This window comes from Phacochoerus africanus, chromosome 3, assembly GCF_016906955.1.
Source record: "Phacochoerus africanus isolate WHEZ1 chromosome 3, ROS_Pafr_v1, whole genome shotgun sequence".
NCBI lineage: Eukaryota > Metazoa > Chordata > Mammalia > Artiodactyla > Suidae > Phacochoerus > Phacochoerus africanus.
This window is the reverse complement of record NC_062546.1, coordinates 48,996,606-49,068,694: the sequence shown is the minus strand read 5'-3', so window position 1 is coordinate 49,068,694 and position 72,089 is coordinate 48,996,606. Positions and strand designations below refer to the sequence as shown.

General features: G+C 39.6%; 1 protein-coding gene across 4 annotated transcripts; it reads right to left on the bottom strand.

The window, feature by feature from the left end:
- Window positions 1-12,621: 12,621 nt before the first annotated feature.
- On the bottom strand, window positions 12,622-69,250 carry GPCPD1 (glycerophosphocholine phosphodiesterase 1). Of its 4 annotated transcripts, none has more exons than XM_047771710.1 (20): window positions 69,137-69,250; window positions 63,244-63,317; window positions 59,198-59,294; window positions 56,030-56,114; window positions 49,865-49,940; window positions 48,064-48,105; window positions 46,437-46,560; window positions 41,975-42,206; window positions 38,956-39,118; window positions 38,549-38,681; window positions 37,177-37,231; window positions 32,698-32,790; window positions 31,526-31,603; window positions 30,855-30,894; window positions 28,298-28,359; window positions 25,758-25,823; window positions 24,025-24,161; window positions 23,240-23,375; window positions 22,673-22,833; window positions 12,622-16,024 (listed from the first exon to the last, which is right to left on the bottom strand). In XM_047771710.1, exons 2-20 carry the CDS (start codon window positions 63,290-63,292, stop codon window positions 15,835-15,837), a joined length of 2,019 nt encoding a protein of 672 aa, XP_047627666.1. In that variant the 5' UTR covers window positions 63,293-63,317; window positions 69,137-69,250; the 3' UTR covers window positions 12,622-15,834. The 4 variants fall into 4 exon arrangements, with proteins under 4 accessions (XP_047627666.1, XP_047627667.1, XP_047627665.1 ...); XM_047771711.1 differs by having other exon boundaries at window positions 63,244-63,320; window positions 69,137-69,245; XM_047771709.1 differs by having other exon boundaries at window positions 63,244-63,320; window positions 69,052-69,229.
- Between the last annotated feature and the right edge of the window lie 2,839 nt (window positions 69,251-72,089).

The following is a 72,089-nucleotide window of genomic DNA, read 5'->3' as shown; positions in this document are numbered from 1 at the left end:
TCATTAGTCTTCAACATGGCATGGCATCTGATGTGGCACAGAGCCAGGTGGATGTTTGTGGAACTCTGGTGAAAGGCAAACAGCTCTTTTCTTTCCTGCAAAAGACAATGATATCTGCTAGGCTGCACAGAATCCCCCTTCCTGGAATTGGCTTCCAAGTAGACAGACAGTGGCCTCTAGGCAGCTCACTTGCAACCAGTGGGGACAAAGACAGCCCCCTGGGCAGTGTTGAGTGACCATCTCTCTGGCAGCAAAAGCAGCAGAGACCACCTCAGCTCAGGGATCTGCGTCTTTGAAAGAGAAATGGGTTTGTCTTAGTGACAGCTAGTCGGCTGCCATGACATTTGATGTTAATTCACTGAATAAGGAGAAGGTAAAATGCTAAGAGGCATGAGAAGGATGAAGGGAGGGATTTTCCCCCATACTTTTAGAATTACTGGTATTTTGGTAACTGACATCAACAAAGACTTAAAAAGAATGCATTAGCAGGTAGCCGGAGGTAGTCCCCAATTTTATCCTTTCCCACTTAATCAACGTTTTCAGGAACGTGATCTCATGACCAGGGAGGCAGAATACGGCCTGGCCGGAGCCATTCAGAGCCCTAAGTGCAGTTCTGAGGAGAGGGGAGCCCCTCTTGGCTCTCAGAATTTTGTTTTGTTTTGTTTTTTTCCCATTTAAAAAACTTTTATTGAAGTATAGTTGATTTACAAGTTGTGATAATGTCTGCTATACAACAAAGTGATTCAGTTATACATATACACACATCCATTCTTTTTTCAGATTCTTTTCCCATGTAGATTATTACAGAATATTGATTGGGTAGTTCCCTGTGCTGTACAGTAGGTCCCATTGGCCAGTCATTCAATATACAGTGTGCCTGTGCCCATCTCAAATCCCCAGTTCACCCCTGCCCCACCCCACCTGTCTACTTTGGTAACCCTAAGTTTGTTTAGAAAGTCTATGAGTCTGTTTCTGTTCTGCAATTAGTTCATTTTGTATCCTTTTTTTTTAGATTCCACATGTAAGTGATATCATATGATGTTTGTTTTTCACTGTCTAACTTCCCTTAGTATATCTAGGTCCCATGCATGTTGCTGCAAATGGCATTATTTTATTCCTTTTTATGACTGAGTAATATTCCGTTACATACATATATACGCACACACACCCCACATCTTCTTGATACAGCATGTGTATGGGTCTTGTTTTTGTATCCATTCAGCCAGTCTATTCGGCTTTCAGAATTTTGGACTTGGGGGATACTTCTCTCCAAACAGGGAAGCTCTCATGGCCCCTTTTTCCAAGATGAAGTGCTGGCTTCTGCTACCACCAAGCCATTTATAACACTCAACATGTTATAAAATAACAATCAGAACTGTCAGGTCCCTGGGAAGCCATTATAAATGAAGTTCTAGGAGTTTTCGTCATGGCTCAGAAGGAACAAACCTGACTGGTATGCATGAGGACGCAGATTAGATACCTGGCCTCGCTCAGTGGGTTAAGGATCCAGTGTTGCCGTGAGCTGCAGTGTAAGTTGCAGATGCCACTCAGATCCCACATTGCTATGGCTGTGGTGTAGGCTGGCAGATATAGCTCTGATTCCACCCCTAGCCTGGGAACATCCCTATGTCGAGGCTGCAGCCCTAAAAAGACAGAAAAAACAAAATGAAGTTGTGGAATATAGAGTGTCATGGGAATTTTTCCTTCTCTCTCTCTATACATATATACATACATATACTCAGATATTTTAAACTTTTTATTTTGAAATCATTATAGTTTCAGAGGACTTTGCAAAGGAAATAGAGAAGTCCCTCATACCCTTCATCTAGTTTCCCCCAATGACTATATCTTATGTAATTGTTGTAACTATTGGATAAATATCAAAACCAGGACATTGACACTGGTTGTGTGTGTGTGTGTGTGTGTGTGTGTATACAGTTCAGTGCATCACATACTCAGATTCATGTAACCACCACCACCGTCAAGATCCAGAGCTACTCCATCACTACGAAGATCTCCCACTAGCCCTAATACCTGGCAACCTGTACTTTCCACCTTCCTAATTTTATCTTCTTAAGAATGTTGCACCAGTTGTGGTGCAGCGGAAACAAATCCGACTAGGAAATAAGAGGTTGCAGGTTCCATCCCTGGCCTCGATCAGTGGGTCAAGGATCCGGCGTTGCCATGAGCTGTGGCGTAGGTTGCAGATGCAGCTTGGATCTGGCATTGCTTTGCTGTAGGCCAGCAGCTGTAGTTCCGATTAGACCCCTAGGCTGGGAACCTCCATATGCTGCCTGTGTGGCCCTTAAAAAAAAAAAAAAAAGGGGAAGGGGAAGGTTGTATAAATGGAATCATACAGTATATGACATTTTGATGTGGGCTTTTTTTCCCCACTCACCATAATGCCCCTATGATTCATCCAAATTGTTTCTGTGTCAGTATTTAATTCCTTTTTACTACTGAGTAGCTTGTTACGGTATGAATGTGTCACAGATTGTTTAACCATTCACCTATTAAGGAACATTTTGGTTGTTTCCAGTTTGGGGCTATTACAAATAAAGCTGCTATAAATAGTTGTGTAAAAATTTCTGTATGGATATGAGTTTTCATATCTCTAGCATAAAAGATCAGAAGTGAGTTGCTGGGCCATATCTTAAGAATATGCTTAGTTCTTTTTTTTTTTCTTTTGTCTTTTTGCCTTTTCCAGGGCCACTCCCACAACATATGGAGGTTCCCAGGCTAGGGGTCTAATTGGAGCTGTAGCCGCCAGCCACAGCCACAGCAATGCCAGATCCAAGCCACATCTGCAACCGCTGGATTGTCAGCCCACTGAGCAAGGCCAGTGATCAAACCCACAACCTCATGGTTCCTAGTTGGATTCGTTAACCACTGCACCACGATGGGAACTCCAGTATATGCTTAGTTCTAAAGACACTGTCAAACAATGTTCTAGAGTGGATTACCATTTGACATTGCCACCAGTATGAGAAATGCACTTTCTCCACATACTCACCAGCACTTGGTATTGCACTATTTTGGATTGTAGCTATTCTAATAGATATATAGTGACAGCTCATTTTACTTTGCATTTCCTTCATGGCTAGTGAGGTTGAATAAATTTTCAGGTCTATTTGACACCTGTATATTCTTTTCAGTGTAATGTCTCTTCATATATTGGCACCTAAATATTTTCCTTTTTTAAGCAATTATAAATGGTAATATATTTTTAATTTTGGTGTCCACACGTACATTTTTAGTATACAGAAATAGTTGGTTTCCGTATGTTGATTTTTAAAAAATTTTTTGTTTTATTTTTGTATGTTGATCCTGTGACCATGCTGAACTTAGTTCTAGTAGTTTGTTTATAGATTCCTTGGAATTTGGGGGATTTTTTTTATGCAGACTATCATGTCATCTGCAAATAGGAACAGTTTTATTTCTATCTTTTCTACCCTGTATGCCTTTCCTTTCTTTTCTCCTTTATTCATCTGTTGCACTGGTTGGTACTTCAGTACTGTGTTGAATAGCATTGGGTGGTGGGTATCGTTGTTCTGTTTGGGGGGAAAGCATTCAATCTTAGTATAATTTCAGCTGTAGGTTATTTTTAGGGCCACACCCACAGCATACGGAAGTTCCCAGGCTAGGGGTCAAATCGGAGCTACAGTTGCCAGCCTACACCACAGCCGCAGCAACAGTAACGTGGGATTGGAGCTCATCTGTAACCAACACCAGAGCTCACAGCAACGCAGGATCCTTAACCCACTGAGCGAGGTCAAGGATCAAACCTGCATCCTTATGGATACTAGCTGGGTTCATAACCCACTGAGCCACAATGGGAACTCCAATTTTTTGGAGATAATCCTTGACCAGTTTGAAGAAGTCCCCCTCCATTCCTTTTCCTTTGAGAATTATTTTTTTTATCATAAATTGGTATTGAATTCTGTCAAGTGCTTTTCACCTCCATCCATTCATATGCTTATGTCATTTTTCTAATTTACTCTACATGGTGAATTACATTGTTTGATTTTTCAAATATTATATCCATTTTGCATCTCTAAAATCCCACTTGCGGTATATAATTCTTTCTATACATTCCTGAATTTTATTTGCTAACATTTTAAAAGAATTTTTGCATCTATATTATAAGGAACATTGGTCCATAGTGTTCTTTTTCTTTTCTTGTTTTCTGTTTTAAAAATTATGGTTTTTTGGTAGTCTCTTCATTTGGTTTTGGTATCAGGGAAATAACTAGCTTCCAAGAGTGAGGTGTGAAGGGTTCCATTCTCTTCTATTTTCTTTCTTTTTTCTTTTCTTTTTTTTTTTTTTTTGTCTTTTGTCTTTTTAGGGCCACACCCTCGGCGATTCCCAGGCTAGAGATCGCATTGGAGCTGTAGCTGTTGGCCTACACCACAACTATAGCAACTCTGGATCCGAGCCGTGTCCTTGACCTACACCACAGCTCAGGGCAACACCGGATCCTTATCCCACTGAGCAAGGCCAGGGATCAAACCCACATCCTCGTGGATACTAGTCGGGTTGGATAACCACTGAGCCATGACGAGAACTTCCTCTTCTATTTTTAGAAGAGATTTTATAGAGGTCATTCTAATTCTTCCCTAAACATTTGGTAGGACTCTCCATTGGAAACATATAAGCCTGGAAATTTCTTTTGCAGGTTTTAAAATTTAATTTCCTTAATAGTTATAGGGCTATTCAATATATTTGTTTCATTTGGGGTGAGTTATGATAGTTTGTGTCTTTCAAGAAATTGGCCCATGGACTTCCAGTGTGGCTCACAGCATAATTACTCGGCGTTGCTTCGACTGTGGCTGTGGTTGACCCCTGTCTCGGGAACTTCCATATGCTGCAGTTGTGGCCACTTTAAGAAAAGAAAAGAAAGAATGAGAAATTGGCCCATTTCATCTAAGTTATCATTTTTATGTGAAGAGTTTTTCATAGTATTGCCTGTTTTTCATAGTATCCTTTTGATGTCTGTCTACAGGACTTAATTTATTCCTGATATTAATAATTTGTCTTTTTTTGTCAGTCTTGCTAAAGATCTGTCAGTGTTATTGATCTTTTAAAATAAAAGCTTTTTTATTTCATTGATTTTTCTCTATTATTTTCCTGTTTTGAAATATACTCATGTATATTCTTATCTTTATCGTGTCCTTCTTTCTGCTTACTTCAGTTTTGTTTTGATCTCCTCTTTCTAGTTTCTTGAGATAGGAGCTTAGGTTATTGATTTGAGACTTTTCCTCTTCTCTAACAAATGCATTTAGGAGCTATGAATTTCCTTCTTAGCCCTGCTTTAGTTGTATCCCTCACATTTTGAAATGTCAGCTAGATCCTCTTGGTTGATAGTGTTTTTGAGTTCTTCATATGCTTGCTCTTTTCTGTTTAGTTGTTCTATCAATTTGGGGGAGGATATTGTAGTCTCCAACTATAATTGTATGTCTATTTCTTCTTTCAGGTCTACCAGTTTTGGTGTTTTTTTTTTTTTTTTCTTTTGGACTTTTTAGGGCCGCACCTGCAGCACATGGAGGTTCCCAGGCTAGGGGTTGAATCGGAGCAACAGCTGCTGGCCTATGGCACAGCCAGACATGCCAGATTGACAGATTTGAGCCGCGTCTGCAACTTACACCACAGCTCACACAGCAACGCCGGATCCTTAACCCACTGAGCAAGGCCAGGGATCCAACCCACATCCCCATGGCTACTAGTCGGATTTGTTACCACTGAGCCACGGTGAGAACTCCATACAATTGCATTTTTGTCTGTAGTGTTTTGCATGTATTTCCTTGTATAGCTTTTTGAGTGGTTACTCAACTTATTACCTTATATATATATAACTTATCAAAGTCTACTGGCACCATGATTTTACCAATTTGAGTATAGAAACATATCCCTTCATCAACTTTTCCCACAACTACTTAAAATTGTCCCAAATACTTCCCCTACATACACTGAGAACCACAGTGTTGTAATTTTTTGCTTCAAGCATCAAAAATGATTTCAGAAGACTTATAGGAGAAGGAAATTCTATTGCATTTGCCTGTATTTTTACTATTACCAACTTTTTTTTTTTTCCTTCCTGGTGAAACAACAATTCACATTACTATTTTCTGTTTAGAGACCTCTACTTTAGCTGTCCTTTAGGGTAGGTCTACTGGCAATAAATTCTCTTAGTTTTCTTTTTATCTGATATCTTGATTTCCCCCACATTTCTGGAGAACATTACTTCTGCTGGATATAGACTTCTGGGTTGGCAGTACTTTTCTTTTTGCTTTTTAGGGCTGCACTCATGGTACATGGAAGTTCCCAGGCCAGGGGCTGAATCAGAGCCACAGCTGTCAGTCTACACCACAGCCACAGCAACTCGGGATCTGAGCTGCATCTGCAACCTGCACTACAACTCACGGCAGTGCCAGATCCCCAACCCACTGAGCAAGGCCAGGGATCAAATCCACATCCTCGTGGATACCAGTCAGATTCATTTCCACTGCGCCACAACAGGAACTCCAGTACTTTTCTTTCAGCACTTGAAAACTGTAATGTCCTTTAAGCCTCCATGGTTTTTGAAGAGAAATGTGCTGAACTGAATTGTTTTCACTGTAGGTAAAATGGGCCATTTCTCTCTAGCTGTTCTCAAGAGTTTTTATTTTCAGAAATTGGACTACAGTGTGTCTTGTGGATTTAGTTGGTTTTTTTTTTTTTTTTGTCTGTTTAAGGAGCTGAGTTTGTTCTCCATCTCACCCCCACCCGTCAAATTTGGGAAATTTACAGCCTTTTTTTTTTTTTTTTTAGGGTCGCACCCATGGCATAGGGAAGTTCCCAGGCTGGGGGTTGAATATCAGAGCTACAGCTGTGGCCCACAGCCACAACAATGCCGGATCGGAGTGGAGTCTGTGGCCTACACCACAGCTTATGGCAATTTGACAGGTCCCCAACCCACTGAGTGAGGCCAGGGATCGAATTCACATCCTCATGGTTGCTAGTCGGATTCATTTCCACTGTGCCAAACGAGAACTCCCCTCTTCATTAACTTTTAGAATTTATTTGCATTCTAAACTTTTTATGTAGTTCTTTCTATTTCTTTGCTGAGACTACTTTTCATTTGTTTCAAGTATATTTATAAACATTTTTTGATGACTGCTTTAAAATCTTTGTCAGAAGAGTTCCCTTGTGGCACAGCCAGTTGGGTTGCAGCCGTAGCTCAGGTTTGATCCCTGGCCCCAGAATTTCCACATGCCATGGCTGTGGCCAAAAGACCCCCCCCAACCAATAAAATCCTTATCAGATAATTGTAACATCTATGTCATCTGTGTTGACTGTCTTTTCTTACATGGTTTGAGATCTCCCTGGTTCTTGGAATGACAAAGTGTTATTGATTGAAACCTGGATATTTTTGCTATTGTAAGACTAGATTTTGGAATTCCCATCACGGCTCAGTGGTTAACGAACCCGACTAGTATCCACGAGGACACACGTTCAATCTCTGGCCTTGCTCAGTGGATTAAGGATCTGGCATTGCTGTGAGCTGAGGTGTAGGTCCAAGATGTGGCTTGGATCCCACATTGCTGTTGCTGTGGCATAGGCCAGCAGGTGTAGCTCCAATTTGAACCCTAGCCTGGGAATCTCCATATGCCAGGGGTGTGGCCCTAAAAAGACAAAAGACAAAAAAAAGACTCTAGATTTTATTTATGTATTTATTTTTTATTTATTTATTTTTGTCTTTTCTAGGGCCGCACCCAAAGCATATGGAGGTTCCCAGGCTAGGGAAACCTAATCAGAGCTGTAGCTGCCAGCCTACACCAGAGCCATAGCAATGTGGGATTCGAGCCTCCTCTGAGACCCACCCACAGCTCACGGCAATGCTGGATCCTTTACCCACTGAGTGAGGCCAGGGATCAAACCGGCAATCTCATGGTTCCTAGTCGGATTTGTTAACCACTGAGCCACAATGGGAACTCCTATTTATTTACTTTAAATTTTTTTTTTTTTTGTCTTTTTAGGACCGCACCCACAACATATGGAGGTTACCAGGCTAGGGGTTGAATCGGAGCTCTAGCCACTGTCCGATGCCATAGCCACAGCAATGTGGGATCCAAGCTACACATCCTTAACCCACTGAGTGAGACCAGGGATTGAACCTGCCTCCTCATGAGTACTAGTCAGATTCGTTTGTGCTGAGGCACGATGGGAACGCCTCTAGATTTTATTTAAATCTTGTCTGTTAACAGTCCTCCTCTGCCACTGCACTGTCTCGTTACTGCCAGGTTTGCGAAGAAAGTTCTTGTTGACACCTGAGGATAGGAAGGCCTGGGAGTTCAGGCTTCACCCTAGATCTGCTCTGACACCACCGTCACTGCAGGATGGGGATGAAGTCTAGGCTCCATGGAGTCTCCACTTGACATTGCAGTGGCAGCAGCCTCATTACCACTGTGCAGTGGTGAAAACCCTAATTCAACTAAATAATGAGCACGTTGAAGACAGAAGTTACTTCATTCTCCTACCCAAGTCCTCAACAAATATTTTATTTTGGTTATGCATTAATGAATACAAGGAAATTCCATTCAATCAGATTAGCCAGAAACTAAAAAATAAGAATTATACTTTCTATATAGTGTGTTCTTCCATTATTATAAAAATATCAGGAGGTCCTGGAGTTCCCATCATGGCTCAGTGGTTAATGAATCCGACTAGGAACCATGAGGTTGTGGGTTCGATCCCTGGCCTTGCTCAGTGGGTTAAGGATCTGGTGTTGCCGTGAGCTGTGGTGTAGGTTGCAGACGCGGCTCAGATCCCGAGTTGCTGTGGCTGTGGTGTAGGCTGATGGCTATAGCTCCGATTCAACCCCTAGCCTGGGAACCTCCATATGCCATAGGAGCGGCCCTAGAAATGGCAAAAACAAACAAACAAAAAAAAATCAGGAGGTCCTACTATGGCTCAGTGGTAATGAACCCAACTAGTGACCACAAGGACTCAGGTTTGATCCCTTGCCTCGATCAGTGGGTTAAGGATCTGGCATTGCCATGAGCTGCGGTGTAGGTAGCAGACAAGGCTTGGATCCCGAGTTGCTGTGGCTGTGGGGTAGGCCGGCAGCTGCAGCTCTGATTCAACCGTTTGCCTGGGAACCTCTGTATGTCATGGGTGTGACCCTAAAAAACAAAAAACAAAAACAAACAAACAAAAAAACAGCAAAAAAATCAGCCCTTAGGAGAATATATGTTTTTTTTTCTTTTTTTAAAAGTAAAGCTCTTATTCCACTTCCATTAAAACAATATTTCACCAAGGTCAGTTCTATTACTCCATTTTTAACAGAACTAGTATTGTATATAATATTGAGGTATATTCAACTCAAGAAGAGAAGGTATATATGAAGATATCTATCTTATCCATCTATAGATACTCCTGGGAATCTCCATATGCTGTGGGTGTGGCCCTAAAAAAGAAAAAAAAAACTAGAATTATATTCTAAATCTTCAAAAACTCATTGGATAAATTCAAAACCTATCCCTTTGGGGGCAAAGGAGAGAAAGAAATCCTTTAGCAAACTAAGAAAAGGAAATATTTTTGTCTTTTTTGTTGTTGTTGTTGTTGTTGCTATTTCTTGCGCCGCTCCCTCAGCATATGGAGGTTCCCAGGCTAGGGGTCGAATCGGAGCTGTAGCCACCGGCCTACGCCAGAGCCACAGCAACACGGGATCCGAGCCGCGTCTGCAACCTACACCACAGCTCACAGCAACGCCGGATCGTTAACCCACTGAGCAAGGGCAGGGACCGAACCCGCAACCTCATGGTTCCTAGTCGGATTCGTTAACCACTGCGCCACGATGGGAACTCCAGGAAATATTTTTAACTAGATAAAGGTCACCTACTAGAAACTCAGTAGCCATCATACTTACCTCCTATGATAGGGAAAAAAACAAGGATGTCTATAATTGTCATTAGCTAATGAAACAAGATTAAATTAGAAAGATGCATTTGCAGATAAAATGATCAACTATTTAGAAAATCCCAGAGACTTAATACCAGACTATTTTGACAAACTGAATTGAGCAAAGTAGCTAGATAAGATAAACAAAAACTGCTTATTATTATTATTATTATTATTTTTTTCTTTTCTGGGGCCGCACACGTGGCATATGGAGGTTCCCAGGCTAGGGGTCTAATTGGAGCTGTAGCCGCTGGCCTACGTATGCCACAGCCACAGCAACTCTGGATCCGAGCCGCATCTACGACCTACACTACAGCTCACGGCAATGCTGGATCCTTAACCCACTGAGTGAGGCCAGGGATCGAACCCGCAACCTCATGGTTCCTAGGTGGATTTGTTAACCATGAGCCATGACAGGAACTCCTAACTGCTTATTATTAGTGAAGAACATATTTAAGGAGCTCCTGTCATGGCGCATCGGAAATGAATCCGACTAGGAACCATGAGGTTTCGGGTTCCATCCCTGGCCTTGTTCAGTGGGTTAAGGATCTGGCATGGCTGTGTCTGTGGTGTAGGCCATCAGCTGTAGCTCCAATAAGACCCCTAGCCTGGGAATCTCCATATGCTGTAGGTGTGGCCTTAAAAAGACCTTAAAAAAAAAAAAAGAGCTGTATTTAAGGAAATGTAATAAGAACTTTTTGAAATCACAGTATTTAAAATGAAAAAAACTTATTTTACAGGACATAAAAATTTTGAATAAATTAAGACACATACTGTACTCTAAACAGGTTTTTGTTTTTGTTTTTTTTTTTTATTTATTTCGGGCCTTACCTGAGGCAAATGGGGAAGTTCCCAGGCTAGGGGTTGAATTAGAGCTGCAGCTGCTGGCCTACACCACAGTCACAGCAACACAGGATCAGAGCTGCATCTGCGACCTACACCACAGCTCACGGCAACACCAGATCCTTAACCACTGAGCAAGGCCATGGATCGAACCCACATCCACTGAGCCACAAGAGGAACTCCCCAGATGTCATATTTTTAAAATGTTAATTCTGGAGTTCTCTTGTGGTGCAGCGGGTTAAGAATCTGGTGTTGTCACTAAGAGCGGCTTGGTTCACTGCTGTGGTGCAGGTTCAATTCCTGGCCCAGATGCAGCCAAAAAATTAGTTAATCCTTCACACAATCTAGAAAACCCATCTAAGACTGCTCAAAATCTCAAGGGGACATTTCTGGCTTGAAAAGGTGATAGTGTTATTAAAGAAACTAAAAAAAGTGTTTAATTATTTTCTAAAAAGACAGATGGTTAAAAAAATGTAAAAAATTAATGCTAATCACAAGGTTTCAGGAAGAGGAAAATCATGGAAGCCTCCTGGAACTACCTATTGAAATACTGAACACTGTAAGTGGGATGGGAGCAAGTTTGGTGAAATAAGGGAGTAAGAACCTGTGAGATGCCCATGAGAGCTCCAAGTGGAGATGCAAACCGACAGCTGGATGTGTGTATCTGGAGACTAGAGGAGAGGTCTGCGCTGCAGAGACCTCTGAAATCATGGGATGCTGCAACTTTAACTAGGCTCTTAGTTTCCTCCCTGTGAAGTTAGTTTGGCTTTTCAAGTATGTTTCACTCAATCCATCTGCATTTATTTTCTGAGGAAATAGGTAGAGGTACGTTTGGATCAATTTAGAAGAGGATTAGGCAAATTAATCTCTGTACTTTTATTATTCCTATACTAATATTACTTTCATTTGAAAACACATTTCATTTTCCTTGAAAATCATTAATTGACTTTATCTCCTGCAAGGATGCAAAGCCCTGACTTTCCAAAATCCTTCCTATTGTTGGGATGGCTCCTTCATCCTCTTTGAATGCACTACTACTCTGGTCTGAGTTTATAAACATCATGCCCTAAACTGGCTTCATGGCCACTTACCTATGACTTTGTGAGGGCTTGGGTCTCAATGAAGCCTTTGTTCCAATCTGTGAACTCTCCTCCTTACCCCCAGCACATACGCACAAGATCTTAATCATACGCTCTTACTTTTTAAACATTTCCCATTTCTCAAACTATAAAAACTCACTGAAAGATATTTGAATTACTTTTCACTCAGCAACACCAAATGAGATATTTCTAATATGCATACTTTGCTTTCCACCCTAAAAATACCCAATCCCAATCTGAAACACAAAGGAATAAATCAGTTGTATCCAAATCTAAATTAAGAACTCTGCTGTGAACCCTGACTTTGAAACCAGTAATAACGGGAAATGCAGTCAGGCTGCGAACAGAGTCAAGGCACAGACCACGGTCCCTCAGGAAAACAGCAGTCCACAGATCACACAAGTCCTATTCAAGGTAGTACCTGCTTCACATCCAGGCCACTGGCTGCAGGATTTAGAGGTACTGCCCCAGGAAGGGACAAGGCCTGGGAGGGGGGAACTACCACATTTGCCACTTACTCCCATGACTGTTCTCATTCAGTATTGAATAGAAAATTGAGTGTGGTAGCCCAACTCAGTCTCCAAGCAACTGGGATGGAACCGGAAATCCATGAATAAACACCACACATGCAAGCGCGCGCGCGCACACACACACACACACACACACACACACATACACACATACCAGATAACACAGCCAAGCACACAAGACAAAAACACATGTATACCGTGAAACAATCTGAGTTAGGAAACGGGGATTGTAGCCACCACCATTTATTTATCTAGTTCATAACTAAGTCTAGAACACTATGGTAGTGCTAGAAATGCAGAGAAGTCCTTGCCCTTAAGGGGCTTACAATCTTGTTAGGGAAATATAACAGGCACAAGAAAGGTGGGACTACAAGAAAGCATATGCTAACAAATGCCATGAGAATTCAGAAGGCAGCGTTGTTTAAGAACACAGGGCCCAGATCTAGTCCCAACCTGGTAAGTCAGTTAACTTGTCTGGGTTTTTTACTTCCCCAGCCGCAAACTAGTTAGATTTAGAGGCTGTCTGCACTGGTTAGCATCATGGTTCTGATCAAAAGCTGAGGAAGGTTTTTGGAGGAGGTGGCACCTGAGCTGAACGCAGAAGGAAGACAAGGGAGCGGTGCTGAGGTAGCCTAAGCGGTGGGCTAGGCAGGAAGAAGAGAGACAAGTGTCACAAGGAGTGATGAGTGAGGTAAACGGGTGGCTGTGGTGGCCCTCAGGCACCACAGACATAGGAATGAGCTGTGTTCCTCACATTTACATCCAGTTGGTTACAGTACATAATTCCAGAGGGTGGAAAATACCAGAGAACAATGGCAGCATTGTATCAAACATTTCACTCAATTTCCAGAAAATATAAGACAACATTATACCTCTACATTTAAAACTGACATCAATAAATTGTTCCAAATGCCAAAATGCAAACCAATTCAAAGTTTACATACTTAGTAAACAATTGAAATCTCATTTGATACAAATTACATTATCCCAATAATGCCAACATTTATTTTCTACTATGTTCCATGCACTGTGGAAAGAAAAAATTTTACGACAAGGTCCCTGCCCTTGAAGAGCCTGCAGCCTGCTGAGACAAATTATCAATAATGCCTACCTAGAAAGTACTAAAACACAAAGCATGGTCAAGGAATGAACATGTGGCCGTGGAGTTTAAAAAAAAAAAAAATGGATTCATCCCTTCTTAAAGTTTTGGCAAGGGCGCAGCATATGGAGGTCAATGAATGGCCTTGAAGAAGTGAATCTGGCAGGGAGAAGTGTCAGGGAGGCTTCCAGGCAGAGGGCACTTGGCTACAGAAAGCAGCAGTGAAGGAATGTGGCAGGGCCGGGGCCCAGCACAGGGCAGTCTGGTTGGAGCAGAGTGTATAGGACAAGAGCTAGTGATATGGAAGCCACTGCTTACTGTTAATCATCTATTCACCCTGGTGTTTATACAGTCAGGAAGAGACGGGAAAGAAAGTTGAGCAGTGAGCTTCTGTCCTTGTCATAAGCAGGGACTGCTCTTCTCAGCAAACTATACTGTTTAGGAAACTGACGCTCACTTCACTTCTTTCCTCCTCATTCTTTCCCTTCGTGAACTTCAAGTCTACAAAATGGAGCTGGAAATGGAAAGGCGTAGGGGAGGAACAAATGAATAGGGCTAGAAATGCACACACAGGGCTAATTAAGTTACCATAAGGTAATGGTACCTGTACTGTACACAGGTCTGCAGATCAAGAAAAGTAATTGTTTTTCAGGAGTTTTCTAGAAGTGCCTATTTCTCACCAAGTGAATTTCCACACCAAGTGTTGGAAAATCTCTTTCGACATGAAAAAAGCATACAAAACCCCTGTAGCAGACTCTCCTAAACTATATTCCACTAAATATCAGTGTTACAAACACAATACCCTAAGATTTTAAAGCCTATCTTCACACAATTAAGATCTGAACCAAACTGCACTGCCTGGTTTAAAAAAATAAAAAAATACAACATATAATCCCAGTTTTAGGTTCTCAGCTATTACCAAAATATGTCAATACATGAATAAGCTGCCTAGGGAGGAACACACAGTAAAAAGTAGATGCAAATAAGCTATCCCTTCAGGGTTAACACTAAATTCCAATTGCTCATAATAATAACAACAATAATAATAGAACCAATTATACAAAAGTAACACCTTCTTGAAATTTCATCTTATAATGAAGAAAATAAATCTATTTTATTTAACATTCACTCTTAAGTTACAGTTATGCCAAAACAATCTGCTTCTTATGAAAGAAAATTGTGTATAATCCAAACATGCATATACATTTAGTAGAATATGCTACATTTCTAAATAAATTACATGCATGATATACATTAACCAATAAAAAATACCAATATGAGAATTCAGGACATTTATTTTTCTGCATTGATATTTAACTACTGTACAACACATACACACACGAAACAAACCACAAAGCAACAGTGTGTAATAGGTAGTGAGAGACAATTAAGCATATTTAAAATGCCTAAAAACAGGCTTTTTTTCTTTTTCCTTTCTTTTCTTTTTTTTTAGGCAACAAAATATTTTTCAGTCCTTGACACCTTCTCACACTCACCTAGCACCACAGATGCAAGGACTTATAGTAAACGTATACAATCCCATGCTTGGAACCTACAGCATGCATTGAATAGAATTTATACATTATGATCTATTGTACTAAGTATTCAATCCACACTTGTTCTAATTAGTTTATACATTAATTACCCTGCAGCATTTTGAAATTTTAATATTTATGCAAAACAACTTTTGAAAGATTTATAAAACAAGTTTTCGAGGATCACCTCTAGGCTGTTTACACAGGCATTGGTTTGTTTAAGTGGGAAAACGGCAGCAGCCTCAAGGTTCACACTGAATGAAAATGGTATAGGTGTGCATGTCAATCCATGTAAAAAATACATATATATACAGATGGCACAAAGATCTGTGCAGTTGGAATCACCAGTGCAAATGCATGCATTTGAGGTACTTATTTTTCCTATGGTCAGGTATAATTATGCATAGTCATGTTCCTCAAGTGCTAAATATTTCAGACCTGATCAAATGAAAATCTGTAATAAGTAGAAATATGAGATACTTTTATAGTTAATTTCAAGGTGCTACATTTTTAACAAACATTTGTTTAACATTATACACTTACATATTGAGTTTAAAATATTTACCAATAAATTTTCTCAATGTCGAGAGACTAACTGGTAATTATACCTGGCCAAGTGGTTCAAATAGCATACTTGAAATTCTAGCAAGAGTTGTAGTGAAATAGTAAAATACTTCATTATTGCTTCATTGGACTGAAAACTTAAAAGGCATAAACAATGCTCAGTGATGAAAAGTGAATACCCAGAACAGCGGTGCATGCCCTAAATGGTCCCTGCCCAGCAAATACTAAGCACTGTCCACATTGTCAATGCTGTTGGCATCCACATGGATGTCAGGCTCCCCACACAGGGACGAGGGAACAAAGCGACTAACAGTGGGGCACAAACAGCTCTTAAGCTCTGGCAGTTCTTGCTTCAGGCGTTCTAACTGCTCCACTTGGAATATATTTGGCTGTTCAGGCATCCAATCATATATCCTATAATAAGACAAACAGAAAACAAAATAGTATAATTTTGTAGTTTACTTTAAGACCTGTCTGACAACTTTTCTTAAGAGAAACCGTTTACAGAATGCCTGGAACATCTATACTACAGAGTCCTTTAATTTTATTTTTTCTTTAAGAGATAAGCATCAGTTCTAGTTAAAAATATTCCTCTTCTCTCAGTCTTCCAATAATCCAGAATAGAAGCACTGCCTTTTGTACCCCTAAAGCAAAAGAGCCGATTATAAATTAAATCAGAAAATGAAATCTGGAACATACTACTGATTCTTCAAGTATCTTCTCTCCAGCAATGCCTTATTTGACAGCTGGGAAGTTAAAAGATACGGCCAGGATACATACCCAGCTCTGACTTCAAAGATCAAGAGAAAAAGGGTGAGAGAATCACCCTAAAGCTATGTAGTACTAGCAGATGTACCTAGAGTTGAAAGCCCAGAAAAACCCCTGTGTGATGGTTTGGGATAAGCAGAGACAAATTATTATATATAGGATAAATAAACAGGCTCCTACCACATAGCACAGGGAACTAAACTCAAAATTCTGCGATAAGCCATATTGGAAAAGTATGTATTGTGTGTGTGTGTGTGTGTGCGCGTGCGTAGAGAGACAGACACCTCCTGGCAATTAAAAATAACCTAAGAGAACGAAAAGTGACCTAAGGATCAAGCTATCACACTGAACAGAAGCATCTAAATTGACTCCTTATATCCTGTTAAGAAAATAAAACAAAGGGATTAAAAGAAAATTCACTGAATGAGAAAAACCAAAAAGACACAGCAACAAATTCTAGAAGCTAGAAAACAGATGGATAAGTAATAATAATGTGTTTTAGTTAGCAGAAAGTCCAAACAACAAGCCAACAGTTGAAAAAACTAAAAGGTTGAGTTAAAAAGCAGCCCCGAATTCCTCTAGAACTGGGAGAAAATGAAGGGGGGAGGGTGTCAAACAGGGAGGATGGGGTGAAGGCTTGAGCAGCAAGTGGTCCCCTTCCTTCTACTCCCTACTGTGGCGCACCACCTCCCAAGCTTTTTGAGGTTTATTTCTAGAATTAAATAGGAAATCACCTGGCATGGAGGAGAGTTTGGGCATTTTATAAAATGGCCACCAGCATTAGGGAAATTAGAGATGGTACAAATATAAAAAATACAGAGATGTGCCTCTTCCTCCATCTCGCCTCCCTCACTTGACTCCAAGACACCAGACAGCCAGATCTAGATCTCCTAGGTAGAATATATGTAAGACGAATCTGACCAGACAGAAAACAAAGTTTTTAATCTACTGACAGATCTATGACAAGTCCACCTGGATCACCCTATGGTGAAATTCCCTAAGCCCCGTTCACACATTCAGTGATTCCAACAAGCTTTTAGACACCTTACCACAAGAGGCAGCCAAGGATTCGCATACATCTGAGGAGAGTCTCTAACACGCAAGACAGCAAAAGAAAAAAAAAATTTTTTTTGGAGCCACATTCGTGGCACATTGGATGTTCCCAGGCTAGGGGTCAAGTCCGAGCTACAGCTGCTGCCCTAACCACAGCCACAGCAACCCCATATCCGAGCCACGCCTGCAACCTACACCACAGCAATGCCAGATCCTTGACCCACTGAGCAAGGCCAGGGAACGAACCTGCAACCTCATGGTTCCTAGTTGGATTCGTTAACTAGGACAGGAACGCCCAATCATCAATTTTCCACAGCTTCAAGGACATGTACCAACAGACTAAAAGGGCTACTGGCACAATGAGTGAATCCAGACCCACAAGATCCATCTATATGAAAGTTCAGAAGATTGGACACTCCAAATTTCCAGAGAAGAATCAAAGAAATAACATGTGGGGAGCAGGAATCAACATGGTGTCCCACTCTTTGAAAGCACAATGAAGATAGAGGAAAGCTTAAAATTCTAAAGAAATATGATTTCTAACATGGAATTTTATGCCAGGCCACAACACTTCCAGACATGCAAGAATTCAAAAACATTTACTTCCCATTTTCCTTTCTCAAGAAGATACTGAAGATGACAGTTTTAAAGCAGATTTTGAATCCACAAAAAAGGAGCTCTGACACAAAAAAATGTCACTCAGGATGGGCGCTAAGCCCAAAGAAGTCAAGTAATCTGTAGCAGAACAGCATGCACTGAATGGAAGGCACGCTAAGAGCTATCACTCCAAGAGGACCCCTGCCATTCTACCATCCTTGTAACCTATGGATAGAATGCCCTGAACCATTAACTATGTGATGATTCAGTTTCTACTGACAGGTTCCTACTTCTTAGACTAGTAGAAGGCTCCCATGAGAACACCGAACAGCCCACTGCAGATGACCATACTCCTGCGGTACTTCAAATGGTTGACCCAAAGGCAGATGCCTTAGCATGCTGAGCTGGACCTTGTGGGTCCCAAAAATCAGTTCAGAAAATTAAGACCAGCATTAAGAAAAGTGCAGGCCAATGAATTATCATTTAAAAGAACACACACAAGCAGAAAATATTCAAAGGGCATTAGCTTTTTAATTTAGTTTCAGGTACACACTTTACATACCTGTGTCTGCACTGGGTTGCAATGTAAAATGAATGAATTTCATTTTATTTCTAGTGGGTGGGGTCAAAAGGTTTAAAGTCACTGCCCTTAAAGAAACTTATACATGTACAGTAGGAGACCAGGTCAATGATGTTTAAAGCAAACACTGTAACAGCGAAAATTTGGCAACCACCTCAATATTCTCCAGTAGTAGAATAAATTGTGGTAGAGTCATACAGCCATGAAAATGAATAAATCACAGCTATGTGTAATAACTGGATTGATTTTAAGAAGATAACAAGTAGAAAAAGAGTACAAATAAGGCTTAAAGCCATGAAAAACTAATTATATTGTTTAGTGACAGACAATTTTTAAAAAATTTGTAAAGAGAGTAACAATTTGGAATTCCTGTCGAGGTGCAGCAGAAACGAATCTGACTAGGAGCCATGAGGTTGCAGGTTCAATCCCTGGCCTCGCTCGGTGGGTTAAGGATCTGGCGTTGCTGTGAGCTGTGGTGTAGATCACAGACGCAGCTCAGATCTGGCACTGCTGTGGCTGTGGTGAAGGCTGGTGGCTATAGCTCTGATTAGACCCCTAGCCTAGGAACCTCTATATGCTGTAGGTGTGGCCCTAAAAACAAAAAGACCAAAAACAAACAAACAAAAAAAGTAATAATTTGCTAATCAGTCGTTACACCTGAGCGAGGAGGTAAGGTAATGGAATTAGAGAGGGGCACACAAGGAGGTTCAAATCTAAGATAATGTTCTTTAAATCTGGGTCTCTGTTACTGATTTTTTTTTTTTTTGGTCTTTTTGCCATTTCTTGGGCCACTCCTGCGGCATATGGAGGTTCCCGGGCTAGGGGTCGAATCGGAGCTGTAGCTGCCGGCCTACGCCAGAGCCACAGCAACGCAGGATCCGAGCCGCGTCTACAACCTACACCACAGCTCACGGCAACGCCGGAACGTTGACCCACTGAGCAAGGGCAGGGATCGAACCTGCAACCTCATGGTTCCTAGTCGGATTCGTTAACCACTGCGCCACGACGAGAACTCCTGAATTTTTAAAATAATTTCAGTAGAGTCATTTTTGATAGAGGGAACCCTGCCCAATTTACTCTATGAAGCAAGTATTATCCTCATGCCGAAATTAAACAATCATTTGATAAAGGTAAATTAAAGGCCATCTTACTCAACTACAAATGCAAAAATCCCAAATACTGGCAAATAGCACAGCAGCTTATGTGAGACATTACAAAACCATGATTAAAATGTAAAATCTGTGTTAATGCCTTTGTAAAAGAAAACAATTTGGCTTCTCATAAACTAAAACACATCAAAATCCTGCCTCATGTAAAATGAACAAACGCTTTGAATCATTCAAACTTTCTATATAACGTCTAAATTTGATAAAGAAAAAATAATAGCATAAGCACCTAAGTACCACATGAAATAGTTAAAAAAAATTAGGGTACAGGAACTCAGGTAGAGACAATGAAAGGGACAGGTGTAAGGGACTTTTTATTGTTAGTCTTGTAGAACTATTTGAAGTGTGTACATACACGCATACATGTACACACACACACACACATAGATATACATAGGAGCGTCTCTGATTAAAACAAAGGAAAAAAAAACTTCCACAGGTAATAAACACCAAATCTAACATTCCATCTCTCATCAAGCCCTAGCAGGAAGGGGCCCAGTGCCGGGCCAGCTCAACATCACCTTCCACACCCTCCTGCCCTGGTGCCCACCCTCACCAAAATCTCCTGTCAAGGGAAATTTAAGCACCACTCTTGCTCACATCCATCTCAACGCTTCCCCTTTAAATTCTTGTTGACCCTGGGCCAAGAAAAATTCACTTTCTTTTCAGCTTCTAACATCACATCCTATCTTGCTGTTCTCCACTGTATTGTCAGTATTAGGCTACAACCAAGCAATCTCTTTAGATGAAGGAACTGACTAAAATTTATACATCCCTACAAAGTCATACATGGTACACATATAACCTCATAATATACTTTTCTTGCCTGAAAATATGTGCAATCATACCCTCCTCCTCCTCCAAGAAACATCCATCAAGATTTTGGTAAAGCCAGCACTTCCATCAAACTCTAAGTTTAAATTTTTATTTCTCCTTTAATTAGTTGAAAATGTCTATTAAAAAGAGCTACAAAGCACAATACTGTAAATCAACTACAATTCTTTTTTTTTGTTTGTTTGTTTTTTTAAAAAGCTATGAATCATGCTGCTTAGAGCAATATTAACCAAACACTTTTAAAAGGCAGACATTATTTGGGATGCAGTTTTAAAATCAGACTAATTCAGACAAAACAGTGGGAAGAATAGGGAAAGCTTTATTAAGAAAGTGAAATAACTTTAAAGGACAAACAGTAATGTGACCTAATGAATCCAAGAGCAGGGTATTTTTTAAAGTAGACCTGATAAAAAGTTATCACTTTGTATGATGCTGCTTAAGTATTAGCAATCCAACTAATGCCCTCAAGAGAGTAAACAACATCCCTTCTCATCCACAATTTCTTTACACTAACCAAGTTTATCATCTTTGAGCTCTCACCTTCTCATCCTAAACAGACAGCACGCTTATTTAAAAAAGAAAAAAAAAAGAAAAAGATCAGTTCAATAAATATCTGAGCTTCTACACTGTATCATTCTTCTCATCTCTGGAGATTCACAGTAGTGAACAAAACAGGCAAAGCCTTGCACTCATGGAGCTTATGCTTGTGAGGGTGTACCTGGGTTAGGAGGTTGGGGAGAAAACAAGTAAAATATAATATGTATATAGGTATGCCAGATGGCGGTAAATACTACGGAGAGAAAAGTCGGAAAGTTGTGCTATGAGAAGATGTTTTAATTTAATTTAGGATGTTCAAGGAATTCCCTGGTGACTTAGTGGTTAAAAGTTCAGCACGGTCACTGATGTAGCTCAGGGTCACCACTGAGGCTTGTGTTTGGACCCTGGTCTGGTAACTTATACATGGTGCAGTCACAGTTTAAAAAAAATAAAATAAAAAAAAGAGGAAGGCCTTAATGAGAAGGTGACATTTTAGTCTTTCTCAGAAAAGAAACAGCAAGCGGCCAATTAGGAGTAAGGAAATCTGTTCACATAGGGCCTTGTAAGGATCTGGGATTTTTATACCTGGAGACAGAAAGCCACAAAAGAATTTTAACCAGTAACATGACCCAACTTCAGTTTTCAGTCTCTTGTTTTCTAATAATAGACAGAGGACAGTAGGGGTACAGACCATCACCAGCAAGGAAGTTACTCCCATAATCCATATAAGAAATGATGCAGTGTGGTGGAGAAAAAGAGGGGAGGATTCAGAATATATTTTTTGTCTGACTAGATTTGGGGTATGAGATAAAAAAAGAGTCATGCAAGGGAGTTCCCTCTGTGGCTCAGCAGTAACGAACCAGACTATCCACAAGGATGCAGGTTCAATCCTTGGCTTTGCCCAGTGGGTTAAAGGATCTGGCACTGCCATGAGCTATGGTGTAGGTTGCAGATGTGGCTTGGATCCCCCGTTGCTGTGGCTGTGGTGTAGGCCAGCAGCTGCAGCTCTGATTCGGCCCCTAGCCTGGGAACTTCCATGTGCTGAGAGTGTGGCCTAAAAAGCAAAAAAAAACCAAACAAACAAGAAAAAAAAAACAAAAAGTCATGGCAAGACTCAGGCTTGAGAAATTGGACAGTTGTCATTTATATTTAAGTCAAAAAGTATATAGGAAGAATAGGTGTTGACAGCAGGATATAAAAGTTCAGCAGTTAGGGGAAAGGCCTGAGCCAGAGATAATATTTGGGAATATATAAAAGGATGAAAACCCACCAAACTGGGTGAGATCACCAAGAGAGTTGGTATAGACAGAGAAGAGGTCGAGGGCAGACAGCCACCTCCACCCTCAAGCTGAATCAGTACATTGAGGTTGGCGTCCAGTCACATGAAATTTTAACAAGCTTTTGAAGTGGCTGTGGTATACTCTTAAGTTCCACTGACAAATAAATGTTAAGATAAACCTCAGGCTGAACTATAATTTTACTTTTTTTTCAAACAATCCAGGAAAATTTTTCATGAAAAACAAATACCTATCATAAATTAGACCATTAACTCCCAGTTCCTTTAATTTCTTTCTGTTTTCAGGATCGTTGGTATCATCGCCCCAGCAGAATATGACCAGTCCCTTAGCTTTTGCCTCCTGAATATAGGATGGGTTTCTGAGTAAGTCTTCAGTATGTGCATTAATCCCCTAAAAGAAGAAAAATAAGTTACTTGAGAAAAAGTAGCTTATTAACTGCAAATGCTTAAATGGTCATACACTAGGATCAGTGTTCTCCAAAGCAAAATGGACAGGGAAAGAAAATTTCATCAAACAAGTTTACAATCTAACCATTTTAGATGATTCATAAAATCCACTCAGAAAACTAAACTACAGAACTTAATGGCTTAGGCCTATAAGAAATTTTTTGTTGTTGGTCATTTAACTGCTTTTCATTCTGAGATTGAACATCCTTATTTTAAGTGGAGCTATCTTCTCATTATACACAGGTCAAAAGCTAACCTTTTAGATGTGTAAATTAACATATAACTGTATTTGCTAGTGCTGCAAAACATTTTTTTAAAAATGTATATTAAAAAATGCAAACATAGCTTACCAATAGATTTTCAAACTGTGCAAAGCTCATTGCAATGGGGGTTGTCCGAGATCTAAGGTCCATGAGTTCAGGGTAAATATCAGATTTCCCTTGAGTCAAAAATAATATCGGATATTTGTTCTGCTTTTGCCGGACCCTATGGAAGACAATTTAAAAAATACTTTTCATTGGAGTTCCCGTCATGGCTCAGTGGTTAACGAATCTGACTAGGAACCATGAGTTTGCAGGTTCGATCCCTGGCCTGGCTCAGTGGGTTCAGGATCCTGCGTTGCTGTGGCTCTGGCGTAGGCTGGCAGCTACAGCTCTGATTAGACCCCTAGCCTGGGAACCTGCATATGCCACAGGAGCGGCCCTAGAAAAGACAAAACAAGACAAAAAAACGTTTCATTTAGGAGATACAATTTATCATTTTAAAATTTTAGAAAATTACCAAAAATATAAACATACAAAAATTTTTAAAAGAATACTCATTACTGAGAGGTAATTAACTATATATTGCCTTTAAGTCAAAAAAATTACTTTATGTAGGAGTTAAAATATTCTCAGAAATGGGCAAGAAGAAAGCCTTACAATTCACTAAGAATGTTATGTGCCTGTAAAATGAAACACAAGGCAGGAGGTGTATGACCCAGTGGGTGCAGAGGATGTGCCTGTAACGAGTATACATAATGGGACTGAGAAGACATCAAGGGTGAAGTCTGGGCAACTTCCCCACTCCCAGCTACAACCTCTGTAACCTAAGTCCTAGCTAAAGACTAAGAGTATAGGAGAAAATAATTACTCACATTGTGCAAATATCTGCATCAAATGAAGAAAACACTATCCTCCTCTTTCCAGAATTTTCCAAGACAGTTTTTAAAATTATATCCAAAAACATATTCATGTCAAAATATGTTGACAAGTTACCATCCCACATTCCATCCTAAATGGAACAGGAAAACAAAAGTCATTAAATACCCTAGAATCACAATGTTAGAAAAAAATCTTGAGAACACCTATGTAAACTCTTATGTAAAAGATGAAGAAAGCAAAGGCCTATGTGAATTATTATCATAATTAGGTACGGAGACATATCCGAAGCAATTATTAATAGACCTTTGCTTTAATAAGGTTAAAAAAATAAAAGTTAAAACCCTAGAAATTGGAAATCCAGTTCCTGTTGTGGCGCAGTGCAAAGGAACACAACTAGTATCCATGAGGATGCGGGCGGGTTCGATCCATGGCCTCGCTCAGTGGGTTAAGGACCTGGAGTTGTCGTGAGCTGCGGTGCAGGTTGCAAACACAGCTGAGCTGCTGACGCTCCTGAGTTGCTGTGGCTGTGGCATAGGCCAGCAGCTGTAGTTGTGATTTGACCCCTAGCCTGGCAACTTCCATATGCCGTGGATGCAGCCCTAAAAAAAAAAAAAAAAAAAAATGGAAATCTACTATGACTAAAATATTTTTACACAATCTTCATATATTATGAGAGGTTACAAGGATTCCACTTCATTTGCTAACTCACTACTCAAAAAATCCTGGTGATTAAGAATTACCAGTTAAAAAAATTTATTCTTAAAAGTTCCTTTTGTGGCTCAGAAGTAAAATGAGTATCCATAAGGACACGGGTTCGATCCGTGGCCTCACTCAGTGGGTTACAGATCCAGTGTTGCCGTGAGCTGTGGTGTAGATCACAGACACAGGTCAGATCTGACACTGCTGTGGCTGTGGTGTAGGCTGGCACTTACATGTTATTTGTTAGGCAGGACCAGCTTATCATAAACAGCTACTTGGAAGACATGATTTAAGAGCAGTTATGGATTATTCTCATCCAAACACCAGGCTACTGCTCCAACTACCTAAATCATGGTTTCTGAATTAACTACTTCCTATACCCCCTACCCCAACCAATCCTCTTACCATGCATCCTATCCATTTACGTACTTCCTCATCTGATAACGTCCAATAATTAGTTCTTTTCCTCAACTAGATGACTGTTAAGTTTCAGAAAGGCAAGGCTTTATTCTATTTTCTTCACTATTTAACCACAGCACAATAAAACTGACTGGCCCTTAGCAGCTTTTCAATAAATAACTCTGGAACAAAAGGATGACTAAACTTCAGAGTGATTTAAAACCCGATCTGCAGAAATTTCTTGTCCTAGTTATTATTAGCTACTGTCACTTAAAAGAAAACTGCTTAGGAAATTATTTAAGGTACATATTGAGATGGGGGATAAGAAAAGTATTTCATTAGTGTCATAAAGTTCCTGGAGTTCTCACTGCTCGCTTTGTAAGTAGGCCCAGACACCATCCATATTAATGTAAACAAGAGACGTGTAAACTGGAAGGTCTATTACACCATTACTACTTTTAAGTACTCATGTAAGATGTGCTTTGTCTAAAAGGTGCAATAAGCACTGTACCTGCTGGAAAAAGACACAGTAAGATTCTCTTTCACTTATTCCATTAAAACAAAGAGATAGTAATGAATGCATTTAAAAAAAGAACAGGAACAAAGAAGCCGTAACATAATGACTTACCCTTTGTTGGCAGATCCATTTTATTTCTATGTTAAACCCTACATCTTCTGGCAGAGACTCTAAAACCTAGAGTTTTGTTTGTTGGTGGAAAATTTTGTTTCATTTTTTGGTGAGATGAATGGTAAAGAAAGAAGGAAAAAAGAAAAACATCTATTATAAAAAACAGTCTAAGAAAAATAGATCACTTGTAAGTATAAAATGTTTTATTTAGACATTCAGCATAAATTATTATCTTTTCTTATACTCAAAATGACAAACAACCTGGTTGATGAATTAGTTGAGAAAGTCAAAAACATTAGTCTACAGCAGTATCTGTAGTAACTGATCAATAATAACCACAAAGAATGAACCTTAACCCCAAAACCTTTTCATAATACTACTAAACATCCAAAGTGAGCAGTAATAAGATAGGCAACCACATGAATTGAAAAAGACATTTGTTATGTTTTTCTGATTTGCATTCAGGTATTTCAATCTACTAAAATATGGTTGTATGAGGAGTTCCCATCGTGGCACAGTGGTTAACAAATCCGACTAGGAACGATGAGGTTGTGGATTCAATCCCTGGCCTCGCTCAGTGGGTTAAGGATCCTGGGTTAAAGATCCGGCATTGCTGTAAGCTGTGGTGTGGTTCGCAGATGTGGCTCAGATCTGGCATTGCTATGGCTGTGGCTACAGCTCCAATTAGACCCCTAGCCTGGGAACCTCCATATGCCACAGGAGTGGCCCTAGAAGAGGCAAATAAATAAATAAATAAAGAAATATGGTTATATGAAAAACCATGATTTCTAGCCTGCTCTTCTAAAGTGGTATGCTAATACTATGGTGATAACACACTGGAAAGATTTTATTTCCAAATTAAAGGGGCTCATAAATAAGGCTATATTGACAAAAATGAACAAATAATATGGTGTCTAGGAGTTCCCGTCGTGGCACAGTGGTTAACGAATCTGGCTAAGAGTCATGAGGTTGTGGGTTCGATCCCTGGCCTTGATCAGTGGGTTAAGGATATGGCATTGCCGTGAGCTGTGGTGTAGGTTGCAGACGCGGCTCGGATCCTGAGTTGCTGTGGTTGTAGCTCCGATTAGACCCCTAGCCTGGGAATCTCCATATGCCTCGGAGGCGGCCCTAGAAAAGGCAAAAAGACAAAAAAAAAAAAAGGGGGGGGGTCTAAACTAAGTTATTCGGTTTGCAATAAGACCATCTGGGCAGCAAAACTAGAAAAGCAATCTAAAACATAAAGCTTGGCTATTAACATACAAACCACTGATTTGTTTAGTTTTTTTTTTTCCACTTTATTTTCTAGTTTTATCTTTTAGGGACATATCCACAGTATATGGAAGTTCCCAGGCCAGGGGCTGAATAGGAGCTGTAGCCGTGGGCCTATGCCACAGTCACAAAAATGTGGGATCTGGGCTTCATCTATGACCTACACCACAGCTCATGGCAATTCTGGATCCTTTAATCCACTGACCAAGGCCAGGGATCGAACCCGCATCCTCAGGGATACTAGTCAGGTTCGTTACTGGCTGATTGAACCCCTGATTTGTTTAGTTTATTTTTTATTTTCTTGCTTCTTTTTAGGATCCCGAGTGCGGCATATAGTTCCCAGGCTAGGGGTCAAATCAGAGCTGCAGCTGCCAGCCTATGCCACAACAGCAACTCAGGATCCAAGCCACGTATGTGACCTACACCACACTGTTTTTTAATTTCCTATTATAAAAATATGTTAAGTGATTTTTAAACTTTAGAAATAATTGAAGGAAGTTAAAGCATTATCTATTCAAATTCATTTTGCCTTGACCACGCTTAAATATTTGTCTGACTTTTATGTTTAAAAAATAAACAAAGCAGGAGTTCCCATTGTGGTTCAGCAGTAACAAACCCAACTAGTATCCATAAGCATGACGGTTCCATCCCTGGCCAAGCTCAGTGGGTCAAGGATCCAGCGTTGCGGTGAGCTGTGGTGTAGGCTGGTGGTTGTGGCTGTGGTATAGGCTGGCATCTGCAGCTTTGATTTGACCACTAGTCTGGGAACTTCATATGCCATAGGTGAGCCCTAAAAAGAAAAAGAAAAAAAAAAAAAGAATGTATCTTCTTTAAAAAGCAACAAGTGGAGTTCCCATCGTGGCTTGGCGGTTAACAAATCCGACTAGGAACCATGAGGTTTCGGGTTCAATCCCTGGCCTTACTCAGTGGGTTAAGGATCCAGCGTTGCTGTGAGCTGCAGTGTAGATCACAGATGCGGCTCGGGTCCCACGCTGCTGTGGTTGTGGTGCAGGCTGGTGGCTACAGCTCCGATTTGACCCCTAGCCTGGGAACCTCCATACGCCACGGGAGCGGCCCAAGAAATGGCAAAAAAAAAAAAAAAAAAAAAACCAAAAAAATAAAAAGCAACAAGTACGGTAAGTTTACATTAATGTTGTCTTTTACACTATACAAATTGGCCTTTTTAGGTGTCCATTTAAGAAACCAAAATAAATTATTAAGCTATAGCAGAATTAATGATAACCTTGCTCTAGTTTTCTTAAGGAACTTACCATCTTAAGAGAAGGAAATGGCTGATTTTCAGAAAGAGAATTTTCTTCCTCAACCACAGATTCTGAAATTTAAATCACAAAAACTCAGTAGATAAAATGCCATTTTATTGCTTAACACCTTTCCCTAAATTTTTAGAGGACAAAAAATGCTGAAATAGTCATGAGATTCTTTCTTGTACTTACTAATTTTAACCTCCAAAACCCCCATTTTCAAAGCAGGCAACCTTTATTTAGACTACTTTACAAAATTAATAGGTCACCATAGTTTATGACCTCAACAGTGGTTATTTTCTTATAGAACGTGTAATATACTTTCCAAAAAAAGTCACGAACGGTCCTTAATTTCTCAATTAAAGACTGCGACTTCTATTTAAAAATCTATTTGAGGGAGTTCCCATCGTGGCTCAGTGGTTAATGAATCCGACTAGGAACCATGAGGTTGCAGTTTCGATCCCTGACCTTGCTCAGTGGGTTAAGGATCCCGTGTTGCCGTGAGCTGTGGTGTAGGTCACAGACGTGGCTCGGATCCCGAGTTGCTGTGGCTGTGGTGTAGGCTGGCAGCTACAGCTCTGATTAGACCCCTAGCCTGGGAACTTCCATATGCCGTGGGAGTGGCCCTAGAAATGGCAAAAAGACCAAATAAAATAAAATAAAAATCTATTTGAAATAGCAAAATCAGCTCAGAAGTTAGAAATTAAGAAAGTATACAGGTACTACTCTGTCTTTGTTAACATCACCATTTAATCCAAGAATCAATTATGTCAAGGCCCATAAGAATTTTTTCCAAAAGAGAAAAAAAAATTTAGTATCATTACTTTTTAAAAAATACCTCCCCAGGAGTTCCTGTCATGGCTCAGTGGTTAATACACCCAACTACTATCCATGAGGACTTGGGTTTGATCACTGGCCCCTCTCAGTGGGTTAAGGATCCAGAGTTGCTATGAGCCGTGGTGTAGGTTGCAAATGCGGCTCGGATCCCAAGTTGCTGTGGCTATATGGTGTAGGCCAGCGGCTACAGCTCTGATTTAACCCTAGCCTGGGAACCTCCATATGCCTCGGGTGCAGTCCTAAAAAGACAAAAAAAAAAAAAAAAACCAAAACCCAAAACCAAAAAACAAAACAGCCAAAAACCAATCCTTTGTATTATAATTCAAAAACTAAATAGCGTAAAATTTTCTAGAGAAATAAAGGTAAAACTGATTTTACTCTAAAGAGTTATGAACTATATCTACTAGCTTGTAAAGCCATATTTATGCTCTGGGGATACTCTTTGGAGTCTTTGGTACCTTACAATTTCTTCATAAAGGCACTGTACCTATCCTGTTGTGGTAACTACAGATAAACATGTAAAGAGTACCTACTCTATGCAGAGTATTATAAATGTCTTAGGGAATATAAAACCATTTCCCCTAACTGTGGAAGAGACAGAACATTATACAAATATAAAGGGTTAAAAAAAAAATGACACACTGTGCCTTCTTGTGGCACAGAGGATTAAGGATGTGGTGGTGTCACTATAGCAGTTTGGGCCTCTGCTATAGCAGAAGTTCAATCACTGGGCCAGGAACTTCCACATGCACCAGAATGCGGCCAAAACGCACAGACAATTATTAAGTTCTGTGGGTGTAGAAAGTAAAGTGGAATTACAAAGGGATTTTTTTTGTCTTTTTAGGACCGCACCCGAGGCATATGGAGGTTCCCAAGCTAGGGGTCGAATCAGAGCTACCACTGCTCAGGCTATGCCACATCCACAGCAACACCAGATCCAAGCTGTGTCTGTGAGCTACACCATAACTCAACAGCAACACCGGATCCTTAACCCACTGAGCGAGGCCAGGGATCAAACCCATAACCTCATGGTTACTAATCAGATTTGTTTCTACTGTGCCACAATAAGAACTCCATACAAAGGGATTTTTAAGACAGGACAGGCTTTGAGGCAGTTCCCGCTGTGGCTCAGCAGAAATAAATCTGACTAGTAACCATGAGGTGGGTTTGATTCCTGGCCTTGCTCAGTGGGTTAAGGATCTGGTGTTGCTGTGAGCTGTGGTATAGACTGCAGACACGGCTTGGAACCTGTGTTGCTATGGCTGTGGCGTAAGCCAGCAGCTGTAGCTCTGATTCATCCCCTAGCTTTGGAACTTCCATATATCATGGGTGCAGCCCTACAAAGCAAAAAAAAAGGGACAAGCTGTGAGGAAACTGAGGCACAGAGTGGTTAAATAAAGTAACCTGCTTGAGATTCAAACTCCTGGTGCTGGAGCCATTCTCTACCTGATATATTCTGTACTTTGTAATGCTTAAGGATGTCTGGAAAGATTGACAGGTAGAAAATTATAAAGAATTTTAATCACCAAATCCATAAAAGTAAAGAAACATGCTTACTATATACACATGTCATAGGCGCATTTCAATACATAAACACTTCATGACAAAATTACATTTATATAACTCAGTGTTATATTAAGGTCACCAAAAGTAAGTTAAAAATGGATAAGGAAATACTCTATACACGCTAACTATGAAATGAAAACTGTGTTTTCATATTGGTACATACCTTTCAGATCCTTAGATTTCAGTGCAGTCACATGAGTGAGCTAGAAAATGCCCAAAATGCAATCAGAAAAAAAGGTGTTAGTTTATGGAGATATGGTTAACAGAATTATAACTTGAAAAGCTATTTAGAGAAAATTATAAAATACAGAATTATCAGTTTAATAATAAACACTTACCATGTATATATTTAATATTATACATACATATAAGATCATGATCAAATACCCAAGTAGGGATTTAGGTATCTAATGAGAATAGGAAGAGGGATCATGTAAAATTACATGGAAAAATATACAAGGATCTTAGATAATAGCATAGGTATAAAAACCAATAATAACATAAAAGGCCAAGTGTAAAATTATAAAACGCTAAAACAGACCAGAGACAATCTAAGATTATGGCTAGCCCCTATGGCCTATAAAGACTTATAACCCAGCTCCTTCACAAAAGCAAAAACCAATGGGGTCCACGGAAATTGTTAAAGAAGGGAAGGTGGATTAGCTGATACCCGTTCTGCATAATAGAACAGAAAACCAAAACATAAACTCTACGCATGCTGTGTGTGTGTATAGTCATCCAAATGTGCAAAGACATCACGATACACAGACAAGTACTAACAGGTAATTTATATTTTACTAAAAGATAATTCATATTTTACGCTATTATTACTACCTTCAACAACTGTAGTTGGTCAAATGTTAATTCCTTTACTGGAATTTCAAATAATTCAACTGGATCAGCATCAAATTTCTGTTAAAAAAGAGAGAAAGGGAGAGAAAAGTTGGCCCCAAATTATTACTGTTTATTCAAGACAGGCCTTATTTTTGTATCTGGTACTGGGTAATGTTCTAATTTCAGTCTTTTACATGTAAGCTGTCTAGTTTTCTCAGCATCAGCCTTAACTTTAGATTAACTCAATGGAAATGATATGCAACGCAGTTTTAAAGAAAATGCCAAAAGAAGCCTCCCTGAGAAATCAGCTCGTTAATTTGTATAATGAAGTCCAAACACTATATGACAATTATGTTTGCACAACAGCCATTACAATTTTAATAAATTACAAGAATCTCTTTCTAGACTTTCTCCTCTATCATGCCTTCTTCTTCCTTCTCATTGTCTCTATTCTAGTTTAGGCTTATTGTAACCTTTGGCCCGGGTTACCACTCCCCTTGCCTCTAGTCTCAAGTTGCTCTTACACCCATACATCAGGTTTCAAAATATTCAACTGGAAGTTTAGTTCTGAACATTTCCCTACCTGGCTCAAAAGGCTTTATTTCCATTGTTCCTAAGTCCAAACCCCTGAAGCCCTCCACTATCTAGGCTCCAAAGTACTTCTTCAACTTTATTTTTTACCACGACTCTTTCCACTTAAACGAAATCATATAAGCCTATTAACTTGAGAAAGAGCTGGATACAGAACTACAAGGGAGCCTAGAGAACACTCTTGACAGCTTCCTGTCCCACCTCAATACAGGGTCAATGGCTGACTGATACAGAAACCACCTGGAATGTCCTCGGCAAATTCAGCAAGACAGAGACCCTACTCTAGAAAATTAATATTCCTGTCTCCTTTTTCTCTCTCTTGATGTTGTAGGAGTCTGAGAGAAGAAAGAATTGGATTCACGAAGAAAATGAACTAACCAACTCTATTTAATAAATAAACATACAGTCATCTATGAGTATCTGCAGAGGATCGATTATAGGACCCCTCACAAAATACTAAAATCCACAGATGCTCAATGCCTTATATAAAATGGTACACAGTATGTGTATATACAACTTCCTTGTTGTTAAACCTTTTATCCACCTTCATTAGAGGTTAAAATAAAAGAATTTCAGCATACCTTTTTCATAGTCAAACAACAGGTGAGATCATGATATACCACAGGCACAAAATCTTTTGACAGATGCACATCAAATTCTACAAAGGCTGCACCCTGAAAAAAATAAACAAGTATTTGAAAAATATTATCTGGCCAGCAATATATCTAAAACCAGAAGGACAAAGAGTTCCCGTCATGGTGCAGTGGAAACTAATCCGACTAGGAACCATGAGGTTTCGGGTTCGATCCCTGGCCTTGCTCAGTGGGTTAAGGATCCGGCATTGCCATGAGCTGTGGTGTAGTTTGCAGACTTGGGCTCGGATCTGGCATTGCTGTGGGTAGCATAGGCCCGCAGCTGTAGTTCCAATTAGACCCCTAGCCTGGGGACCTCCATACAACGAGGGTGCAGCCCAAAAAAGCAAAAATAAATAAATGAATAAATAAATAAATAAATAAAACGAGGACGACATGAGAAATTTACTGTTTGCTATAAAATTATTGACCTGTCCAAAAAAAAAAAAAAAACTTCATGAATTCTTCAAGGTTATACTTCATGTTTTTTTTCTAAAAGTAATTTCTTCTCATAAAACAATTGTAATTTGTTTTGCAAGAGCACAGAAATTTTTTCCTGGCAAAAAAAATAGGCACTGATCCCACTGGAATACACCCCGGGTTCCCTCTGGGGCAGTTATGAATTCCACAAGTGTCACCTCTTCTTCTGCTACTACTAGCAGAAATAGAGCCTAAGAGGAGCCTGGAGCATGGCTTGTTACTTCGCCTCTTGCTACCCCTGCACACTGTAACTGGACAGCAAAACTTCAAAGGTGAGGTGGGAACAAGATTAAACTGCAGTCTCTACTCTGCTCCTTGCTGCACTTGTGTGGCACACTTTATAGCTTTTTTTAAAAAAATAAAATAAAACCTCAATCAGATAAGGAAAGAAACTAACTTCTCCTGAAAAGATAGAGAAAGCAGAAATGGGCAAGCAGAATGAAGCACACGTCAAATTTGCCAATAGAAGCTGAAACAGAAGGTGAACACAAATATACTTAAAGTTTTGTGTGGTTTTGTTTCCTTTTTTGGCTGCCCCATGGCATATGGTTCTCGGGCCAGGGACCGTATCTGAGCCACAGTTGCAACCGATGCGACTGCTGCAGCAAGAGCTATTTCCTGGCCCAGGAACTCCACAGGCCACAGGGTGGCCAAAAAAGAAGGAAAAAAAAAAATCAGTAAATGGGCAGAACTGAAGAGACATTTTTGCAAAGAGAAAATGCAGATGGTCAAGTAACATGAAAGGATGTTCTACATCACCAATCATCAGGGAAATACTAATCAAAACCACAAAGAGATACCACCTGACACTTGTCAGAATGGCTATCACCAAAAGAACACAAATAACAAATGTGGAGAAAAGGGAACCCTCCTACACTGTGGCAGGAATGTAAACTGGTATAGTCACTGCGGAAAACAATGTGAAGGTTTCTCAAAAAAACGAAAATGGGGAGTTCCCATCGTGGTGCAGTGGTTGACGAATCTGACTAGGAACCATGAGGTTGCAGGTTCGATCCCTGGCCTTGCTCAGTGGGTTAAGGATCCGGAGTTGCCATGAGCTTCAGCATAGGGTGCAAACGCGGCTCAGATCCCGAGTTGCTGTGGCTCTGGCTTAGGCTGGCAGCAACAGCTCCGATTCGACCCCTAGCCTGGGAACCTCCATGTGCCATGGGCATGGCCCTAGAAAAGGCAAAAAGACAAACAAACAAACAAACAAAAAACTAAATTGAAACTACCATGTATCCTAGCAATTTCATTCCTAGGTATATAACTGGGAAAAAAGAAAAAAAAAAGAAAAGACTAAGTTGAAAAGATAAATGTACCCCAATGTCCACAGCAGTATATTATTTATAATAGCTAAGATATATGGAAGTGACCTAAGTGTCCATCAACAGATGAATGGCTAAAGATGTGGTGTGTGTACGTGTATATACACACAACAGACTACTACTCAGCCATAAAAAAGAATGAAATTTTGCCATCTGTAACATGGATGGACTTGGAGGATAATGTGCTAAGTGAAATAAGTCAAATTTGTCAGAGAAAGACAAATACTATGCGATAACACTTATCTGTGGAATCTAAAGAATATAAAAATTGAATTTCCATTGTGGCTCAGCAGTAACAAAACCTGACAAGTGTTCATGAGGTTGCAGGTAAGATCCCTGGCCTCACTCAGGGGGTTAACTATCTGGCATTGCTGTGGCTGTGGCGTAGGCTGGCAGCTGCAGCTCCTATTAGACCTCTAGCCTGGGAACTTTCATATGCTGTATGCATGGCACTAAAAAATATATATATAAAAATTAGTGAATAAGACAAAAAAGATACAGATTCACAGATAGATACAGAGAACAAACTAGTGGTTACCAGTGAGAAGAGGGAAGAGGAAAGGGGCCATATAGCAGTAGGGCATTAAAAGGTATAAATTACTATGCATAAAATAAGTAAGTGGATAAGTCATGAGATCCTGCTATATAGCACAAGGAACTACATCTCATCACTTGTGAAGGAACAGAATAGAGGATAATGTGAGAAAAAGAATGTATATGTATGTATAACTGAGTCATGTTACTGTACAGCAAAAATTGAGAGAACACTGTAAATCAACTATAATAAAAAAGCAAAATTGAAAAAATAAATATAAAAGGTGCATTAAAAGCAGCATAATTTCAGGAGTTCCTGTTGTGGCACAGTGGAAATGAATCCAACTGGGAACCATGAGGTTTCAGTTTCGATCCCTGGCCTCACTCAGTGGGTTAAGGATCCGGCATTGCCGTGAGCTGCAGTGTAGGTTGCAGTAGCAGCTCGGATCTGGCATTGCTGCGGCTGTGGTGTAGGCCAGCTGCTACAGCTCCAATTAGACCCCTAGCCTGGGAACCTCCATATGCCACGGGTGTGGTCCTAAAAAATAAAGAAAAAAAGGCAGCATAACTTCCAGATCCCTGTTTTGGGCTCCTCTATTTGGGTCACAGCAAACCAGGAGGAATGGGATTTTAAGAGTGAAAAAGGACAAGCCCTTGTTAAACAGGAAAAGAAAAAAATGACATTCTTGGGAGTTCCCATGGTGGCTCAGTGGTTAACAAATCTGAGGATGAGGATTGGATCCCTGGCCTCACTCATGGGTTAAGGATCTAGCATTGCTGTAAGCTGTGGAGTAGGTCGGCAGCTGTAGCTCCAATTCCACTCCCAGTCTGGGAACTTCCATATGTTCCAGGTGTAGCCCTAATAAGACAAAAGACAAAAAAAAAAAAAAAAAGACGTTCTTAACCAAAAATTTCTTGAGGACAGCCATTAATAAAAGGTCTATAGCATTATTCCCTTGGAAGTTTCTTATAACAGATCTTCCCACTAAGTTATCATGTCTTTTGTGTGTGTATATGTGTGTTTTTAGGGCCAAACCCACAGCACATGGAGATTCCCAGCCTAGGGGTAGAATTGGAGCTACAGCTACCGGCCTACACCACAGCCACAGCAACGCCAGATCTGAGCCACATCTGAAACCTACACCACAGCTTACAGCAACACTAGATAGATCCTTAACCCATGGATCAAACCCATGTCCTCATGGATACTTGGCTGGTTAACTGCTGAGCCATAAGGGAGCTCCAAAGCTATCATGTCTTATCACAAATTATTAGAGGGTGTAGCTTTCCCCAGTTAAATATATATATATATCTCATGTCAAATTTCATCTTTAAGTGAAAGAGATCCTGATTCAATTTCGTGCTGTATCAAATCCTGTGGAATGTGATGCTATAAAAATAAATATACTGGAGTTCCTGTTGTGGCTCAGTGGAAATGAATCTGACTAGTACCCATGAGGAGGCAGGTTCAATCCCTGGTCTTGCTCAGTGAGTTGAAAATCCGGCTTTAGTGGGAGCTGTGGCATAGGTCACAGACACAGCTTGGATCCCCTGTGGCTGTGGCTGTGGCTGTGGTATAGGCTGGCAAACACAGCTCCGATTCGACCCCTAGCCTGGGAACTTCCATATGCCACGGGTGTGGCCCTAAAAAGACAAAAAGACAAAAAAATAAATAATAAATGTGCAATTATATCTAAACAAAATAAAGTAATCTACTAGGATATATTTTATAGCACAGGGAATACATCCAATATTTTATAACAGCTATAAACTGAGTATAACATTTAAAAATTATGAATCAGTATATTGTACACATGTAATTAATGTATTATATATCAATTATACCTCTAACTAATTAATTTTAAAATGATGCTTAGAATTCCTTTGTTTTAATCCTAATCTTCGCCATGAATTTAAATACAAATGCCTAAAAATACTTCACTTAGATATTTAGAAGAAGCATAAATATTCTCCCTTTTGCCCTATTAATGCATACTGGAGAAAGCTTCCCAGACCTACAATCTCTTTACTCTTCCACCTTTGGACCACTAGCCCAAAGTTGTTTAAAGAAAAAAGGTCCACTTACGTGACTAGCAGCATTTCTTAAAGAAGCAATAGTATTTTCCTGAACTTTAGCAAGCCTGAAACAGAAATATACAGAAATATACCTTTCATTACCATAGGAAAATAAAAAAATATAAAGAAGTCACCTATATTTTTGACAATGGATCCATTACTTATTCTTTATTTTGAGGTTAATTTTGCCAAACCCCAATATAAGATTGTGATCATCAAACATGGTTGGTGTGGCATTTATTCCATAACTCAAGCTCTAACGACTACAGGTATTTACACATTGAATACAGAACATATCCTATACCAAGACAGATATCCCCAAGTGAGGTGATCAACTAAGAAAAAAACAGGAGTTCCTGCTGTGGCTCAGTGGTTAATGAATCCGACTAGGAACCATGAGGTTGCGGGTTTGATCCTTGGCCTTGCTCAGTGGGTTAAGGATCCGGCGTTGCCATGAGTTGTGGCAGAGATCACAGATGCAGCTCGGATCCCACGTTGCTGTGGCTGTGGTGTAGGCCGGCAGCTCCAGCTCCAGCTCCAGATTAGACCCCTAGCCTGGGAATCTCCATATGCCGAGGGTGCAGCCCAAGAAAAGACAAAAAAAAAAGAAAAATACAATTCTTTGCAATGGGCATAAAGTATAAGACTTGGAAATGTGTTCTTTGCATTGAAGCCTCAGATGACTTGATAATGGCAGACCAAGGAATGGGAAAAGGGTGGCACATCAACAGCATTAAAGTATAGAAACTGTATTGAAAATGTATAGAAACTGTGTTGAAAACAGGTGAGGAAACTAAGACCCTAAAAGAACATGCCAAAGGTCAGGACTCCAAGACACACTGATGCCATCAGCCTGACTACATCAAGCTTTCCCCTCTTGGCTTTTTAGTTTTAATCTCTCTCTTACCAGTTCAGTAGAAGATTAAAAGGATAGACCAGAATCTGAGGAGTTAGTATCTAATTAATCTGACTTGGAAACCTTAATTGCCAAATTAAATATAAACCCCAGGGTAATAATTAAAAGGATCATTTCACCTTTAGTTGGTCAAACCAGCTTAATCTTATCAAGTATCGAGTTCCTGTCATGGCACAGTGGTTAATGAATCCGACTAGGAACCATGAGGTTGAGGGTTTGGTCCCTGGCCTTGCTCAATGGGTTAAGGATCCAGCGTTGCCGTGAGCTGTGGTGTAGGTTGCAGACGCTGCTAGGATCCTGAGTTGCTGTGGCTCTGGCGTAGGCTGATGGCTGCAGCTCCAACCAGACCCCTAGCCTGGGAACCTCCATATGCCGCAGGAAGCAGCCCTAGAAAAGGCAAAAAGACAAAAAAAAATTTTCAAGGATGCACTACCAAATATTAATATTACACAAATATTCAACCTACTGAGCAGTTGTTGTAGAATTCCCTGCACCTCGATGTCCAACATCCAATGGTGTTCTTGGCTTCCAATACTTGGAAAATGAGGATTTCATGTCACAACCATATCCTGGTAATGGCTTAATAATTATATAGTCAACTTTTATAAGAAAAAAATGAAAAGGGAAAGAAATGAAAACCATTAAAAAGGTCACAATAAACTCAACTACACTTAAATGCCACTCTAACTTAATCTATCAAATAGAAAAAAAACAAGTCAAGACTTAAAGCTTAGATATGTCTTCGATGTATTAGTCAATATTCTAAAAGTTATTAACTTTTTACCATTCTCAAAAGCTCAATCTGAAACTAATTAAAATCCTAACTTAACCTTTGTTTATTTGCAAAGGGCCACCCCACTTCGCCAGGCTTACCTCTCACTTTGCCTATTGTTTTTCTAGAATTTCTGCTCATGATGGGAAGGGTAAGGATTCCAGCACTTTTCCCGCTCTCTGCAATAGTGGATGATAAGAGGCATGCTGTACCCACATGTCCAGGAAGAGCATCACCCTGAACGACATGCTCACTGAGATCTTCCTGGAAAATGAGGTTAAGAATAACTCAAATTCTTATGCTTGTAGACTTATATATTCTTATACTTTCTTATATTTTCCACTTAGGAGTTTCCACTGTGGCACAAGAGCACTGGCAGCATCTCTGGAGCACTGACATGCAGGTTTGATCCCAGGCCTGGCACAGTGGGTTAAGGATCTGGTGTTGCCATTAACTGCTGTGTAGGTTCCAAATGTGGGTCAGATCTGATCCTTGGCCCAGGAACAGCCAAAAAAGGAAAAAATATGAGTTTCCCTCATGGTGTCATGGAAACGAATTCAGCCAGTATCCATGAGGATGTGAGTTCAATCCCTGACCTTGCTCAGTGGGTCGGGGATACGGCATTGCCATGGACTGTGGTGGAGGTCACAGATGTGGCTTGGATCCCACACTGCTGTAGCATAGGCCCGCAGCTGTAGCTCTGATTCAACCCTTACCCTGGAACCTCCATGTGTCGCAGGTGTAGCACTAAAAAGCATACATACACACACACACACACACACACGTATATATACACACACACAATTTTTTTCCATTTAAAGATCAAAAGACAACCTTTACATAACTCAGAATATAGGGAGGAAGATCAATAAGAAATCCAATCAAACTTATATTCAGGTACGTTAGATAGCTTGGTTGTAATATACATCTTCTTTGGTATACAAAAATATTTTGGAGTTCCCATCATGGCTAGGCAGAAACAAATCCAACTAGGAACCATGACGTTGCAGGTTCAATCCCTGGCCTCGGTCAGTGGGTTAAGGATCTGGCGTTGCCGTGAGCTGTGGTGTAGGTCGCAGACGCAGCTTGGATCCCACGTTGCCTGGGAACCTCCATATGCCACGGGTGGGGCCCTAGAAAAGGCAAAAAGACAAAAAAAAAAAAATTTCATGTATACTATATTTAAGAGTTTATGTATTACTTTATTAATCGTAACTGATGATTTGCACTTCTGATCCTCTAACATGTATTGCCAAATTTTAAGCACTAACTGAAAGTTTCTAAGTACTTCTATATTCAAAGTCTTAGATATACCTGTAGTGACTTTAAATGTACATTTTATCCTTTAAAAATGCACCTACACAATGACAGAGGGATATTAACTCCCTAGGACACCAAAGATTCACTTTGAGATTACACAGGGTGTTTCTTTCAGTCTAGTCTATGAATACATTAGTAATTCTGCTAACCATGTGTTCCTGTCATGGCTCAGCAGTTAACAAACCCCACTAGTATCCATGAGGATGTAGGTTCGATCCCTGGCCTTGCTCAGTGGGTTAAAGATCCGGCACTGCTATGAGCTGTGGTGTAGGTTGGCAGCTGTAGCTCTGATTTGACCCCTAGCTTGGGAATCTCCATATGCCACAGGTGTGGCCCTAAAAAGACAAATAAATAAATAAAGTAATAAACAAAACTGCTAACCAAATAAAAGGGAAGTTAAACTATTCAAGAGATTATTACAAGGTAGATATTAAAAAAAAGGAAACGTTCAACCAAAACTGCCTATTTTTTATAAAAAAAGTCTCAAGTGAGATATAATTATAGGGTTTTTCTTTTCTTTGTTTTTGCCATACCCATGTCATGCAGAGGTTTGCAGACCAGGGATTGGACCTGAGCCACAGAAGTGACAACTTGGGAGTCCTTAATCACCAGGCCACCAGGGAACTTCTAAGGGTTTTTTCTTTTCTTTTTTTTTACTTTTAGGGTGAACCTGTGGCATATGGAAATTCTCAGGCGAGGGGTCAAATCAGAGCTGCAGCTTCCAACCTACACCACAGCCACAGCAATTTGAAATTGAGCTGTGTCTGCAACCTATACCACTCAGGGCAACGCCAGATCCTTAACCCACTGAGCAGGACCAAGGAAGGAACCTGCTTCTTCATGGATACTAGTCGGATTCGTTACTGCTGAGCCACAACAGGCACTCCCCTATTTGGGTTTTCAAATTGGATTTTTTTTTAAATGTAGTTTTTTGAATGGAAATACTTTAAATTCTGTATAATGCAAGGTAGCCAAAAAGCCACTCACAGAGGCTATGTCAAAAGGCATTATCAGATTAAACAATTAAAGGATAGTTACAATAATTACGTGTAACAAGTATTACTTAATGAGTGCTAACAGATCCTGAAGTCTGCTGTTTTAAGAAATAGTAGCTAGATGCTACTGTTGGGCAGGGAATATTCCCTACCCTCAAAGATTTAAACTCTAATCTGGCGGAAATGGGAGCGGAAGTACCAAACAGCCAGGCACAATGGAACAAGGATTATTTGTGAGGAGCATCTGAATCACTGGGCCAGTAAGCTAGACAGTGCCAAGTAGCTCTGGAAAGTTGGCAGCAGAGATTCTGAACAACCAGGCACAACTGTCATACCAACTATTTTTCCTTACATATTTATAATATCAATAAAGATCCAAAAAAGAATCCAGTTATAACTCCTGTAATAAAATCTTTCAATAAATCATACTGCAATGGTGAAGAGACTCAATCATGCTACTTAGTAACATCAGTTTGCCCACAAGGGTCACACAGCCCGCCCTTCTCCCATACCTGGAGGTTACTTTGGATAAAAGTCATTTATACTCAGAGCAGACACAGACATCAAGACATACAGTCATATTTGAAACATCGGTTCTGAAGTTCTCAATTATATTTAATAGTACTTGAGTCTGTCAACTCCAAGTTTTTAAAATCTGCTAAAAGGTACAGAGAAGAGTAAATATCTAAAAACTTATATGACTCATGGATTTACACAAATTAGACCACAACAAAAATCAAAACATGTAAAAACAAGCTCAAGCCTGCATTCTTCCCCCCACCACCACCCAGGGAAATGTACTTACCTCAAAAAAATCAAATATTAGTTCCAGGTTATCTGGTTCCATTGTCTGTATACTATATTCTGTCCAACGATCGGGCTGTAAGCCATAACCACACTCTGGCTGGGAATGCCTGCACTTGAACTCATTGTCACTTATTAAAGATATCTCCAGGCTGTTGGACATTTTGTGAAGGACAGTGGGAGATACTCTATCATCATCATCTTCCTCCAGACCCTCGAGTGTCAGCTTTACCCTGAATGGAAAAAATAATGAACTGCAAAACGTGGAAGAGCAAAATTTACACAAATGTTACCTAAATGTTAAAAAGGGTTCGCTGAATATGTTAAATCTTCAAATAACAAAAACATTATACAAAGAGTGCACATACCACAGGCTAAGGCATTATATTTTACAAAATAGTAATGTTTTTAATCTACACATATTACTTCAAAGTATTAAACGCTCATTATGCCTAAGGTTATTTTCACTATTTCTTTGGGTTTTTTAACATCTAAAGAATCTAAAGAGGTATTTACTATTATCCTACTTATAACTGGCTATCTCAATTTCTTGTGAGAAATTTCTTACACATATATTACCAAATTGAAACATACTGTTAGTGTGCATTTAAAAAAGGCTGCTAGGGAGTTCCCGTCATGGCGCAGTAGTTAACGAATCCAACTAGGAACCATGAGGTTTCGGGTTCGGTCTCTGCCCTTGATCAGTGGGTTGGCGATCCGGCGTTGCCGTGAGCTGTGGTGTAGGTTGCAGACGCGGCTCGGATCCCGAGTTGCTGTGGCTCTGGTGTAGGCTGGTGGCTACAGCTCCGATTAGACCCCTAGCCTGGGAACCTCCATATGCCGCGGGAGCGGCCCAAGAAATAGCAGCAACAACAACAACAACAACAAAAGACAAAAGACAAAAAAAAAAAAAAAAGGCTGCTAGAGTTGGAGGTGTAAATTTTTAAGTTTAATTACTAAAGAAAACTACTGTATTAAATATATACATATATGTATGCCTGGTGTGTGTGTGTGTGTGTGTATTTATATGTATGAATCCTTTTTATTGGCCTCAAGATATAATGAAGTTCCCAGGCCAGGGATCGAACCCGTGGTCTAGTTGCAACCTACACCACAGCTGCAGCAATGCCAGATCCTTAACCCACTGTGCCACAAGGAAGTTCCTGTATGTACCTTTTTTTTTTTTGGTCTTTTAAGCTCCACATACAAGGATCCAAGGTAGATGGACGTCCCCAGGCTAGCGGCAATCAAAGCTGCAGCTGCCAGCCCACTCCACAGCCATAGCAATGCCAGATCTTTAACGCACTGAGTGAGGCCAGGGATCAAACCCATGTCTTCATGGATACTAATCATGTTCGTTACCACTGAGCAACAATGGGAACTCCTGTATGCACCTTTCTTAATGAAACAAATGAACAAAAAAAATAGACCGAGAGTCTAAAGCTCTTACAGACCCTACAGCAATGAAAACAAAAGATGAGTTATCCAAGCCATTGGGTCACAAAGAGACTAGTTTACTCACAATGAGAAGCAGTTAGTTGCACAGAGTATTTGTAATGCCAAAAAGTCAACTAAGGAGTTCCCGTCCTGGTGCAGCAGAAACGAATCCTATGAACCATGAAGTTGTGGGTTTGATCCCTGGCCTTGCTCAGTGAGTTAAGGATCTGGTGTTGCCATGAGCTGTGGTGTAGGTTACAGACGCAGCTCGGATCCCACATTGCTGTGGCTGTGGCGTAGGCCAGCAGCTGAAGTGCTGATTAGATCCCTAGCCTGGGAACCTCCATATGCCATGGGTGTGGCCCTAAAAAGCAAAAAAACAAAAACAAAAAGTCAACTAAATTCTAGAATACTTCTTGCACCAGTTGAAATGTAAACAGATTTGGAGTTCCTGCTGTGCCTCAGTGGGTTTAGAACTCGACTAGTGTCCATGAGGATGTGGGTTCGATCCCTCGCCTCATTCAGTGGGTAAGAATCCAGCGCTGACGGCAGCAGGGGGTAGGTCACAGATGTGGCTTGGATTCTACACTGCAGTGGCTGTGGCGTAGGCTAGCAGCTGCCTGGGAACTTCCATATGCCACAGGCATGGCCGCAAAAAGAAAAAAGCAAACAAACAAAAAAGAATCTGACGAAGCTGCTCAGTTCACTGCAGAGGCATGGGTTCAATCCCCAGATCCAGCTTAGTGGGTTAAAAGATTGCGCATTGCTGCAGCTACCATATGGGAAGTTCCCTGGCCTGGGAACTTGCACATGCCCTGGGTGAGGCCATTAAAAAATTAAAAAACTAAAAAATAAGTGAAATAAAATAAAATGCAAACCGCTAACTATTTACAACAGCCCAGACATGAAAGCAACCTAAAATAAATGTCCATCAACAGAAGAATGGATAAAGATGTGGCATATTTATACAATGGAGTATTACTCAGACATAAAAAAGAATGAAATAATAAAAACAAATTATATGATATTGCTATGTGGAATCTTTAAAAGATACAAATGAACTTATATACAAAATAGAAATAGACCCACAAACACAGAAAACAAATTTATGGTTACCAAAGGGGAAGGGGGAGGGGGATAAATTAGGAGTGTGAAATTAACATAAACATACTACTATATATAAAATAGATAAACAGTGATCTACTGTATAGCCCAGGGAACTATATTTGATATTTAATAACAACTTGGGAAAATAATCTGAACAAAATAGATATATGTATATATACACATATATATATATATATAGCTGACTAATTTTGCTGTACACTGAAACTAATACAACACTGTAAATCAACAAAAAACATTCCTTAAAAAAAATTCAAATTAATTGCTGTTTATTAGTACACTGTTGCTAAGTTTAAAAGTCCTGATAATCCCTATAGATAACTTATGTTATAGGTGTAATCCATCACTGATATGAATTTTGGGGAAAAAAAGATGGTCAAAAAACATGAATTTCTAGCTATATATAATCATTTCAATAGGAAGCAGTTAATTTGTAGAGCTCATCTAAGCATGGTTATACAAAAATATTCCAATTTAAGCCTAAGCAGCGTAATAATGCATACACTCTTTCTACATAAACAACAGTATAGGACTCACTATGCATTTGCAATCCAATCAGAACCCCAACCATTAATCTTCTATTAATTTCTTAATTATAGTCAAGGAAAAAAATCTAATAAGCCCAACAATCCAAGGCTTTATATTCTACTGTTATCTTTATTTCAAGGTCTTATGCTAATATGAGAGTGATATTTTTTTAAACAATGTTATTTATTTATTTATTTTTTTGGCCACACCATCCTGGGCCAGGTTCAAACCCATGCCACAGCAGCAACCCAAGCTGCTGCAGTGACAATCAAGAACCTTAACCCACTGACCCATGAGAACAATTTATTTGCTTAACATATAAATAACTCAATTATTTATGATTAACTGATTAGAGAATCTTTGTGTTCAAACTGATCTTGTAGATCAATCATGTGGTTCAATTACCTCTGTTTTTCAGAAATAAACCAGAGGCCTAGAAAAGCTAATGCAGAGACAAAGTACACCCAAACTCCTTTATTCACTCTTAGAACAGCCAATGCAAAGGGCTGTGAATTGTTACCCAACCTTTCCCTACATATTGTGATAAATAAGTTCTATACTATTTTGGCAGTTAAAACATTTACGTATTTACAAACTGTAATATCATTTATGAATTTTATTATAAAGATAATGAGTATATTACCTCAGTTACTAAAAATGGCCCTTTCAACTCAACTCTGACATTGTCAGGAAAGGCTGCATTACATATAAGACTTAGAGCTCTCAGCCGAAAGTTACAAAAAATGATAGGGTTGCCTGGATCACTGAGAAATCAGTTCAAAGATAAACAAAATGACATTACAGAAAAATTAAATTACTTACTATTTAGCTATCTGTACAAAGCTTGACACTTATGTCTTAAATTAATATAAGATTAAAATGAAACCAATCTGAAACTGCTATGGTAATTGCTACCTTTCCTTAAGGGAAAGGTTTTTTGTTTTCAAGCTATAGGCAAATTTAGGACACTGAAGGATATTTCCAACAGTCATTTTCCCCTGTTGGTACTATCCTCATCTCATTTAGCACAAAATAACTTTTGTAATACCAATTTTTAAACAAACTACTTGTTGCTTAAATAAGAAATTAAATGGTAGAAACTACAAAGATACATAAGCTTGGAAATCACTTATCTAAGTAAAAAACAATTTTCTGGTTTTAAATTTGGAGATTAAGACTAACGTAAGTAATTTAACTGTAGCAATTGTGAGGCAGGGAAGCAAGTCACTCTCATAAGATCCTGTACTTATTAGAAAATGTGACATTATCCACAAGTGTGTTATTTTCTTATTGAAGGCTAAAACCAGATGATCATAAATTTATAGCATTAGTGAAAATAAATGGCCCTAAGTAAGAAATACACATGGTCATACCTAAATCTAGATTTTTTAAATTTTTTCTTCGTTATTGAAACAGGAGGTTTTTCAGAATAATGCAAACGTAATCTGATTTCAGTCTGACACGTCAGCCATCCAGAATCCAGAGTCTCAACACCATCTGGCAGAGTAAATATGAAGAAGAGTAATTATTATACACATTTAAAAAATAATCCAGTAAGTATAATATATACTGACAATTCTAGTTCACATTAACATCTTAATACACTCAGGTTATTTATCACTGGTATTTCTCTCCAAAGTAAATATACAAGCAGTCTTAAATTTGTCATTGAAAAGGAACCTTTGGAGTTCCCATTGTGGCTCAGTGATAACAAACTTGACTAGCATCCATGAGGATGCAGGTTCAATCCCTGGCCTCATTCAGTGGGTTAAGGATATGGTGTTGCCATGAGCTATGGTGTAGGTTGCAGACTCAGCTCAGATCCCAAGTTGCTGCGGCTGAGGTATAGGCAGGCAGCTCCAGCACCCATTTGACACCTAGCCTAGGAACTTCCATGTGCCACAGGTATGGCCCTAAAAAGCCAAAAAAAGAAACGGAAACTTTATATGGGAGGGGGGCAGTTGAATAAATGTTAACGACTAGCCAAACTTTAACAATTAAAGTAAACTAAAATATTCTGATTGAATACACTATTGAAGTACTATAAATCTATTTCAGAAAGAACACATAGTCTAAGACAGCTTCTAACTTAGCAGCTGTTGCACTACAGATCACTATTACACTTCCAAAGCTTCACATCAGATATTCAGCTAAAACTATACCACTATCACTGGGAGTGGAGATATGAGGAGCTAAGAACCAAACTGTGAGTATATAAATATACTCTCCATTTATATTCTGCCATAGATAAATCATATGATTTAAACTCCTTGTCAAGAGGACTTAAAAAAAAATCTTTAGAAACATTAATATCATTCTCAAACATACTAGTTAAGACTAATTAAGTATAATACTTTTAAATTACATTAATTCATATACCTGAAGTCACTAGCCAAATAAAAGCCAAAAGGATTGATTGATTGATTGATTGATTTTTGCAACATCTGTGGCACATGGAGTTTCTGGGCCAGGGCCTGAATCCAAGCCCCAGCTGCAACCAGCACCACAACTGTGACAACACCAGATCCTTAACCCACTCTGCCACAGAGAGAACTCCTGATAGGACAAATAGTATTTATTTATTTATTTATTTATTTACTTATTTACTTATTTATTTATTTAGTCTTTTTAGGGCCACACTCAGAGCACATGGAGGTTACCAGGTTAGGGGTCTAATTGGAACTGTTGCTGCCAGCCTACACCAGAACCACAGCAACACTAGATCTGAGCCGCATCTGCAGCCTACACCACAGCTCATGGCAATGCCAGATCTTTAACCCACTGAGCGAGGCCAGGTATTGAAACCGCAAACTCATGGCTCCCAGTCAGATTCATTTCATCTGGCCACGGGAACTCCCTGACAGGATAAATTTTAAAGCATTCTTAGAAAATAGTCTCTATTTTCAATACTGTTGTATTTTCCTTGTGCTGTTTATAATGAAATGTGAGGCAATATCTAAGCCATATAAATCAAGTCTTTCAAAACTCAATCTCACTTACTGTGGATTCCAAATTGTCCATCATCAATAATAATTTCATTTTCTAGAATTGAAGGAAAATAGAAAACCTAGTTAAAACCCATGATGTATACAGAATGAACAACTGAGAAATTACCCATCTTAAGGGCTTTTTTAGAAATTAATTTAAAATATAAAAGCAGCCCAACATGAATAAGCATATTTATTGTAGCCCTCAATAAAGAAATCCCTTTTAAGGTGGCTATCAAACAGTAACGGTTCTTACATTCATGGTGATTATTCACAATGTTATAAGGAAAAGAAAGAAAACTCCTCGGAGAGGCACCGGGACAAACGTTATACCAACCAACGCATGAGACTGACAGGTTGCTGGGTATCTCCTGGTTGATTTTTCAAACCAAATGTCTTGGCACAATTAAAATGCTTATTCTTACATAGTGCATATTCTGAACTTATCTAAAATATAATGCTCCTCAAATCCCAACTATTCTCTACAGCCAGCTAAAAGCTTTTCAAACAGCATGAACTTACCTGTATATACAGAGCTGTGAGGAACTACCAAAGAATAAGTGCTGGCACATTCCTTTCTAACAGAAATTTCAACTAAATAAGAAAAGCTGTTAAGCCCCACCCTCTGAGTAAAATACTAATTATCGTCCCTGCCACTTCCTTTCCCAGTTTACTGTAAACATAAGTCTGAAATATTTGTCAAAATAAGTGTAATACTTCCCAATAAAGATTGGTAGATTTCATACAACTCAAGTTCAGAAATTATATTTTTCCGAAAGTATAAAATAAATGTATTAAAAAGTCCAGAGGCAAAATCAACTTCTCAAAATGAGAAAACCTACTTAACTGCAAGATGATTCAAAATGCAACTTTTTTTAAATACTCAATTCCTAATATTTCCAGCCTCAGTATGGGACTCTTATAATTCTAAAGTATGCTACCATAAAAAATTTAAATATACTATAAAAAATGTATTAAAACATATAAAATCTAATAAAGAGGATGGAATGAGATATCTGTTTAAATGAGATTTGTCCTAGCTACAGGGTAAAGCAGAATCTCTCATTACATTCTAACCTAAGCTGGTAACTAGCAAGCCATTTATTATCTTTAAACTCTAATTTTCTCTAGAAACTAAAAGTCAATTTATAGATGAAACCAAGTGGTTAATTTAATGCATGTGAAATGAACTTCAAATTTTAATCTCAGTACGGAAAACGAAATTCAAAAATACTTGTGTGAAGAGAATGCCATTTTTAGGCACAAGAAAACAAAGTTTAAACAAACAAAAACCTATCTGAATAGCAACTTTAATAGAGTCAGTAGAGTATTAGGGGGAAAATGTCTGCTACAACCAAGAAATTCGAATTCATTCATACAGCTTTATTCAAGTATTTACTAGTTTCAAAAAACCCATAAATAATTTATTCTATTACTATTCAAAGTTTAAAATGCAAGAATCTTTGTTTTGGATTATTTCTTTCCTCAAATGTTCTCTACATTCTCTGAGCAAGTAATCAAATAGCACCACAAATGCTCAGTCAAGAAGAACGCTGTTTTATGAAATTTTGTAACTACTCCAAATGGAAATATATACTCCACAATAAACTCTAACCCAAGAAATTAAAAATAAGAAGGCAAGCATTTCTAATAGTTTATAAAGAAAGGTAATTAAGAACTGTACACTAAGTGAAACTTGTACTACTATGCATTGACCTTAACTTTAGAATAAATATTAAATCCCACTAAGCCATTTTGCAGCATATTAGTAACTTTATGCATATGCCTCAAACAGATGCAGTTAATGCCCATACCTAAAGGGGTTATTGATCGTGGTTGTAGATGAGTCTCCCACTTGTGAACTATGACTTGACATGGACCACCGATAGTCTGCAATTTAAAAGTTAAACGTCTGCAATAATTTCTTATATCTTATTTTCTACCCATGATGCCATTAGATGTCTGTGGCCTAAGTCTTAAACTAAGTATGAAACCAAGAGATTCATCTTGTAAATATCAATATTATATGCTAATAATCAGGAATGTACCAGGTCACAAAACATGATGAGTGCTGGAAGAAAATGAGGGTGAGGCAGTCAACAAAGAAAAATGAGATGAACTGGTACATAAAACCATCTTAAATTCATTCTTAAATCTTCCTGCAATACTCCGTTTTAATCTTTAACTGGTACTCTGTCCTAAATTAAAGTTACCACCAAATACACTTTATGCTTGGTATGCTGGCAGTCAATGAGGTATTACTGGATAAACTATCTCATCTTCAGTAACAATCCAAGTGCTCAGAAAAAGCCTAAACTCTGATAGTACAAATAGCAGGAACAAATACTTCAAGATCAATTATCATAAGTTACTCAAGGAACAAGCAGGCATAATAAAGCACTTCATTACATATATTTAACTTGTAAGTAGGAATCAGGAAGAATATCAGCTTCTCATATCATAGTAACTAGTGTTACTAAAGAGCACAGGAAGCCCTAAGGACACATGCATGGACAAATCTCAAGAACAAATCTGATTAAAGGGCAATGAACATCCAGTTTTACTCTTTAACGCCTTAAAATTTATCAATTCATACAGTGTGACAATCCCTAATACTGTCGTCTGTGATCAAGTTCTCTTACTAAAAAAGAAAATAAAACTTTATGTATTGTTGATCATGTCTGCAGTGATTCAAAAGCAAGAACGAACTACCACAAAGATTCCCTGTGTATTCTGAAAGGACTGCAGGATGAAATGCTTAATTTTTCTTTAATTAGTGGAACAACAACAAAAAAAATTGACTGATTTAACTTATGTGCCAAAACACAGTCTCTAAATACAATTTTAAAAACAAAATTTCAAAGAGTTCCCATTGTGGCTCAGTGGTTAATGAATCCAACTAGGAACCATGAGGTTTTGGGTTCGATCCCTGGCCTCGCTCAGTGGGTTAAGGATCCAGCGTTGCCATGAGCTATGGTGTAGGTTGCAGACACGGCTCAGATCCCGAGTTGCTATGGCATAGGCTGGCAGCTGTAGCTCCAATTTAGACCCCTAGCCTGGGAACCTCCATATGCTGCAGGTGCGGCCCCAGAAAAGAAAAAAAAAATTTCAAACTATAACCTGACAACATATTTTACTTTTTTTCTTCTCTAAATGTGTTCTGAAGAAATTTAGTAAAAAAAAAAAAAATACAGAGGAGCAAAAAGAAAAATCACCTATTATCATATTACTTAGGGATAATTACAGTCAGTATTTTCACATACAATCTTCAAACCCTTTTCTAGGCATATTTACTCTTAAAAGTCTACAACAGGAGTTCCCTTCGTGGCTCAGTGGTTAACAAACCCGACCAGGATCCATAAGGATTCGGGTTTGATCCCTGGACTCTCTCAGTGGGTTAAGGATCCTGCGTTGCCATAAGCTGTGGTGTAGGTTGCAGACGCGGCTCAGATCCCACATTGCTGTGTCATAGGCTGGCAGCTGTAGCTCCGATTAGACCCCTAGCCTGGGAATTTCCATATGCCTCAGGTGCAACCCTAAAAAAGCAAAAAAAAAAAAAAAAGTCTACAATATAACAAGCTTCTCTCTATATTACATCTTTAAATGGTAGTAAATATCTTTAACATTTTATAGAATTTCAATATTGATTTTATTTATAATGTGCCAAATGCTAAGTATATAACCAATTAAGCATATCACGCAATTAAGACACAAGAGATAATTCAGCCACTTAACCAGATATTAAAATCTTTTTTAAAACTTGCAAAATTTGAAGTTCGAAAACTAAAATTACATTAGATATTCAATTCCTTAATCCTGAGATAATACAGGAAATACTCATTTTCTCTAGCTGAATACCTCCTTTTTATAAGGGTTGACTAATAAATTGTGAGAATGTTTTTAAAAATGTGACACTGCTTATATTAAAATATGGTGAGTTACACTGAAAAACAAGGAATATCTGATCCTACATCTTCCAGACACTGTTTAACTTTAAGCATTCTGGCTGCCATAATGGGCAGCCAGAAATAACCTATTCCCTTCTTCCGCCCCTCCCATGTCCCCTGCAGCTGCCTCAAAAAAGAAAAAAAGAAGAAAAAAAAAGAAATCCTCTTTGCTACAAAAAGGTGTAGATCCACAGTCTTATAAAAATTACTAATCAAAAGTGATCTAAAAGGGTGCAATGAACACAACAGTAAATTTTTTTTGGCCCCACCAGCAGCATGCAGAAGCTCCCAGGAGGCCAGGAATCAAACCTGTATCACCACAAGTGACCCAAGCCACTGCAACAACATTGCTGGATCCTTAACCTGCTGAGCCACCAGGGAACTCTAACAGTGGGGATTAAAAGTGGGTAGGAGAGACTTTTTGTTTTTTATTCATGTGTCAGGAATTTCACAAAGTGTTGACTGTATTATTTACACTTAATCATGTAAGAATAGCCCTGCGGACTACACATTTAGAGGTAACATATTTTAGTAGTAATTTTTAAAACTCCACCCCTATCTGTTTTAGTAACAAACCCACTAATCATAGCATAAAACTAATTAGGTTTGAACAAAATGGAATCTTGAGGAGCAGTCCAAAGAGTCAACACAACAAATGATACATAGCTGTGTCTACTAGCATTTACACTAAAAATCCATGGTTGGTACACAAAAAATTATAATACTGACAAATGAATCCAAATTTTAAATACAATGAATTTCCAAAATTGTTATGACTACTTGAAGGTCATAATGACAGCTTTCTTAAACGGTTATTGACATCACTCAGTTACATCAAGCACTGAGAGAAAGAAATAAGATGGTATAAAGTGTAGACTGGGGTTTTTGTTTTTAATAAACTACCAATCAGAATTATCTCTCTTGTAGTATCACTGCTTTCAAATATAAAAACTGTAAATAAAAACCTTAAAATGTTCACTGCTTTTTTATACAAATTTGAAAAAGTGAAAAAAAAATGCATGTGAAAGGGGTTCTGAAGAATTTGTATCTTTGATGGCAATAGTCAGACCCACATTTATTTTTAAAAAATCACTATTTTTAGGGAGTTCCTGTCGTGGCACAGCAGAAATGAATCTGACTAGGGAATCATGGTTCAATCCCTGGCTTTCACTCAGTGGGTTAGGGATCCGTTGTTGCCATGAGCTGTGGTGTAGGTTGCAGACATGGCTTGGATCTGGCATTGCTGTGGCTGTGGTGTAGGCCAGCAGCTACAGCTCCAGTTCAACCCCTAGCCTGGAAACCTCCATATGCTGCAGGTGCAGCCCTAAAAAGCAAAAAAAAAAAAAGACTAGTAAGAAAAAGGTCACCTAGGAATGAGTAAGTCAAAGAAGAATAGGCCAACATACATCTCTAAGACAGTTCAAATTCGAAGCTAAGGGTATTCAGCATACAGAAGAATTTTATTATAATAAGAAACCATTATACAAAAATGACAAGCCAGGCTATTTTGAAAATAAACAACTGTTTGCCTATCACAGATGACTGATTATTTTGTTAAAGGATTTAAACAAAAACCAAGGGAAATTAAGAACAAAGGAAGAGTTTTAATGAATCTATGGGTGAAAGTTAACATCTATAAAAATTAAAAGCAGATGTTACTAAAAAATAAAGAGCTACTTCACTGAAATGAAGGGAAAAATTTCAAAGATGACATAATAAAAAATTGGCTAACATCTCAACAACTCCTAACTTCAGCCACAAATAAAAAGGGGTGTTTAAATTACATGTTAATTCAAAAATTATCATTGGTGAAGATGTGAAATTAATGGGTTATCTGCAGAGTCACAGTAATGTTTTCATTTCAGGAATATCTACTACCTTTGTTTGCTATGTTTAAATAAGATAATATTTGTCACTTAATTCAACATATACTTATTCTAATCCTACAAAGTGTGAGGATATATACCTGTGAATAATTGAGGAAAATGACAAGACTCTGAACTTCTATATTAAAAAGAAAATCCCAGAAAGAGCAGATTATACAAGAAAAAAATATGACTAGATGGAAGGGACCTAAGAAATCTGTATTTCAAATTCTTCATTTTATAGATGAGAAAGCTGAATGTTGAAGGTCAAGTGGCCAGATCACAAGATTTTCAGCTTAGGTTCCACACCTGCTTAGAAGACTACGTAAAATATTTGACCCAGTAAAACTAATCTTATTATTTATTTCCGTTTTTCAATGCTTTCATAATTGTTTTGCTTTCCAACCATTCTTTGTATTCATAAAATACATACTCTAATAATTTACATTATTTCATGATTCAAGCTCCCTTGGGGCTATCATTTGACAATGCATAGGTGAGACAGTTTCTAATTATTTCTATTGAAATCTATGTTTCATTTTAAAAGCGCCACCAACTTTCACTTTAAGCTGGCATGTGGGGGAAAAAAAACCCTCTAGCCATATGCATGGGATTTTATGTGGCTATTCACTCTATTCCATGAAAAACATACTTACCATGGCAGCCCCTGCATCACACGGTACATGTGTACACGATACAGAGCACCTACTTAAAGAAACACACTCACCAACATATACTGTAAACTTTTGCAAGTATTACAAGGGGAAAAACTTGTTTTTTACTGTAAGCAGACTTCTTGCCAATTTTTTGAAAAAGGCATTTTGGACTGATTTGCTGCTTTTGGTTACATTTTCAATGAAGAGAGAAAATACTATAGGTTGGCTTAATTTGACCTGTGTTGACAATAGTCTTACTTTAGGAAACTATGCCCAAAGGATCAATTATGACTTTTTTTTTGTCTCAATGCCCCCTTAAGTAAGATTTAGTTAATTTCATGTTGCAAATTTCACATACCAAGATCCTCAAATATACTTTCAAAGTCATGAGTGCTATGCTGTACATATTTATGCATAATTATTCACTGTATACTGAAGAACTATTCATAATGCACAACCCCTGTGCCAAATAAATGATCTTAAGTCACTGAAGTGAGACTATTGTCAAGATAAGCCAACACAATGATTAACCATAACGTAATTTAATTTTAATTACTGAGTATTGACAATATATTCTTGGAATAAGAAACGTAATAGGTGCAAAAGACAGCTGAACTGGGTTTGTCAGTTTTTTTCTTTTTTATAACGGTGGCTAAGAGACTGAGATAATAGTGGCTGCTTGCATTTTTTTTTTTTTACAAGTAACAAGTATTCAAGGATCCCAAAGAGAAATAATAATTTTTAAAAAGATCTAATCCATGTTTTGTTTCTTAGACTCCTGCCTAACCCTTGTTCACATGCAGCCCAAAGTGTGCTCAATGGTAAAATCTGAAAGAAAAGAATCCTTTCAGCAAATAAGTATCTTTAAAATAAGAAAGAATCAACTTACTTTCTTTTCTAAATATGAAAACAGTCCCAAAATAATAAAATCATTGTGAGCAAGCAGATTTAGATTTATATAATAGATACTCCAAAGGCCTTCAGAAAAGATCCTGGTCTATCGACACTACCATTGAAAAATCTAAAAGGAATGACTTCAGTTTTGATAGCTATTACAATGCAGCCACTAAGAGATGGTGGCTATGAAATAATTTTTAGAATAACTACTCGCTTAAAGCTGGCTATATACTCCTTTAAATGTATTTATGCCACAGAAGAATTTTAAAATGAAACAGAAAGAAAAACCCTTACTACTGGTTACTAACTAGTTTACAAAAGTTACATAAAATGTATACCTATCAAGAACATTTGTCATTAAAACCAACTTCATGATAAGAATACTGCAGAACAAACATACTTACTATTAGTCTTTTAAAAATTCCATTGCAGACATTGTCTGCCTCTGAAGTGGCTATTTTCTTGCTTTTTGGTACTAAAATGTTATTAATCTAGAGTTCTTTATTTGATCAAAACAAACTCATTTTACTTTTAAAATTTCCAAATTTATGTTAGTTGCTTTTGAAGAAGTTAAGTCTTCTAAAGAAACTGGAAACGAGATAAAGAAAACATACCTTTGGTTCTAAAAAGCACCCTTTGAAGTAGCGATACTGAACTGATACTCCTCTACTGAGTACAATGGTTGCTTTCCATAACATGCTGTAAGAAAACAAAGAATTAAAGCAGCACATCAGTATCAAACTAAAAAGCATAAAGACTTCAGAATTCACAAAATCCCTCCAGTGAGGTCTGTCACCAATACTATTTACTGACTCCTACATAAAATCTTACTCCAGGCCTAAGCAGGCCCAGGGAACCCAGTGATAGATAAGCCCCGTCTTCAGGGAGATCACTTGCTTATGTGGGTAGACAAACAAGCAAAAAGCATGGATAGGAAGGGCAAGCTGTCCTTCCTGAGGTGACAACAAGTTTTAGAGGTAGGCCCCAAAAAGGAAGGGCTGTCTGAGCTGAAACGTAAACGATGAACTATTCATACAAAGTGCCAGAAGTGGAATTCCCATTCTGGTGAAGCAGAAACGAATCTGACTAGTATCCATGAGGATGCTGGTTCTATCCCTGGCCTCGCTCAGTGGGTGGAGAATCTGGCATTGCCATGAGCCGCGGTATAGGCCGTCAGCTACTGCTCCAATTCAACCCCTAGCCAAGAACTTCTATGTGCTGAGAGTGCGGCTCTAAAATAAAGGGGGAAGGGAGTTCCTATTTTGGCGTGGCAGAAATGAATCCAACTAGGAACCATGAGGTTGTGGGTTTGATTCCTGGCCTCAATCAGTGGGTTAAGGATCCGGCTTTGTCATGATCTGTGGTGTAGGTCACAGACATGGCTCGGATCTGGCATTGCTATGGCTCTGGCGTAGGACAGCAGCTGTAGCTCCAATTAGAACCCTAGCCTGGGAACCTCCGTATGCTGCAGGTGCAGCCCTAAAAAGACCCCCCCCCAAAAAAGTTGGGGGGAGACTTAGAGGCATTCCAAACAAAAGGCCAGCAGTGCAAATCTCAGTTGCCTCTCATTCCCACTTAGCCTAGGAAGCTACAGGGCTGCTGAGAAGCTTTGACACCAAGGCCAGTTAAATCCATGTTCCCAACTGTCCCTTATTCTGGCTATTCCCCTACCAAGCAATTGGTATCTGCATTTTACTTGTTTCAACTGTATGTCTTCTTCTGAACTATGTAATTTTGAGACATTCTAATGCTAAGTGGTTTAGAGCCTGGACTCAACAGTGAAAGAATTCACTGTAATTCATGATTGTAACCTATTTTTAGCTTCAAATTATAGGCCAATGGTGTTCAAAGTGTGGTTCCAGGACCACAAGTATCACCAGGGAGCTTGATAGAAATGCAAATTCTCAGACCACAACTAGATCTATGGAATTAAAAACTCTGGGGGAGGGCCCAAGTAATCTATAACTGTTAAAGCCTCCAGGTGACTGATGACGAACACTTTAGTTTGAGAGCCTATATCACAGATCATTATCCAAACATTAATTCAGTATGAAGAGCTCAGTGACTAAATAGCAACTCCAAATGTTCTTCCGTGGTACCAGATGGCTAGCTCTGCTCCCCACCTGGCTCTGCCAAGACAGACTTTAGGGCATTATTATCACTCTGACTCAACCTGGTTCCTAACAAAATATCCACAACCAGCTGTCACCTCTGGTCCTAGCCTCAACAATAAGATTAACCTGGTAGTAATAAAATACATATGCCATGGCTCCACCCTTGGGAGACTCTGGTTTCACCAGTCTGGGGTGGAGCCTGGTCATGTGGAGCTTGATAAACTCTGGGCACATATGCTTGGTTGAGAAGCATTGCTGTAAAGCAAGGATAGCCTAATGCTTGGCACATGAGCCCCGACTTCTTGACGCTGATAAGCCTTGGGATCATTTATCAACACAAAGCTCCTAGCAGAGCCTACCAACTCTGAGGTGAAATTTATTTCTCATCTCTGCTTCAAAAAACGGCAAATTTCCAGTATGATTTCATCCATAAAACAATCTGCCAGAATATGTGAAACTAGCCCCAGAAGTGCACAGTAGAATTATTGGGAAGCTTTAAAAAAGGTGTCAGGGAGTTTCCGTCATGGCTCAGTGGTTAATGAACCTGACTAGTATCCATGAGGATGCAGATTTGATCCCTGGCTTCATTCAGTGGGTTAAGGATTCAGCATTGCCATGAGCAGACATGTAGGTGGCAGATGTGTTTGCTTTTTAGGGCCACACCTGCGGCATATAAAAGCTCCGACGCTAAGGGTCAAATCTGACCTATAGCTGCCAGCCTATACCACAGCTCACAGCTATGCCAGAACTTTAACCCACTGATCAATGGAATCTGCACCCTCAGGGATACTTGTTGGGTTTGTTACCCCGGAACCAAATAGGAACTCATGGATTAAACTATCTAAAATCACCTAATCTCCTATTTCTCCCTGGCAGCATGGAATGTATTTGCATACTATTTAGAATCTCATCTCTCCTTTATCATCTAGACCATAAGACTTCAAAAAGGTTGTAAGAACCACCACTTCCTTGACATCACTGATTAAATCCTAACCCCTTTACCTAGTGGCTAGGGATAGGTCAAAGATCAGCTAAATGCAGAACTGAAACTGGGATTCAGATGATCCTTTCCCCACTTCAAGGCACCAAGATATCCAAGCTAGTTTCAGTGCTGTATTTAATGTCAGTGAACTCATTTCAATATATTAGCTAAGATATCTAAGTATGGGTTCCACTCTCTGCTACTTTTAATATTATATATGTCTCTAGAATACTATTTCATAAGCTAAAGCAAAAATTAGATCTTTTATCAAGAACATGCACTGAGGAGTTCCCATTATGGTTCAGTGATAACAAACCCAATTAGTTTCCAGGAGCATGCAGGTTTGATCCCTGGCCCTGCTCAATGGGATAAGCAATGAGAAGTCAAAAGATACCTTAAAAAGTTTTTTAAAATAAGAAACACCAACATTTAGAAATATGGTAGTAAGTACCAAAATAACCAGCTGATAGCCAAGAGGTGAAAATGACTATTTGAAAGTTGGAAATTGAAAAACAGGAATTTTTTTTTTTTTCACAGCAAACTTTGTAAAACGATTTCACTCTTCAATTATGCATGTGTGATAACTCTAATAAAAATTAAAGAAAAATACCCAAGTATCTCAGAAACCCCCAGGTTTATAATCTGAATGTCACAATCATTCTGTAATCTTACATGTCCAGGCTTACCTTTCACCTGTCTCATTCTCTGGAAGAAGAGCCACAGCATTTTGAGGATTCCAATTTCCCAAAGCATCACAGCTTCCGCATATTGCAAAAACCTCTCCTAATGAAACACAACCAGTTAAAGTGCACTAAATAAGAATGTCTCAAATTTTAGTTTCAGGAATGAAAGAGCACTCGGTTGCACTAGTTCAACCAGATGCAGAGTCCCAGGGTAGCAGAGATGGAAGAGCCTCATTCTAGAAATGCATTATGGACTCAGCTACCACATGAGCACTTATGTAATTTACTTGACCCACCTGTATAGAACCAAAGGCAGAGGAAAGGAAGGATGAACAGGGACAGACTCTTCTTATTGTACAACTACCTAGTGAGCCAACAAAGAGCACCAAGAAGACAAAGAGATCAAAACACAGTCCTGCCACTGAGACAGCTTCCAATATAAAGGGATAAATAGTAAATGCATGTTAAGTATACTAGAGAAACAGTAATTGATATTTTCTAGGAAGCCAAATAGTAAGTATTAACAAACTAAAGATGAAGAAAATTATCTATGGAACAGGAGCAATGTAATGACAACAAAAATCTTCAAAACAAAGATTTATGCAGTGAAAAACATAATATTCCTTACTAGAGACTATCCATACTTCACTTATGACTTCTATTTAACAGATAACCAACATATAGCTATCACTTACATTGATTAAATTTCATATATTAGGCGTCCCCATCATGGCTCAGCAGTTAACGAACCTGACTGGCATCCATGAGGACGCAGGTTCAATCCCTGGCCTTGCTCAGTGGGTTAAAGATCTGGCGCTGCCGTGAGCTGTGGTGTAGGTCACAGACATGGCCTGGATCCCACATTTCTGTGGCTCTGGTGTAGGCCGACAGCTACAGCTGACTGGACCCCGAGCTTGGGAAGCTCCATATGCTGCAGGATGTTGCCTTAAAAAGACAAAAAAAAAATAAATAAAAATAAATTTCATATATTTAGCAGTCTATAACTTCTTGAATATAAGTATGCAGTTTTTAATTTATATATAAACACATCCTAAATTGCTATAATTAAAATTGATAAAGAAAAAGACATTGAATTGAACCCAAATGAACAAAATTCAAGCACTCCTCCAACTCTAAGAGTAGCTCGACTTCAAAGCTTTAGGCACCATTCTAGTAAAAGGAGACTTACAGTTGGTTTTAGCCACCTGCATGAGCATTTTCTATGCCCAGACTGTCTAAAACTTAACTACAATCCCAAGTGTGGTAGTTACTCAGGAACTTGCAAGGAGTTAAATGCATGTCTGTAAAAGCTAACGGCGGTTATGTATGAAGATTTCATTTTCACCAATCCTTTAAAGTAACTAGATGTTTCCCGCAATTAACTTAGGTTGTTGCTACCTTTTCTGATTAAAAAAGAAAAAAGAAAAGATAAGCACTGTTGGTAAATACAGGGCACAAATATTTATTACCAAGATCATATATGTTGCTGTGCACATGTACTGCATATGCAATGGCTCCTAGCTCAAAGTACAGATTATTATAAAATCACTGTTGTACTTCCTCTATGAAGGAGAGTCTCATTAAACTTTTTTTTTTTTTGTCTTTTGTTGTTGTTGTTATTGTTGTTATTTCTTGGGCCGCTCCCGCGGCATATGGAGGTTCCCAGGCTAGGGGTTGAATCGGAGCTGTAGCCACAGGCCTACGCCAGAGCCACAGCAACTCGGGATCCGAGCCGCGTCTGCAACCTACACCACAGCTCACAGCAACGCCGGATCGTTAACCCACTGAGCAAGGGCAGGGACCGAACCCGCAACCTCATGGTTCCTAGTCGGATTCGTTAACCACTGCGCCACGACGGAAACTCCTCATTAAACTTTTTATGGAGTCAGTTACTTCTTATCCCCCACAAAACAACAGCTACTCTCTGCTCTGGAAAGAATATATATATATACACACATATCCTACATGGAAAAAGTGAAACCTGGACAATCAATGGTTACTTTCCTCCTGTAAGTGCTCCTGCATTTTACCAATTTCCTTCTGCAATGTTAATGTCTCTCTGTGATTACCTCTGAATACTGCTTACATGAGAGAAAAAAAAAAAGAAAACTTTTTTACTAGAACAAACATACCTCTTTAACTGGCTTCTCTTTTTTGGCCATGTCCGCAGGCCAGGGACTGAACCTTTGCCACAGCAGTGACAAGGCCAACCAGTGACTCCCAACTGACTTTCATTTATAAAGATTACAAAGACTTGAATGCTAACTAAAAGAATTTGCAAACAACACACTCATATACTCATTTTACTTGTTTCCTCTAACTCCACTCATCTCTGCACTCTCCACTTTCAGTAGGGAACACTTCCTTCTTACTTCGATGAGGAAATTAAGGTGACGAGATTTGGGGGAGGGGAGTCTACCCCCAACACCCCACTTCACATTCACCCCCATCTCCTTTCCTTCCCACCTATAGTTTCAGTTACATTTACCTCCATCACTACCTTCATTCTATTCTTTGAGGGGTTTCATTCACTTTGTCAAGCTGACCCTTCTGTGACTAATTCTATGGTCAGTTCATTTGCCTGACATGGCCAGCTCCTTCTAGCTTAAAGTACCTATACAAGGAGTTCCCTGGTGGCTCAGTAGATAAAGGATCTGGCATTGTCACTGTTGTGGTTCAGTTTTAATCCCTGGCCCAAGAACCTCCACATGCTACGGGTATAGCCAAAAATAAAAAACAAAAAACAGGAGTTCCCGTCGTGGTGCAGTGGTTAATGAATCCGACTAGGAACCATGAGGTTGCCGGTTCGGTCCCTGCCCTTGCTCAGTGGGTTAACGATCCGGCGTTGCCGTGAGCTGTGGTGTAGGTTGCAGACGCGGCTCGGATCCCGCGTGGGTGTGGCTCTGGCGTAGGCTGGTGGCTACAGCTCCGATTCGACCCCTAGCCTGGGAACCTCCATATGCCGCGGGAGCGGCCCAAGAAATAGCAACAACAACAACAAAAAGACAAAAAAAAACCAAAAAAAACTGCCTCCGTACAAAAAGTACAATATAGGTCTGCAGTTTTCTCTCCACAGAGATGGCTACACACTGGATAAGAAGTCCGTACTTGACCCAAGAGAGCCTACTCCAGCAAATGACCAACAATCTTCAACTTGTAGAATCTTATCCAGAGGTAGAGCTATACGAGATCATCTTGGCTAAGAATCTCAACTTGGACAAACACATACCAACAAAGTGATGTGATGGCTCTTTGATCAAAAATGCTAGATATATAGAATGAATCACTCATTCATTCTTTGAACACATTTTTACCCCTGCTTTGAGCTAGGCACTGAAGAAGACAAAGTCATAGAGCTTACAATCTGTCCACAAGCAAAATTACTCAAGTAATTTCATAAAATCAGTAAGAGGTACCATAAAAAAATTCCTGGAACCTTTAATTTCACAAGGGCCTTAACCTAGTTGAATGTGGGCAGCTGGGGTAAGGAGTAAGGGGGCAGGACACAGACCTAGGCAACGGAAATGATTTGAGAGTCCCAAAGGAAGAGATGAATGCAACAGGTTTGAGGAACTAGCCAGTATAGCCAAGTATATGAAACAAGGAAGTATACAACCCAGGTATGACATTGTTTTGACATGCTATCTTACACTAAAATTATTTCACATGCTTTAGTAAACAGCAACAAATACAATGAAGTGTAAAATATATATATTTACAAATAGGGAACAAATTTAGCCAAGTATTTCATCAATATCTCACACTAGAAAAATTTTCCTCATTTTCATGCTACTTAAAAATCATAGCTGAATTATCTTTGTCCTGTGCAAAATTAAATGAACAGCTGGAAAATGTAAGAATAAGACAATTACTATCCGGAAGGTATTTTTTTTTCTTGAGTTTATTATGCTCCAAAAACAGGTATGCCCTAAAGACGTTTCAACTAAAAATTATGCCCACTCTGGTAACAATTCCATATTTAAGATACTCCAGATAATTAAAATGCTCATTTAATTTTAAAAAAGATTTAAAGTAAAGCTTTACAATACCTGGTAAAAGAGTTCCTCTTATTTCAAAGGTAACCTGAGAAGGTGTCATTCTGATGGTTTTATTTTAGGATGTCCTGCTAGGAAGAAAAAGAAGATGTCATTTATTAGTATCTGAGAATATCAGCTCTAGATGGCTACCACCAAGAAACAAGTTAAAAAGCACAAAAACAAAACTGAATCTCAAGTGTGACCGAAAAACTTCAGAGCCTAACTTACACAGACTAAATTATTTAGGAAGTACCTAGAAAGTTTTAGGGCCTAGTGTTACAAACTTACAGAGTGTACAGGCCAGAAAAACTGCAAAACAGATGTGTCCTAACTTATTTAAGTACTCAGTATTATCTTGTCACATACTTTATTTTCTAATAAGCAGCTGTTCTGCTTATTATCATTCCTGACCAGGCTCATGTTTATAGTAAAGAGAAAACAAAACTAAAAAACAACTACAGACAGAAAGCTTGCCTCAAGAAAGAATTTCTATTTTATTTTTTATTTATTTTGCTTTTTAGGGCTGCACCCGTGGCATATGGAGGTTTCCAGGCTAGGGGTCAGATTGGAGCTGCAGCTGCCAGCCCTATGGCACAGCCACAGCAACAAAGGATCCCAGCCTTGTTTGCTACCTACACCACAGCTCACAGCAACGCAGGACCCTTAAGCCACTGAACAAGGCCAGGGATCGAACACTCAACCTCATGGTTACTAGTCGGATTTGTTTCTGCTGTGCCACAACGGGAACTCCAGGATTTCTATGTTAAGAAGTTCCCAATTTTAATAACAAGGAAACAATCAAAGAACTTAAGTAACATGGGGGAAGAGTGAGATGGACTAGGAATCTGGGGTTAATAAATGCAAAACTTTTGCATTTGGAAAGGATTAAGTAATGAGATCCTGCTGTATAGCATTGGGAACTATACCTAGTCACTCGCGATGGGGCATGATGGAGGATAATGAAAAAGAATGTGTATGTAGAGTTCCCGTTATGGCACAGCAGAAACGAATCCGACTAGGAACCATGAGGTTGCAGGTTCAATCCCTGGCTTGGATCAGTGGGTTAAGGATCTGGTGTTGCAGTGAGCTGTGGTGTAGGTCGCAGACATGGCTCGGATCCCACATTGCTGTAGCTGTGGTGTAGGCCAGAGCTATAGCTCTGATTGGACCCCCTAGCCTGGGAACCTCCGTATGCCACAGGTGCAGCCCTAAAAAGGAAAAAAAAAAAAAAAACTTTCATAACAAACTAGTTACATTCTGCAACAAGTTTGAGAATCAGCTTCTAAGTGACCTGACCGCTTGAAACAAAAACAAAAAGCAAAACCTTTTCAAGTGTTTTTTTCATTAATCATAGGATCATTATTATTCTAGTTCTGCAGAGTTGAATTTAGAGTTCTCAACTCTGCAATCTATTACCAAGATCTTACATACACGTCTAAGTTTAACATTCAGTAAAAATGTTTCCTGCTTATATTTTGATTTCTCAATTGCCTTCCAACAATACATTTTATGTCAATTAGAATATTCCTCATATTCCTGGAGTTCCCAATGTGGCTCAGTGGTAACGAACCGGACTTGTATCCAAGAGGATGTGGGTTCAATCCCTGGCCTTGCTCAGTGTGTTAAAGATCCAGCATTGCCATGAGCTATGGTGTCGGTGGCAGACATGTTTCGGATCCTGTGTTGATGTGGCTGTGGTGTAGGCTGGCAACTGTAGCTCCAATTCGACCCCTAACCTGGGATCTTCCGTAAGTCATGGGTTCGGCCCTAAAAAGCAAAAGCAAAAAAAGAGTCCAAAACCAATGTTAGGTTCAAACTATGTATCACCCCACCTAGACAAATTATGAAATGTAGATCTATAGATACATTTACTAACCAAGACCACCAGCCAATGTGGTTTCATGTCATTTGGATAAAGAATTCCCTATTTGGCAACTCTACCATTTCAGTTAGAAAACCCAAGACTCCAAGGAGGTCCTATTGTGGCTCAGTGGTTTGTCTCTGAGGATGTGGGTTCAACCCCTGGCCTCATTCAGTGGGTTAAAGATCAGGCAACTGCAGCTCAGATCCAGTGTTGCATTGGCTGTGGGGCAGGCCAGCAGCTGCAGCTCCAATTCAATCCCTGGCCCAGAAACTTCCATGTGCTGCAAGGGTGGCTATAAAAAGGAAAAAAGAAAACAAAAAGCAAGACTTCGCACTGCAGAAAAACCTGTCCTCGATCAAAATAGACACCTTAATTTACTTTCAGTGTCTAAGAGTAAACATGATCTATTTAAAGCATATACATCCAGTTCTAGCACTGCTGAAGAATGTTCTAAGTCTAAAATTAGCTCTAGACTATTACTGCCCCATGAACCTATCACCATCTAAATATCTTAATAGTTGTCTTTTAACATGACATCTGATACAAATCTGATCGTAACTCTATGAGTAGGAATATTTCCTTTTCTAACAGATGATTCAATGAAGCACTGCAATCTCCATTTATCTATCTCACATCAAGAAACTTTAAGGCTAGCAAAAAAGCTTGGCTTAAGTTACTCAATTAATTTTGAGACATATCAAAAAACTCCATCATCCAGCAAACTGCTAAATAACCAACCTCAATCTCAATGTATAACTTGTACTTTCACCTAGTGTTTACTGCCAGTTAACTAAGGACAATCTCAACTACATAATTACAAAGCTGGTACTTACTAGTCAACTTTAAGTAGCTATTTTAACCAATTTTAAGGAAATCAGATGTAATTATTTCTCTAAATATCTACAGTGTTAAATGAAAAACATTAATTTACTGAAGGGGAAATCAATTGATTAAATTTGAACCTCTCACTTTTTTTATTTTCTTTTTGTCATTCAGGTTGTACCTGAAACAGAAGTTCCCAGACTAGGGGTTGAATCAGAGCTGCAGCTGCCAGCCTATACCACAGCTACAGCAACACAGGATCCGAGCTGGTCTGCAACCTACATCACAGCTCACAGCAACGCTGGTTCCCTGACCCACTGAGTGAGGCTGGGGATTGAACACTGTCCTCATGGATACCAGTCAGATTCTGCTGCACTACAAGAGGAAACTTGAGCCTCTCATTTTTAATGTTGCTTGTAAGAGTAGGTATAAGAACTTGGCTGGAAACAGCTGTAGTTATATGTCCTATACAAAGCTACACGCACAAGCACTAAATTACTCCCCCCCCAAAAAAAAACCCTCAGAAGTTAACAAAGAATCATCTTCCACTTGGATTGCCAAAAGTTATATAATCTGTTTAATTTCCATTCCTTCCCCTCCAGCCCAAACTTATTGCTCTGTCAGAAAAGAGCCTGTAGAGCTGCTCCTACAGCAGTTTACTTGATCGTGGACAGAGGCCAAGATTCTGGTGCAAGACTGAAGCGTACAATTTTGGCACCCTAGTACCATCAAAGTAAAATACTGTTCTGGTGTGGAATGAAAAATTTACACAACCACCACCACCACTTCTTCTTCTTCCAAACCAGCAAAAAAAAAAAAAAAAATCTCAACTTGGACGGGGTGGGGGGGGAAGGGGGCGGTGGAGGGGGGGAGTCTTCTATATACACATAAACAAGAATAAGACGAAAAATGCTAGCCATTTTTACAGACATAAGCTGTCTACATATGTAATTTAACCATTCACCTATAACCTCACATGTAGACTATGCTTTCTGAGACAGGTTTTTGTGGGGGGTTTTTTTGGTCTCTTTTTGTCATTTAGGGCCGCACCCGCCACAACAGATCCTTAACCCACTGAGCAAGGCCAGGGATCAAACCTGCGTCCTCCTGGATGCTAGTCAGGTTCGTTAGCCGCTGACTACTGCTGAGCCTTGACAGCAACTCCTGGATTTGTTTTTAAACATAACCTCCATTTTGTACTTTTTGAAGGTAATTTTTCATCAACACTCATACCTGAGACTTTGAGTAGCATTTAATACTACTTTAACACTTTTCTAAAAGACTCAAGTAATTGGCAAAATGACAATGTTAATTTACATTTTTAAAATATTTCAGAGTTTACACTACCCGACAAAATAAGTTTCACTCTATTCTTTTTGTCAAATAAACCATCTTGACACATTCCTTCACTGGTTTGCTAGCCTGGGGAACAAGAAGGAGATTTAAGCAACAAAGGTACATGGTTAGTTCTGAGTTGAACTGAAGTCACAGATATTTTGATCTAAAATGTGTTTTTTTTTTTTCTTCTGGTCAAAATCCCCCATATTTGTTTTCCTTCTTTTTTTTAAAAAAAGGAAAAAGTTGCTTCCAGTTCCCCTTGCGCTTTCCTAGGCTCCAACAGTTCTGATTCTCATAACTGGCTATAGAAAAATACATGAAATGCTTACATTTTCCTGAGTTAATTTCTGTGCATCCTGGTTGGATGCTCATTATGATCTGACTATTCTGACCCCAGTATACGTTGGGCTAATCTTTTAGTCAAATGCATGCATACATGAGAATGGATTTTTATTAAGAAAGCAGTTCTAGAGATTTCATTAAGCCAGTTTAATTCTTTGATCACTTTCGTAAACAATACCATAAAACTTAGCCCATTTTTTTTCCTTTTCATTTTATCTTGATATTATTTTCTTATGTATTTCACATTCTTTTCCTGGTTAAGTTATACACAAAGTTTTGATTCATCAGCTTACGTTTTGAACATATCAAATTTTACTTACTCTGCTACTGAGATTTCTTTTGTGGTCATTTCTGAGTCCAACTTTTCTAAGTCTTACTGGTCTAGAACATTGGTTCTCCCTGGTTAAGCCCAGAACCATCTGAGCCATTTGCAGTTTTACCTGTTTATCTTGTTATTTGTATCCAGAATGTTACCAGTTGGAAAAGGACTGATAGCTTGTATTTGTTTCTTAGCTAAGTCTTAACTGTCAGAAATGTAACAAGAAGGAGTAACGTGAAAGGTTAATGAATAGGAACTGCACAGAAATAGGAAGGGCTAAAAAAGAGTATGAAAAAAACATCAAGTCCAAACATCCTGCTTGGTTCTATCAGTTCCTCTATGTGTTACATCAGACTAGACAGCTGGCTCAAGGTGAAAGATTTCTTTACAATTCGAGACTAAATTCATGACCGATTTCCTTTGGAAACGAACAGTTGGGTAAAAGGGGGCTGATGAAGCATCGAAACGTTGGAGGCTTTTTTCCAGAAGTCATCAGGGTCATTTAAAGAGCTTTGGAAAAAGTAGAGCTTTAGGAGAAGGGGCAGCTGTCTTAAAATTATTTCAAGGGCACTGATGTCTATTCCTGGAACCTTTTCCTAAGAGAGTAAGGCATTTCGGTTTCTTGGAATGACTGAATTACACAAGCATGCCCAAGACTAAGCAATTTCAGAAAATAAGCAGTTGTCAAAACACTATGAATTACTTAGCGATAAAACCTGAGAGTGGTGGTGGGCGAAGGGTATGCTGCTAGGGGTACACAGACGACTTCAGCTGCATTTATGTTCCTTCGTTCCTTAACTTGCTTTTTGGAACACTCGTGGTTGTGGTAGTCCTATGGTCTATGCATTCTGGTATTTTGAAAACACTACAAAATTTTTGGAAGGTAACTAAGCACCCGGCAGCTCCGCGGAATCATGACAACAAACGATAAATACAGTAAATATGCGCTACCCACAGACCTACGAGAGCCAACGTCCAGGCCGCGGTCTCCACGGCGGGCAGATCCCGTCCGGGCTGGGGGACCCTCCCCACGCCTCGCCCCACCGCGTCCCCTCGCCGGGTCGCCCTGACAGCTCGGCTGCCACGTGAGCAGCAGCCGTGGCTCCCGCGTCGAGCGCCCGGCCTCCCGCCTCACCTGCCCCGTCCACTGGTCCGCGCCTCCACCGCAGCGCCAGACAGCAGTGCCGCGGGCCGAGGTGCCGGGTACCCGCCGTGCGTACCTCTCCAGCTCTCTCCTAGTCGGACCGCTGCGGCGCCCAGCGGCAGGAAGCGGCTCCGCTCAAACCGGTTTCAGCTGCTCCAGACCAAACCGCCAGGCCATCCCGCGGGGCGGGGCTGGAGGGATGGCGGGCGGGGCCTGACGTCACGCCCGGCGCCGTCCGAACCAATAGGCGCCCGCGCGTGAGGGGCGGGCCGCGCGAGTTCCTGGAAAGGGCCCGCATCGTCAATCGGTGGTGGCCGGGCATCCCCGGGGTCCCCGGCGTCTGCCTTTTCCGTTGGCTGGGATCCGCCGCGGGTGGCGGCGCCGAGCAGGCCTGGCTTGGGTTCATAGATGCCTATCTTGGAACTCTAAGTATTCTTAAGACAACCTAGACTAGGACGTGGAGCAGCAATTATAAATTGCATTCTTTCTCATCGGAAAGCGAGGGAAATGAGCAGGCCTGACCTCAGGAACTTTTCCTCCGTTCCAAATTAACAAGCACACTTGGGTCAAATCATTAGGGTTAAGAAGGAGAATTAAGTGACCTAAGATGGTTGAGCGTTTACAACATTCGCTGCGAAAGCTTGGTGTTCCAAGCCAGCAGTATCACCTGGGAGCGATCAGAATTGCTCTATTGGGATCCTCTGCCTATTCGAATTGCACTTAACAAGATCCCCAGATTACTTGTATGCAAATTAAAGTTTGAAGGAAATTTTATGGAAGCTAGAAAAAGTAGCAAAAAGTTGTAGTTTAATTTCTGGGGTAAAAAAATGAGCTATATTAAGAAAAAAAAAAAAAAGCGAGGAGTTCCCATAGTGGCACAGCAGAAACGAATCCGACTAGGAACCATGAGGTTGCGGGTTCCAACCCTGGCCTCGCTCAATGGGTTAAGGAACCGGGTTGCCCTGAGCTGTGGTGTAGGTTGCAGACAGGGCTGGAATCTGGGGGATGCTATTCCTCTGGTAAGACCAGCAGCTGTAGCTCTGATTAGACCCCTAGCATGGGAACTTCCATGTGCCAGGTGTGGGGCCCTAAAAAGACAAGAAAAAAAAGTGAAGTTTTTTTTTTCTCTTTTGATGGTCCCAGAAAAATGAATTAATCAGCATTTGCCACTCACCCAACTTAACATTTTCCAGCATCAAGGTTAACCACTGATTAATTCCTGAAAGAAAATTTTATCAGGTTTTATTTAATCATTTAAATCAAGTGTGATACCGAAAATTTACAAAGAACCGTCTTGGAGTTCCCACTATGGCATAAGGGGATCAGGGATTTGGGGAGTGCTGGGGTGTGGATTTGATCCCTAGTTGGACACAATGGGTTAAGTATATGGCATTGCTGAGCTGCAGCTTAAGTCACAACTATGGCACAGATCTGATCCCTGGCTGGGGAACTCCATGTGCTGCAGGGCAGCAAAAAAAAAAAAACCCAAAAAACAAAACAATAGTAATAAAATTGGAGTTCCTGTTGTGGTGCAGTGGTTAACAAATCCGACTAGGAACCATGAGGTTGCAGGTTCGGTCCCTTGCCTTGCTCAGTGGGTTAAGGATCCGGCATTGCTGTGAGCTGTGGTGTAGGTTGCAGACACCGCTAGGATCCCGAGTTGCTGTGGCTCTGGCGTAGGCCGGTGGCTAGAGCTCCGATTAGACCCCTAGCCTGGGAACCTCCATATACTGCGGGAGCGGCCTAGAAAAGGCAAAAAAGACCAAAAAATAAATAAATGAAATTAATAAAATATAAATAAATAGGAGCTCCCATCATAGCATAGCAGAAACTAATCCGACTAGGAACCATGAGGTTGCAGGTTCAATCCCTGGCCTTGCTCAGTGGGTTAAGGGTCTGGCATTATGGTGAGCTGTGGTGTAGGTCGCAGACATGGCTGGGATCTGGTGTTGCTCTGGTGTAGGCCGGCAGCTACAGCTCCAATTAGACCCCTAGCCTGGGAACCTCCATGTGCCACAGGTGCGGCCCTAAAAAAACCCAAAAAAACAAAATATATATATGTGTGTGTGTGTATATATATATGTGTGTGCATGTGTATATCTATCTATCTATCTATCTATCTATCTATCTATCTATCTATATATAAATGGAACCACATTTTGGGAGTTCCCTTATGGTGCAGCAAGTAAAGGATCCAGCATTGTCACTGCAGCAGCTGAAGTGGAGCAGAGCCCAACTCTGGCCCCAGAACTTACACGTTGCAGGGGGCAGGTGTGGGGGTGGAGAGGAACCACATTTTTAGGAGATGTTAAAGGACTTAAGAGATAGCTCAAGCTGTGCTTTGGTTGGAATAGGACTATTGAAGTTCCCAAGCCAGGGATGGAATCTGAGCTGCAGCAGTGACCTACTCCACAGCCGCGCGAATGCTGACCCTTAATCCAGTGGGCCACAGCAGGAACTCTGAGCTCTAGCTTTTAGACAGCTTCTAGCTTTAAAACTTGGTTTTTTCATGACTAAATTTGATATTTACTCTTGGATTAGATCCCAGGGCATTTCTGACTATTATACATTCAGTTACTAAATAACTTCTAAGTGCCTGCTTTGTGCACAGAATGCAGTGGTTTCTTGATGGCCACTCCTTTTAATCCCAAATTTCTTAAAGAATTAAAATTTCTTTTTTTTCTTTTTGTCTTTTTGCCTTTTCTAGGGCTGCTTCCTGCGGCATATGGAGGTTCCCAGGCTAGGGGTCTAATCAGAGCTACAGCAGCCGGCCTACGACAGAGCTATAGCAACTCGGGATCAGAGCCGCATCTGTGACCTACACTACAGCCCACAGCAATGCTGGATACTTAACCCACTGAGGAAGGCCAGGGATCGAAACCTGCATCCTCATGGTCCTAGTTGGATTCGTTAACCACTGAGCCACTGACGGGAACTCCAAAATTTCTTTCTAGTTATATATCATTATCTGCTAAAGTCTACTGTTGTACATTTTCTAATAGCTTGGAATTGATTTCATTCCTCTGCTG

Coding starts and splice junctions, on each gene's coding strand:
- GPCPD1 (XM_047771710.1), bottom strand. CDS start 63,292: ATGACACCTTCTCAGGTTACCTTTGAAATAAGAGGAACTCTTTTACCA. Junction 46,561..48,063: donor TGGACAATTTGGAATCCACA/GTAAGTGAGATT, acceptor TTACTCTGCCAG/ATGGTGTTGAGACTCTGGAT. Junction 38,682..38,955: donor AACAATAGGCAAAGTGAGAG/GTAAGCCTGGCG, acceptor TTCTTATAAAAG/TTGACTATATAATTATTAAG.